Raw genomic sequence first — 72,089 nt, forward strand, 5'->3', positions numbered from 1 at the left:
ACAACTAGACCACCATTCTTTGATGGAAATGACTATGCTTATTGGAAAACTAGAATGAGAATCTACTTGAAAGCCTTAGATTATGAAATTTGGGAAGTTGTTTGTGACGGTTCATTCATGCCTATGTTTAAAGATGAAGTAGGAGATGATATTCCTAAACCATCAAGTCAATGGAGTGAGTTAGAAAAGAGAAAAATGTCTTTAAACTCCAAGGCTATGAATGCTTTGTTTTGTGCCCTTGATAAGAAAGAATTCCATAGAGTATCTAGTTGTGAAAGTGCACAAAAGATATGGAACAAACTTGAAGTTGTCTATGAAGGGACAAATCAAGTAAAAGAGTCTAAAATTAGTAGATACACTCATCAATATGAGTTGTTCCAAATGAAACAAAATGAAAATGTGTATTCTATGTATACCAGATTCACGGACATAGTGAACACCCTAGGTGCCTTAGGGAAAACCTTCTCAAATAGTGAGAAAGTTAAGAAAATCATTAGGCCACTTCCAAAAGAATGGAGACCTAAAACAACCGCCATTGAAGAGGCCAAAGATTTAAATACTTTACCTCTTGATGATTTAATTGGTTCTCTTATTTCATATGAAGAGGATTTAGCTGCAGAAAAAGGACATGAGGAGAAGAAGAAAAGCATTGCTCTCAAAGCTTCAAAATATGAGAGTGATGGGGAAAGTGAACCGGATGATGAAGAGCTAGCCATGCTAGGAAGGAGGTTCAGAAAATTCTTCAAGAAAACCGGAGAGCGAAGAGATTTCAGAAACTTCAAGAACCATAGGGAGAAGAAGGAAGCAATCACATGCTATGAATGCAAGAAGCCTGGACATATAAGATCGGAGTGCCCACTTATCAACAAACTCAAGAAGAAAGCAATGGTTGCAACTTGGGATGATAGTGAGGAAGAATCAAGTGATGAAGAAGGATCGCAAGAAGTATCAAACCTAGCACTCATGGCAATAGGAGGGGATGATGATCTCAATGAGGTAAGTGATCCCACCTATGATGAATTGTATGATGCTTTCAAAGATTTGCATAATGAGTTGATGAAGATTGGTAAAAAGAATGTATGTCTTAAAAAGGAAATGGCAAAGCTTAAAAATGAAAATGAATCTCTAAATGCAAGAATTGTATGCCTAGAAGTAGGGAACAAAACATTGCATGATGAAATTGCATTATCAAATGAGAAACCTAGCATCTTACATGAGCATTTAGAATCACACATAGATGAGTTGAAAAATGAGAACGAAATGCTCAAGAAAAAGAGTAATGAATTGAATGAAATTGTTTTGAAATTTACAAATGGGAAAAAGATGTTGGATAATATGCTTAACTCACAAAAATGTGTTTTTGATAAAGGAGGACTTGGGTATAAGCCAAACTTGAAGCAAAAGTATTATAAGAATTATTTTGTTAAAGCTACCTCCACAAATGATCATAAGATTGTATGTCATTATTGTAATCAAAATGGTCACATGAAATATAGATGTCCCGTGAAAAGGAATGCATATTATGGTGTCAAATGCATTTGGGTTCCAAAAGGAACCGTTGCTAACTCTCAAGGACCCAAAAAGCTTTGGGTACCTAAAACTTGAGATTTTTTCTTGTAGGGCTTGAAGAAGAAGAAAAATAAATGGTACTTGGACAGCGGTTGTTCAAGGCACATGACCGGAAACTATGCATGGTTCTCAAGCTTCACTAAAATTGAAAATGGTGGAGACGTATCTTTTGGAGACAACTCAAAAGGAAAAATTCTTGGAATTGGAAATGTTGGTAAAGTCTCTTCAACTCTAATTGAGAATGTATGTTTGGTTGAGAACTTGAAACACAACTTAATTAGCATTAGTCAATTATGTGACAAAGGTTATAAAGTTATCTTTGATAAATTTAGTTGTGTTATTGAGAACTCATGTGATGGCAAAACCTTGTTTGTTTGTAATAGATATGGTAATGTTTACATCATTGACATAGAATGTGCATCTACTCTTGATAAATGTTTTTCCGCATTACATGATGATAGTTGGCTATGGCATAGAAGATTAGGACATGCAAGTATGGATTTGATTTCAAAAATTTCGAAAAATGATTTAGTTAAAGGTCTTCCGAAAATTGGTTTTCAAAAGGATAAGATTTGTGAAGCTTGTCAATTTGGAAAACAAATCAAAACCTCTTTCAAAAATAAAAACCATATCTCTACTTCAAAACCTCTTGAACTTCTTCACATAGATCTATTTGGACCATCTAGATATGCTAGTCTAAATGGCAAATATTATGCATTTGTGATAGTGGATGATTATTCTAGATATACATGGGTATTATTCTTAGCCAATAAGGATGATGCTCTTGATACTTTTAAAGTGCTTTATAAGAAATTACAAAATGAAAAAGGGTGTGACATTATATGCATTAGGAGTGATCATGGAGGAGAATTTGAAAATCATGCATTTGAGAACTTTTGCAATAATCTTGGCATTGAGCATCAATTTTCATCACCTAGGACTCCACAACAAAATGGAGTTGTTGAGAGAAAGAATAGGTCTATTCAAGAAATGGCTAGGACCATGTTAAATGAAAATGCATTACCTAAATATTTTTGGGCCGAAGCCGTCAACACCGCTTGCTATGTTTTAAATCGGGTGTTGATTAGACCTCATCTCAATAAAACTCCCTATGAGTTTTGGAAAGATAGAAAACCCAAGATTGGCTATTTCAAAGTTTTTGGATGCAAATGTTTTATTTTAAACACAAAAGATAATCTTGATAAATTTGATCCAAAATCTAATGTTGGCATCTTTCTTGGGTATTCAAACTCAAGTAAAGCTTATAGAGTTTATAATAAAAGAACTTTAGTTGTGGAAGAATCCATGCATGTTACGTTTGATGAGTCTAACCCCTTCTCTGCGGAGAAAGGAGTTGCTAATGATGATGCAGATGGAGACTTACAAGAGGAATCATCAAAAGAGATTCAAGAAAATGCACCACAAGAAAATCAAGAGGATAGACAAGAAGAACAAACCAATACGGAGCTGGAGCAACAAGAAGGTATTTCTCAAACACTCCCCAAGGAGTGGAGGTATGTCTCTTCTCATCCTAAAGATGAAATTTTAGGAGATCCCTCACGAGGTGTAACAACTAGATCATCTCTTAAGAATACTTGTGAGCATAATGCATTTATCTCTCAAATTGAACCCAAATCCTTTGCGGATGCGGAAAATGATGAATCTTGGATTATGGCAATGCAAGAGGAGTTAAATCAATTTGAAAGAAACAATGTGTGGGAATTAGTTCCTAAACCGGAACATCAATCTGTCATAGGCACTAAATGGGTATTTAGAAATAATATGGATGAATCCGGGGTGGTTGTAAGAAATAAAGCTAGGTTAGTGGCTCAAGGTTACAACCAAGAAGAAGTAATTGATTTTGATGAAACTTTTGCACATGTAGTAAGGTTAGAATCCATTAGGATGTTGTTAGCATATGCATGTCATAAGGATTTTATTTTATATCAAATGGATGTCAAGAGTGCTTTCTTAAATGCATATATTATGGAGAAAGTTTATGTGAAACAACCTCCTGGTTTTGAAAATGAAAAATTTCCAAATCATGTTTATAAGTTGCTTAAAGCCTTGTATGGATTAAAACAAGCACCTAGAGCATGGTATGATAGACTTAAAAATTTCTTGCTAGAAAATGACTTTTCTATGGGTAAAACGGATACTACTCTATTTGTTAAGCATAAGAACCAAGACATACTTATTGTTCAAATTTATGTTGATGATATTATTTTTGGTTCTACTAATGAGTTGTTGTGTAAAGAATTTTCATCGTGTATGAGCAAAGAATTTGAGATGAGTATGATGGGAGAGTTAAAGTACTTCCTTGGACTTCAAATCAAACAAAACGAGGAAGGAATTTTCATAAATCAAGCCAAGTACGTAAAAGATCTACTCAAACGATTCGGCATCGATGACTCAAAGACCAAGAATACACCAATGAGCACAACAACCAAGCTGGACAAAGATGAAAAAGGCAAAGAAGTGGATATCAAAATGTATCAAGGTATGATCGGATCCCTACTTTATTTGACTGCAAGTAGACCCGATATCATGTTTAGTGTATGTTTGTGTGCAAGATTTCAGTCATGTCCCAAGGAATCTCATTTGCTTGCTGTTAAAAGAATTTTTCGTTATTTGAGTGGAACCGTAGATATTGGCCTTTGGTATCCTAGGGGAACTCATATAGATTTAACATGTTATTCGGATGCGGACTTTGCCGGTTATAAAGTAGATAGGAAGAGCACTAGTGGTACTTGCTATATTCTAGGACACTCTCTTGTTTCATGGTTTAGCAAGAAACAAAATTCGGTCGCACTTTCAACTACCGAGGCTGAATATATAGCTGCCGGAAGTTGTTGTGCACAAGCACTTTGGATGAAACAAACACTTAGAGATTATGGCATTAATCTTGAAAAAATTCCTATTAAGTGTGATAATACTAGTGCTATAAATCTTTCAAAGAATCCCATTCAACACTCTTGAACCAAGCATATAGAAATAAGACATCATTTTTTGAGAGATCATGTTCAAAAGAGAGACATTGCATTAGAGTTTATTTCTACGGAAAAACAACTTGCCGATATTTTTACAAAACCACTTTGTGAAGAACAATTTTCCAAAATTTGGCATGAACTTGGGATGATGAAATTTTCACATTAACATTTTCATTCATGCTATTGAGTGTATTAACATTGATTGATCTATGACTTGATGCTTTAATATCTATGAAATGCTCAATCTTAATATACATGTGATGTGTATGTATAATTGAAAATGTATGAATTAATTGTTGCAATACATATATATGTTCATGAATTATGCATTGAACTGGCACTCAAATCATTTTGGATCAATAAAATGATCTTGAAATGTATTAATAAGTAACCAAATATCAAAATACATGTGCGAAATCATAAGTTATAGAAAACGGATTGCCGTTATTTCAATAAACAGCTAACCGTTTTGGGCAGAAACAATGGAAAGTTTTCTGGGCACTATCGGTTTGCCGATAACTATCTATCGGCTCACCGTCCTGATACAAAATTTTGAGGAGACTCCCTGGACCCTATCGGCTCGCCGTTATGTCTATAAACGGCTCGCCGTTATGTCTATAAACGGCTCGCCGTTTTGATGAAATTTCTTGGAGGACTCTCTGGAATCTATCGGCTCGCCGTTTGCTTTATAACGGCTCGCCGTTATCACGCGTTAATTGAACAGTCCTTCATCTTCCTCCTCATTTCGGTTTCTCTTTCTCTCTCCCTCTCACTCCAACCCGCGACTGCACCAGTCTCTACTCTCAAATCCATCACTTTTCTTGTCATTTTTCATCAAATTGAAGCATTACAAACCATTTTTATCTTCTTTAGAACCTTTAAACCGACTCAAATCCTTCTCTTTCATCTAAAATTAAAAAATCTCCTTTTTGAAACCCTAGAACTAGTCGAACCTTCCTTGCTCAAATTAACCCAAATCTCTTCCTTTTTTCCAATCACATTTCCACCCACAATCACTATCTCATCTCTCAAACTTCATTTCCATAAATTTTTCTCCCAACACATCCATGGCGAAACGACCACAAAAGCGTGCTCGAACCAAGCACACTGCTCCACGCCGTTCTAGTCCACCCAGGTCTCCTCCTCAAGACTTCGAGAGTCTTCATTTTTCCGATGCTACCTCTGCTCAGCGATTTCGTGAGAAGTTCATGGGTAAACCCGTAACTCCCTCTTTTTCTCTTAACATTTCGGAGTTTTCGGATATTACTGTTTGTGGTCACTCCATTACTCAAATGCTTAATCATTGGAAGCAAGCATTAAGTATTGAAGAACCTATTTATGAAAATCTAGTTCGAGTATTTTATTCTAACATAGAATTCTCCTCTACTTGTCGTGACGAGCTTCATACATTTGTAGGAGGAATTCGCATTGAACTTGATGAACCCGAATTATGTAGTATTCTAGGAATCGCCTATGGAGGGTTAGATATGTACACCGCTAGGAAAGAACTATCTTTTAGTGATTTTCATCATGTGGATGGTGTACGGAACATTTGTTGTCGTCGGGATCTTTCCGATGACATCTGCTCTCTATCCTTAGGTCTCAACTCCTCCCTTTTCAGATTCGAATACTTCATATTATTCTCCAACACATGGTCACTCCTAGGCAGGGTCACACTGATGAGGTCACTAGGCTTGATATTGGTCTATTAGATTCTCTTATCCGTAGACGCCATGTGAGTTTATCCTACACTATTCTGTGTCATATGTTGTCCACTTCTAAAGTCTCCAATCGATCTCTTCCTTATGGCAGCATCATTACTAAAATCTTGAACCACTTTCAAGTTCCTATCGTCGAGCCTGTTTTTCTCGAGACTCGTAAGCTCGGACGAGAAATCATTTCTGCCATCGGATTCTTTAAGAAGCGTGGGAAATGGGAGAAGACCACATCCTCTAAAAACGAAGACACACTGCTTGCACCAAAGGATAATCGTATGTTGAATGATGTCTACTCCGAGGATGAGTTACCTGATTTCCGCCTTGGGGCTAGACCGCGTGTTCCTCGCCAAGCAGCAGCATCAGCAACAGCTGCATCTCAGGATGACGAGCCTACCGAGACTGCCGTCCCTCCTGCAGCATCGGCTGTTCCTAAGGATCGCTTTCAGCAGCTTCTCGACAGAGTGGATGCTCTGTCCCAGCAGCAGCAGCAGCTTCGATCTGATTTTGCAACCTTTCGGGAGCAAATTTCAGATCAGCAGATGGAGTTACTTGCGGGCCAGCGTCGCATTCTCGGCTACTTTGGATATGACCCCGGCAGCTCGTCTTCACAGCCTTCATCTTAGCTTTTCTGCCCCTCTGATATTCGCACAGACATTTCTCATTTCATGTTATTTGCCTTATGCATATGATGTTATTTGTTTTGTGTTTATGCTTCTGATATCTCATGTTAGACATGTGCACTTGATTTATGCTTGAGTTGGCCTTGGTATTATATTGTTTATCTTGCTCATTATGGAAGTGTGAAATTGTTGGTATGGAGGTTGGTTGATATGGTGGCATATTTATATGGAAGTGTTTTTCTTTTTAACTCTGTGTATTGTTGAGGTAATGCTCATATTTAAGGGGAGATTCTGCCAACATTTTTTTTCAAGCATAAGTCATTCCTCGTGCCTCTTTCTTTTTGATGATGAAGGGGGAGATAATTGACATTGGCATAAAATTATTTATTTCTTCCAATCAATCTGTTTTAAACTTGTTTGAGATTAAAGTTAAATGAATTTTTTTTTTAAGGGAGATTAACAAGTCTTTCAAAATCTCACTTAGGGGGAGCACATATTTAGGGGGAGCAAAATTACACAAGTATTTTCTTGAAAAGTTTGTCATCATCAAAATGGGGGAGATTGTTAACCTAAATAATTCCTTATTGATTTTGATGATAACAAACATGATTAAGTTTGATAAATCTTTTGAGGACTCAACATATTTTTTCATCTATTTTTTGACAAGATTCATAAAGTATTGTTTATAAAGATTTGGAGTCAAAACAGTCATCTTGCAAAATAGTTCACTACAGCAGTTTTTGTGGAAAACGGCGAACCGACATGTGTAATAAATGGCTCGCCGATTTCAAGCAGAAATGGAGATTAGCCTCTGGACGTAAACGGCACACCGACATGTGTGATAAACGGCTCGCCGATATCAACCAGTAGCCTCTGGACCTAAACGGCGAACCGATATTTTTCTAAACGGCTCGCCGATATCAACCAGGACTGAAGGGTAGTCTCTGGACCTAAACGGCGAACCGACATGTTGATAAACGGCTCGCCGATATCAACCAGTAGCCTCTGGACCTAAACGGCGATCCGACATCTAGCTAACAGCGATCCGACAATTTGAAAAATTATCCCAACGGTCATATTGACCAGTCAAACGGCGATCCGACATCTAGCTAAAGGCGATCCGACAGTGTGCAGAAAGTCAATAACGGCTAGTTTTCAGCAGCAACTATAAATAAGCTCATTCAAATTCAAACAAAAGTTGATCACAACACGACTATTGAGCATATACTTGAGAGTACAATCTTCATTGAGCTATTAAAATACATTCTTGCTTCATCTATCCATATATTGGGTATCATTGTGTAATCTTATATATTGTGAGAGGCAAAACAATTTGTAATCTTTTACTTTGAGTGATTGTAAGTGTTGGGATACACTTGGGTTAAGAGATTGTGGATAATCTCTTGTTGTAAAGGTTTATTGACACCTTGAAAGTCAAGTGTAAGCATTTGAAGCCTTGGAGGCTTGCTTAGTGGAATCCTCAAGCCCGGAAAGCTTGGAGGCGTGGACGTAGGCGAGGTTGGCCGAACCACGTAAAAATCTCTGTGTTTGAATCCCTCTTCCCTTATCTTTTTATATTGTGATCAACTTAATTGTTATTGCTTTGAATTTGGATTATATTTGCATTAAGTTTTTCTTTATAAATTGAATAATTTTTAGAATCCCAATTCACCCCCCCTCTTGGGTTGCATACTTGTATTTCACATGCAGCGTGCACCACTGGTTGCCGCTGAAATTTCCAACCTTCGTTGCTTTAATTTGATATCCGTGATTATTCTCCAGTGATTTACAAATTTCCTATGCCAATTTCGGCTTACAAAATTTCTATAACATAAACTAAATCAAGAGGGAAAATGGTGATAAAAGACCACCCCTCTTATTACATATCTAAAACAAAATATAGCAGATAATCTAACCATGAATTAAGACAAACCAATAGCATGTTTTATTCATATATTAAAAAATAATATATATCTGAATAAATTGTGCCACTCTAATACATAAATTTCAAGATTGATTTCATACGAAATTCCTATATATTAATATGAGATGGCTCTAATACCAATTGTTAGGAAAAAATCAATTTTTTTAAAAACAACTTTTTAAGATCGATCTTATACAATATATAAGAATTCGTAATCTAGAAATCGTACCTTGAAAATATGAGAAGATGAACAATCTTTGTTTTTTCCGCTGAAGTGATTTAGGCTCCCAAATCACGATCCATCACCACCACTCCTGTTAGATCACGATCTGCCACCAAATAATCTTCGAGGTTATGACTCGAGATTGATGCCGAGGATGGAGATAACTTGTATTTATATCTTCTGTGAATCCATATGATGATCACATAAATACATATAATATGATTAAACGGACATTATTCGAAATATTTATGCAATTGAAAATATCTCAACATTTTATTAATCAGAAAATTAAAATGCTTTAAAGAGCACATAATCCCAACAGAGGGAACTTTAAAGGCCTGACTAAGGCAACAACTGCAGAAGAAAAAGAACAAGCCTGAGAAATTTATATCAATGGCTCTTCCAATTCACATAAAAGTAACACGGGAGCAATCATTATCGACCTTGATAAAGAGAAACTATGCTACACTAAAGGGTACTTTAGAAAGGCTAGAGAGTTGGTGTCTTAATTGAATTAAGTTCAAGTGAAAAAGATGCCGAGGATGGAGAATTGTGAAGCATATAATCTATCCAAGATGGCCTCTTTTTATCCAACCCAATTAGTTGATCCTGTCATGACGAAATGATAATGAGGCACATATGGAACACCGCCATGCTAAGGACATACTACTAGTAAAGGGATAGCACTTTACCTTTTTGTGTTTACTTTATCTATTTTCTCTAATTCTTATATACCTGTAATATGTGGTAGGCCTTATCGAGAACCCAGTATTGGAATTCTAGTTATGCAACCCAAGAGGGGGGTGAATTGGGATTCTAAAAATTATTTAATTCTAAAATAAATTATCATGCAAATCTAAAATGAATTTAAAGCAATAACAATTAAATCAATTGCAATATAAAAAGATAAGGGAAAAGAGTTTCAAACACGAAGATTTTTACGTGATTTGGTCAATCTCGCCTACGTCCATGCCTCCAAGCTTTCCGGGCTTGAGGATTTCACTAAGCAAACCTCCAAGGCTTCAAATACTTACACTTGACTTCCAATGTGTCAATGAACCTTTACAACAAGAGATTATCCCCAATCTCTTAACCCAAGTGTATCCCAACACTTACAATCACTCAAAATAAAAGATTACAAATTGTTTTTCTCTCACACAATATTTAAGATTACAAATCAATGCCCAATGTGTGAATAGATGAAGCAAGAATGTGTTTAAAGCTCTATGAAGATTGTATTCTCGAATATAATCTCAATGGTCATGTTGTGATCAACCTTGTTTAAATTTGAATGAGTTTATTTATAGTTGGAGCTGAAAACTAGCCGTTATAGACTGTCTGCCCGAAAACGGTTCGCCGTTAACCATTAACGGTTAACCATTTAGGCTGGTTAAAAGTTACCGTTGGGCTAAATTTCAAATAAACGTTTTGCCGTTTAGGATTACCCTTTCGCCGTTAAATTCCAGAAACCTGCAAGATAAACTTCAGTAATCTGCTTACACTAAACGGTTAAAGATTTGTACGAAATAACCTTTCTGGAATTTATTGGTTAACCGTTTGTAATTAACGGTTCGCCGTTTGATTCCAGTAACCTGCAAAACAAATTAGCCTTATCCGTTTCAGTTAAACTTTTGCCTTTTGTTTCCAGTAACAAGATGAGTACAATCTTCCATTATGGATTTTATCGGTTAGCTGTTTCAATAAACGATTCATGGTTTAATTCCAGTAGCCATCTCAGCATTTTGTGTTTTCTGTTTTTCTTAACTGGTTAGAGCTTAAGCAATTTATTACTCTCTGGTTTTAATTGGTTAACCGTTTAAAGGGAAAATTGTTCACCATTTATTTCCAGAATCCTTTTTAGCCAGATATTGCAGAGAATCATTTTCCAATTTTGAAATATAACACTTATCCAACCTTTTTTAATATAATTAGAAGGATTATAAGGCTTTCGTTTATTAATAAATAGCTCCAACATTTTAATAAAAAACATTTAAAGTTTGTGATCATCAAAATCAATATTATGAACATATACATGTTAACATTCTCCCTCTTTTTTATGATGACAAACTTCATTCAATATTTTGCTCCCCCTTAATATATGCTCCCCATAAATGTATGGCCAATTTAAAAATATGTCCAATAAACATATTTTTGCTCAAGGAAACATTTTAAAAGAGTTCATTTAAAAAAAAACATTTAAAAACAAAATTCATTTCAAAAGTAAATTTTATCCTTATTTCGCTATCTCCCCCTTTATCAATATACTCAATATACAGGAGCATTAACATAATCTCTCCCCCTTCATCATCAAAAAGAAAAGAGAGAAAAGAAAAACGTAAAGCATAGAGGTGAGAAAGAAATTACCCAGATGAGGCGAGCAAAAATTTTGGCAGAGTTTCCCCTTAAAATAGAACAAATCTGCTAATACAAAATGAGAGTAAAACACTTCCAAATATATTAACAAGTATCCATATACCAACAACTCCATCATCCAACATCAAGAACATCACAAAAAACAATCCATCCAACATCACAAAAATAATCCATCATCAAAATCATAGAGACGTAGCAATGTATACCAAAATATAAATAGAAACACACAAAGAAATAGAATATGAAATGTATGTGCGAATATGAAACTCAAAAACTAAGAAGGTGGTGAAGATGTGCTCCCCAGATCATAACCGAAATAACGAAGAAGAGTGCGTTGTCCAGCTAGAAGCTCAAGCTGCTGATCGATATTCTGCTGCTGGAAGGTCTGAAACTCAAAACAAAGCTGCTGCTGGTCGCGGGAGAAAGTGTCCAACCTATCGATAATCAGTTGCTGCCTCTCCGAAATCCTGCGAACATCATCCACCAACTGTTGCAAAGCGTCCGAAGTAGGGGCTGAACTGAAGCAGGAGGCTACTCGGGAGCTGGAGGTGGCTCAGAAGTGGAGGGCTGCTCAGGAACAACAGATGGCTCGGGAGCGGTAGGCTGCTCAGGAGCCAAAAGCAGCTCGGAAGAGGAGGGAATGTCAGCGTCCATCTCACGCTCCTCAGAGTCAGAGTCAGCCGGAGGCTGGGGGACAGAACGGCGACGCGAAGGAGGTGGATGAGCTCCTAGTCGAAAATTTAAAAGTTGATCAGGAGAATAAACATCGTTGAGCATCCGATCATCTTCTGGAGCAATCAAAGTATCTCGATTTTTGGAGGTAGAAGTCTTGATCCATTTGCTATTCTGTATGGAAAATCCAATACTAGACATGGCCTCCGGACCAATTCGTTTGGTCTCTGTATAACCTGCATCTAGAAGAGGCACCTCAAAGCGTCGCAATATCTTAGTAATGATACTGCCATACGGAAGCAAGCGGTGGTTAACCGCAAGAGTACTCAGCATGTGCCGCATAATAACACGGACGAGGTTAATGGATCGTCCTGTGATAAGGCTATCTAATAAGCCAGCATCTAACCTCGTGACCTCATCCGAATGACCCTTCCTAGGTGTCACGATATGTTGTAGAATTGTGTGGAGGATACGAACTTGGAGAGGTAATAATTGAGACCGAAAGGGTAAATTGCAAATGTCATTAGTCAAGTCCCTACGGCGACAAATATTTCGAACACCAAGATGATGAGCAAAACTACTAAATGAGAGGGCTTTTCCTGGATGTATATATTATATGGCCATCATTAGAGATTCCTAGAATATTGCTCAAAAGTTCAACATCAAATTCAATAGGGACACCCCCAACCTGAGTAACAATCTTATCTAGGCAAGTTTCGGAGATTTCCATGTTTGAATAGAAAACTTGCACTAAATTTGGGTAAACACGGTCATCAAAATCAATGGCAGACTCCCATGGTTGAAGCATATCTCTAACACTTCTACTACGCACAATTAAGGTTCTAAAATCTTCTATGTCAACATAATAAGAATCAAGTACCTTTCTGCTATTAAAGCGGTCCTTGAAACGCTTGGCCAATGAGGGAATGGGGAAATGAATTCTTTCGAATTCAGAGACTGCCCGTGGTGGTATGGGATTCCTTTAAGGCGTATCTTTTCTCCTTCGATTTCTCCGAGATGACTCAGCCATGGTGAAAAACAGGGAGAATGAGGGATTTTGAGAAAAGTAAGTTTGGACGAAAAAGAACTGATTATGGGATCAAGAGAGAGTGGAGGATGGAATTTGGAAGCTTAATGTGGTTAAAAAATGACGCGAATTAGGTCAAAAATGACGAAACCTAACTAGCTGCCCTTAGGGTTTTGATTTGGGATTTTTTAATTTTAGGCTCGATTTGAAGATTTGAATTGGTGAAAGTGATCTAATGATGATGGGAAATGATGTTATGGGTGTGATTTGACAAGGAAATCAAGAAAAATGAAGGTTTGAGGATAGAGAAAGCTTCGGCTACGCAACAATGGCTGAAATGGTAAGAGGGCAAATGAAGAAGGAGAAAAAATCCTTTAAACAGTTTTATATTCACAAACACGACTAACCGTTTATTTAAACGGTTAAGGAGTAACTTCCAGAGAGCAATTAATAAGAAACAATGAAAGGTTAGTCCGTTTAACGGTTAGAGAGTAACTTCCAGAGATCATATCCTAGTTTCTGGAATTAAACGGTACACCGTTTATTGAAAAACGGTTATCCGTTTATTGTATTTTGATTTCGCACATTTGTTTTCAATATTTGGCCAACAATTAATATGTTCCAAGATCATCTCATGAATCCAAAACATGTTAAAGGCCAGTTCAATGCATGATTTATCAACTAGCATATGAGTCAAACAATTAATATATATATATATAAACCAAAAGATAACACAAACAAATCACTTACAAACATTTCATAGATATCAAAACATCAACCAATCAATTTTAATAGACTCTATATCATAAATGGAAATGTTAATGCGAAAATTTTATCATCCCAAGTTCATGCCAAATTTTTGAAAATTGTTCTTCGCCAAGAGGTTTTGTAAAAAAATCGGCAAGTTATTTTTCCGTAGAAATAAACTCTAATGCGATATCTCCCTTTTGAACATGATCTCTCAAGAAATGATGTCTTATTTCTATATGTTTGGTTCTAGAGTGTTGAATGGGATTCTTTGAAAGATTTATAGCACTAGTATTATCACACTTAATAGGAATTTGTTCAAGGTTAATGCCATAGTCTCTAAGTGTTTGTTTCATCCAAAGAGCTTGTGCACAACAACTTCCTGCAGCTATATATTCAGCCTCGGTAGTTGAAAGTGCAATAGAGCTTTATTTCTTGCTAAACCATGAAACAAGTGAGTGACCTAGAATATGGCAAATTCCACTAGTGCTTTTCCTATCAACTTTATAACCGACAAAGTCCGCATTCGAATAGCATGTTAAATCTATATGAGTTCCTCTATGATACCAAAGGCCGAGATCTATAGTTCTACTTAAATAACGGAAGATTCGTTTTACAGCAAGTAAATGAGATTCCTTGGGACATGATTGAAATCTTGCACACAAACATACAATAAACATGATATCGAGTCTACTTGCAGTTAAATAAAGTAAAGATCCAATCATACCTCGATAAATTTTGATATCTACTTCTTGGCCTTTTTCATCTTTGTCAAGTTTAGTTGTTGTGCTCATTAGAGTATTTTTTGTCTTTGAGTCATCCATGCCGAATATTTTGAGTAGATCTTTTACATACTTGGCTTGATTTATGAAAATTTCTTCCTTATTTTGTTTTATTTGCAGCCCAAGGAAGTACTTCAACTCTCCCATCATACTCATTTCAAATTCATTACTCATGCAAGATGAAAATTCTTTACACAACAATTCATTAGTAGAACTAAAAATAATATCATCAACATAAATTTGAACAACAAGTATGCCTTTGTTCTTATCCTTGACAAAGAGAGTAGTATCTGCTTTACCCATTGAAAAATAATTATCTAACAAGAAGTTTTTAAGCCTATCGTACCATGCTCTAGGTGCTTGTTTTAATCCATACAAAGCTTTAAATAACTTATAAACATGATTGGAAAATTTTTCAATTTCAAAACCAGGGGGTTGTTTTACATACACTTCTTCCATAATATAACCATTTAAGAAAGCACTTTTCACATCCATTTGAAATAAAATGAAATCTTTATGACATGCAAATGCCAACAACATTCTAATTGATTCTAGTCTAGCTACGAGTGCAAATGTTTCGTCAAAATCAATTCTTTCTTCTTGGTTGTAACATTGAGCCACTAATTTAGCTTTATTCCTTACAACCACACCGGATTCATCCATCTTATTTCTAAATACCCATTTAGTACCTATGATGGATTGATGTTCTGGTTTAGGAACTAATTCCCACACATTGTTTCTCTCAAATTGATTTAACTCCTCTTGCATTGCCATAATCCAAGATTCATCATTTTCCGCATCCGCAAAGGATTTGGGTTCAATTTGAGAAATAAATGCATTATGCTCACAAGTATTTCTAAGTGATGATCTAGTTGCAACACCTCGTGAGGGATCTCCTAAAATTACATCCTTAGGATGAGAAGAAACATACCTCCACTCCTTGGGGAGTGTTTGAGAAGTACCTTCATGTTGCTCCATATTTGTTTGCTCTCTTGTCCATCCTCTTGATTTCTTTGTGGTGCATTCTCTTGTTTATCCTTTGATGATTCTTCTTGTAACTCTCCATCTGCATCATCATAAATAATTTTTTTCTCCGCAGATGAGGGGTTAGACTCATCAAATGTAACATGCATAGATTCTTCCACAACTAAAGTTCTTTGTTATAAACTCTATAAGTTTTGCTTGAATTTGAATATCCAAGAAAAATACCAACATCGGATTTTGGATCAAATTTGCCAAGATTATCTTTTGTGTTCAAAATAAAACATTTTCATCCAAACACTTTGAAATAATCAATGTTGGGTTTTCTATATTTCCAAAGCTCATATGGAGTTTTATTAAAAATAGATCTAATCAACACACGATTTAAAACATAACAAGCGGTGTTGACGGCCTCGGCCCAAAAATACTTAGGCAATGAATTTTCATTCAACATAGTCCTAGCCATTTCTTGAATTGACCTATTCTTTCTCTCAACAACTCTATTTGTTTCTGGAGTTCTAGGTGATGAAAATTGATGCTCAATGCCAAAATCATTACAAAAATTCTCAAATGCATGATTTTCAAATTCTCCACCATGATCACTTCTAATACAAGTAATAGAATACCCTCTTTCATTGTGAACCTTTTTACAGAAAATTCTAAATGCCTCAAAGGCATCATCTTTATTAGCTAAGAACAATACCCATGTGTATCTAGAATAATCATCCACAATCACAAATGCATAATACTTGCCATTTAAACTAGCATACCTTGAAGGTCCAAACAAATCTATGTGAAGAAGTTGAAGTGGTTTTGAAGTGGAATTATGATTTTTGTTTTTAAAAAATATTTTGATTTGTTTTCTAAATTGACAAGCTTCACAAATTCTATCCTTTTGAAAATCAATTTTTGGAAGACCTTTGACTAAATCATTTTTCAAAATTTTTGAAATCAAATCCATACTTGCATGTCCTAACCTTCTATGTCATAACCAACTATCATCATGCAATGCCGAAAAGCATTTATCAAGAGTAGATGCACATTCTATGTCAATGATATAAACATTACCACATCTATTTCCAACAAATAAGATCTTGCCATCACATGAATTCTCAATAACACAACTAAATTTATCAAAGAAAACTTTATAACCTTTGTCACATAATTGACTAATACTAATCAAATTGTGTTTCAAGTTCTCAACCAAACATACATTCTCAATTAGAGTTGAGGAAACTTTACCAACATTTCCAATTCCAAGAATTTTTCCTTTTGAGTTGTCTCCAAAAGATACGTCTCCACCATTTTCAATTTTGGTGAAGCTTGAGAACCATGCATAGTTTCCGATCATGTGCCTTGAACAACCATTGTCCACGTACCATTTATTTTTCTTTTTCTTCATGCCCTGCAGAGAAAATTTTAAGTTTTAAGTACCCAAAACTTTTTGGGTCCTTGAGAGTTAGCAATGGTTCCTTTTGGAACCCAAATGTATTTCATACCATAATATGCATTTCTTTTTACTAGACACCTATTTTTCATATTACCATCTTGATTACAGAAATGACATACAACTTGATTGCTACTAGATGTACTCTTCACAAAGTAGTTCTTATAATATTTTTGTTTCAAGTTTTGCTTATAACCAATACCCCTTTTGTCAAACACACATTTTTGTGAATTGAGCATGTTATCCAACATCTTTTGCCCATTTGTAAATTTCAAAACAATCTCATTTAACTCATTGCTCTTTTTCTTAAGTGTTTCATTTTCATTTTTCAAATCATCTATGTGTGATTCTAAATGCTCATGTGAGGTGCTAGGTTTCTCATTTGATAATGCAATTCTATCATGCAATGTTTTGTTCTTTACTTCTAGGCATGTAATTTTTGCATTTAGAGATTCATTTTCATTTTTTAGCTTTACCATTTCCTTTTTAAGACCTACATTCTTTTTACCAATCTTCATCAACTCATTATGCAATTCTTTAAAAGTATCATACAATTCATCATAAGTAGGACCACTTACCTCATTGAGATCATCATTATCTCCTATTGCCATAAGTGCTAGGTTTGATACTTCTTGCGACTCTTCCTCATCACTTGAATCTTCATCGCTATCATCCCAAGTTGCAACCATGGCTTTCTTCTTGAGTTTGTTGATAAGTGGGCACTCCGATCTTATATGGCCAGGCTTCTTGCATTCATAGCATGTGATTACCTCTTTCTTCTCCCTTTGGTTCTTGAAGTTTCTGAATTTTCTTCGCTCACCGGTTTTCTTGAAAACATTTCTGAACCTCCTTGCTAGCATGGCCAATTCTTCATCATCTGGTTCACTCTCTCCATCACTCTCATATTTTGAGGCTTTGAGAGCAATGCTTTTCTTTTTCTCCTTATGCCCTTTCTCTGCTGCCAAATCTTCTTCATATGAAATGAGAGAACCAATTAAATCATCAAGGGATAAAATATTTAAATTTTTGGCCTCTTCAATAGCAGTTCTTTTAGGTCTCCATTCTTTTGGAAGTGACCTAATGATTTTCTTAACTTTCTCGCTATTAGAGAAGGTATTTCCTAGGGCTCCTAGGGTGTTTACTATGTCCGTAAATCTAGTATACATAGAGTACACACTCTTATTTTGTTCCATTTGGAACAACTCATATTGTCAAGTATACCTACTAATTTTCGACTCTTTCACTTGATTTGTGCCTTCATAGACAACTTCAAGTTTGTGCCAAATTTCATTGGCACTCTCACAACTAGATACTCTATGAAATTCTTTCTTATCAAGTGCACAAAACAAGGCATTCATAGCTTTGGAATTTAGAGAAGTTTTTCTCTTTTCCAAGTCATTCCATTCCCATGAAGGTTTTGGAATATCTTCCCTGACTTCATTTTTAGTTAAGGGCATAAACGGACCATCACATACAACTTCTCAAATTTCATAATCTAGTGCTTATAAATAAATTCTCATCTTAGTTTTCCAATATGGGTAATCATTTTCGTCAAAGAACGGTGGTCTAGTTGTGGACTGTCCTTCCCTAAAGGTTGAGTCATTTTGGGCTGCCATGGATCTTTTACTCTAGACGGTTAAGTCCTAACAAGAGAACCACGCTCTGATACCAAATGAAATTCTAGTTATGCAACCCAAGAGGGGGGGTGAATTGGGATTCTAAAAATTATTTAATTCTAAAACAAATTATCATGCAAATCTAAAATGAATTTAAAGCAATAACAATTAAATCAATTACAATATAAAAAGATAAGGGAAGAGAGATTCAAACACGAAAATGTTTACATGGTTCGGCCAACCTCACCTACGTCCACGCCTCCAAGCATTCCAGGCTTGAGGATTTCACTAAGCAAGCCTCCAAGGCTTCAAATGCTTACACTTGACTTTCAAGGTGTCAATGAACCTTTACAATAAGAGATTATTCACAATCTCTTAACCCAAGTGTATCCCAACACTTACAATCACTCAAAATAAAAGATTACAAATTGTTTTTCTCTTACACAATATTTAAGATTACAAATCAATGCCCAATGTGTGAATAGATGAAGCAAGAATGTGTTTAAAGCTCTATAAAGATTGTATTCTCGAATATAAGCTCAATGGTCGTGTTGTGATCAACCTTGTTTGAATTTGAATGAGCTTATTTATCGTTGGAGCTGAAAAACTAGTCGTTACAGACTGTCTGCCCGAAAACGATTCGCCGTTAACCATTAACGGTTAACCATTTAGGCTGGTCAAAAGTTACTGTCGGGCTAAATTTCAAATAAACGGTTTGCCATTTAGGATTACCCTTTCGCCATTAAATTCCAGAAACCTACAAGATAAACTTCAGTAATCTGCTTATATTAAACAGTTAAAGATTTGTACGAAATAACCTTTCTGGAATTTATCGATTAACCGTTTGTAATTAACGATTCGCCGTTTGTTTCCAGTAACAAGATGAGTACAATCTTCCATTCTGGATTTTATCGGTTAGCCATTTCAATAAACGGTTCACGGTTTAATTCCAGTAGCCTTCTCAGCATTTTGTGTTTTCTGTTTTTCTTAACCGGTTAGAGCTTAAGCAATTTGTTACTCGCTGGTTTTATCGATTAACCGTTTAAAGGGAAAACGGTTCACCGTTTATTTCCAGAATCCTTTTTAGCCAGATATTGCAGAGAATCATTTTCCAATTTTGAAATATAACACTTATCCAACCTTTTTGAATATAATTGGAATGATTATAAGGCTTTCGTTTATTAATGAATAGCTCCAACATTTTAATCAAAAAAATTTAAAGTTTGTTATCATCAAAATCAATATTATGAACATATACATGTTAACAAGTATATATACCCTGCAGTGATCAGTGGTACTCTTCAATTCTCGAATTCTTTAATGACAAGAATAAGAGATCTCAAGTTCCTTCTCTTTAAGATAACAAAGCTGAATCATGTAATGATCCATGCTTTCATTACCAATGAATGCATTTTCTTTTCAAAATGCGATGATGTGTGTTATTCTATTCACTTTTCAATTATGAAATGTGGATAAATTGAAATGTTGTTTAGTTTGAGGATAATCGCGATTAGTTTACCTCCATATCTATTTGCTGTGCAATATTTATTATGACATGATAAAGTGTCAAGAGATCGCCTTATTGTAGACTAAGTTTGGTACTTAACCTGTGCTCATCATGACGATCTACTTAAGGTTAGAGCCAACAAAAGGAATATAAAAGAAATCATAAGCAATTTTTCAAGAGCAATTATGAAAATGTAGCTATTTGAACAAAGAGAGGGAAGGTCTAAGAAGACTTAAGAGCAAAAAGCAAGCAATCGTACCTTAGAGTCATGAGGTTCTATTAAGGTAAGCATGTGCCACACCTCCATTCTCTTACTTGCAAAAATTAGAGGATAAACAAATAAAAAATAAATAACAGTTGTGAGAGTTGAATGTCTAAAAGAAAAGAGGTAAAAGAGCAGCCGCATTTTTAATTATCTATCTTGCAAATATTGATTTAAAGCAAATGGTAAAACATCAATTTTTTTACCATTTAACAATAAAGGAGCCAAGAAGGTTCTAAAAAATGTTTTGGAAGAGCAAAAAATGAATTTGTTGTCCATTATTGTTATGCTAATGGTAAATTTTCATTCTTAATCAACTTTTCATGATAATGCTTTGATTATGAATTATTGTTGAGATTCTCTATAATCTTTGTTAAGATATGCCATAAGCATGTCCAAGAGAATTGTCATGCATCTAAAGAGGTTAAGTTCCTTAACCTTAAAAGAAGAAATAGCCCCATAGAATGCAAGTTAGCAGACACCTCGGGTACCCTATATCTAGAAAATGTTCCTCTTATGCAGTGAAGGGTACCCGAGAGATCTCCAAGATACTTGCTTAGCTGAAAGTCTAGATACAAATATACGAATAATGAAGCTAATTGCGCATTAAACAAAGCTTACAATTAAAGTTCAAGTACAAACAAAGGCAGGATTGTCGAAATAGTCTACCGTAAGAGAATAGTTCAGGTACACTAGATGAGAAAGGCATAGCATGAAAGTAGAAAATTAAGTTCAAGCATAGAATTTAAAAGAGTGCCACCAAGCAAAAGATTGCACTAGTGTGGTCACATAGTAGATAGATCATCCCCCAATCATCTTTCTAAATAAGGGTAGAAGTTGCAAAAGTATAAAGTTCAACGGCGGGAACATTTGATAGGAGCTTTGGCTGGGGTAAGTTAGGTACACTAAATAACTTATATGGACTATTGACTGGGGCACATAAGATTCCATTTTGTCCTCGATCGTTGCCATAATAGCTGATTTATCCAACCATTTCTCCACTTAAGATACCATAAGTTTGGTTTCTATACTCCAAACTTTAGTCATTATGCGGTTTCAACCTACAACTCCTCATGATCTTTGGCCTCACGATCTTTCTCATCGAATAAATTATTAAGGCACCCTTTCAAAGCTTTGTTTTCCTGATCAAGCTTCTCTTCACAGGACTTACAACTTTGGATTCACCTTTCAATTTCTCAACCTTCGACTAAGCGTTAAAGATACTATTAAGTTTTTAAAAATATTGAGTCGAACAAAAATCTGCCTGCAACTAGTAAAAAATACCCTAGTAAATACACAAGAAAAAAAAGGGAGCAAATGAGAAAAAGAGCTCAAATAAAAAAAAATATATATTCACATCCTAATAGGCTTTAAATACCTGACTATAATGTTTACTCAAGCTCAACCTATCCATCTTTGTCACTTAAGGGATGTTCTTGGTGAAATGCAAGTTATGCAACCCAAGAGGGGGGGTGAATTGGGATTTTAAAATTTATGCAATACAATTCGCACAACAATTTAATCTATTGCCTTAATCAAATAAAAAATAATAAATTCAATCAAGCACAATATTAAAAGAGTAAGGGAAGAGAAAACAAACACCAGGATTTTTACGTGGTTCGGCTATCCCTGCCTACGTCCACGCCTCCAAGCTCACCTGGCTTGAAGATTTCACTATCCAAGCCTCCCAAGGCTTCAAATGTTTACAATTGACTTCCAAGGTGTCAATGAACCTTTATAACAAGAGATTATCTCCCCAATCTCTTCACCCCAAGTCTTTTTCACACTTGTACACTCACAATTTGATGAGAAATGAAAATCACAACAATGAAACTCTCTTTAAGAGTGGATAATAAATTATAGCTCAATGATGATTCAATAAATGATGATTTATGAAATGGAAGCTCAATATATGTTATATGATCTTGTTTATACTTGCATTAGTTCTTAAAATGAAGTTTGAGTTGAGTTTTTATAGTTAAAGCTCTAAAACTAGCCGTTATAGGTAAATTCTTGCAACCAAGCGGTTAGCTGCTTGATTTATCTGGCTAGCCGCTCATGAACAGTGATATTACCATTATTTTTGAATTTTGCTACAGTAATACTAATCACTAAACTTACACTTTTTGCCCAAAACTTTCTATAATTATACTATGGCCCAAAATGTCATAAATCTTTACAAATAAGTCCAATTTCAGAATTTCCTAAGGGTAGTTATCTTTCCAAAACTTTCTGAAATTATGATATGACCCTAAAGATATTATTATTTCGCAAAAAGGTCATTTTCAACATAATACCCATATTTTTCAAAGTTCTCAAAACCTTTCACTTTAGTCCAAAATGTTCATAAATTATAGTATGACCCAAAACATTTCAAATGTTTGTAAAAAGGTCCAACTCTGAAATTCAATAATAATACTTATTAAAATCAAAGATTTCAAAACTTTGCATTTAAGTCCAAATTACTCAAATCCACAAAATACTTTACCTAATAAAAATAAAACCTTTTAGTTTATGAAAAGTAATTAATTAAATTAATCTCTTGAGTTTCTCAAATGTTAAATCATGCATCAATTAAATCATACCGGCTTTACAAGAATTTATCGCACTAATTTGTCCGTTGAGTTCTAAACTTTATTCTTGATTTCGCCATAGTCTTGAGCTTGATTTCACTTGATTCACTTGCATAAATATTACCCTTCAAAAACTAGTGAAAAATGTGAAATACAATATTTATTAATCACTTAATACATATGTTTGTTATCATCGAAATTACAATATGTGTAGCCCTTTAGGCTAACACTTGGTAGTATAGTGAACATATCTAGCCAGATATAAGACTTTTTTTATTATCCAACGAATCGAGCTCTCTTTCAATGAAATCTCTAGGCAGAGAGAAAAGGATCCCAATTTTCCTTTTGCGGGTAGTAAGGTTCCCCTAGAGCTGCCCGTATTTTAGTTGGGTCCACTGCGCGAACACTTTTACTAAGTAAGCGAAGAAGTAATGTCTAATTTTTGGAGTGGCCTAGTTCATACCCTAGGAAGTGAGAAGGCCCGGTGCTCTTCACACAAGGAGTAATACCCAAGCCACCAACGGAGTCGCTGCCCATTTGGTAGAAAAAAAAAAATCAAAGTCATTTTAGAGAGGATCCATAGCTGCCAAACACCATGCACAAAGGGAAAAGGTTAGTCGTATAAATACAAGACTATGGGTAGAAAGAAAATAAAAGGGTATAAAATGCAGAAAATAAAAAATATATATAGAAAAAAAGAGGACTATCCCAAGAACACCCTCTATCCGTACATGGCTTATCCTCAGAAATAGATAAAAGGCTTCTATTAATCAACTAGCTTTTTCCAATCTAACCTCACTCAACATATCATCCTTTTTCATAAAGCTCAAATCCTTTCTTCAAAGTCACTCACGTCTCTTCTTATCTCTTAAACGTGACACTTTCCCTTGATACATGTGACATCTACAAGGTTGCGAGGAGTCCTAAGTGAGAAATATAATTTAAATAGAAAACTGATATAAAAATAAAACAAAGGAGTGAGAAATATAATTTAAATATGGAAAAATGAGATAAAAATAAAATAAAGGAAATGAACCATGTATTGTCTTCATCGAAGGAATTCCAAAACTTCACTTACTCGCCATCAGCTAGGTTACTCTGCCCCCACTTACCATGGCCTAGCAACAACCATATTTATAACCCTTTCTCAAGGCAAGATCTATTTCCACAAAGTTATTGTGGGTGGTCCAGGTAAAGAATAGGCGATCAATAAACCCTTGGGTTTCTGTAATTGATAAAACCCTCTCAACTTTGTAAGAGAAATATTTGTTCCAAATAGTTCTAACCACAATACCTGAAAAGCAATTGTCCAGGAGCAGCTTGCAAATGGTTAAACATCAACATCAAAAAAGGGCTAGAAGAGTAGGTGGAGTCCTAGGTCGAAAAAGTCAATGTAAAGGGCTATCCCATTAGTTGCAAGACACTCTAGGGCCTCATCTTTATGAGGTACCCTAAGAAAGATAGAGGAGGAAATCTTATACTTAGCCCTAATGTGCTCAAGGTCTACCTAACCTCTAGAGATTAAGATTTATTGATTCTGGAAACTAAGCAAGAGGGAGATTTATCAAAGGGAAGTTTGTATTGTGGTTCTCTTTCTAGATTGACTAACAAGGGATTTATCTTTAGACTGGGCTCCCCGAACTCGAGAGACTACTCAAGGGTCCTAGGTTTATGGCTTGGACTCATATCACGGGGAAGCTCGAGGCTATGACTTCTACCCCCTAAATTAGCCAAGGAAGACTCTACACTCCCACTAACCAACATGTGGGAAATAAATTTCTATGCCAAATAATACCCACGTGCATGTTCCTCTCCCCCAAAGCTTATTACTCAAGTATTAGGGCATTTACTTTAGACGATGCAAGCAAGTCGGAAGGCAGTTTCCAAACCTGAAAACCCATGTGATCAACAGGAAAAGGATAAAGAAGGTACCTCTTCCTTAACCGACCATCCATGAAGAAAGGCCAAACATTATCACATGCAATTCATAATTCTTCCAAGAGTTTCTTATGCCTCAAATGCTTTCGCCATAAAGAAACTAGCGAGATATTGTTTGGAAAAGAAAAAAGACTAGCAATAGAGTAGCACATGTTGATGTTGAGTTTTATAACAATAAAAAGTCACCAGAAAGATATCAACCTATGCCCGGTGCACCAAGTAATCAAAATAATATGTAGGTTACACCACTTGAAAGCAAAAAAGTTAAAGAAAATATCAAAAAATGTCAGCTGCTTAAAAAGTTACTGTTGCCCAAAAAGAATGATTGAATATTTTACACAGAATAAGGAATCAATAGAAAAATAAAATTGGTGCTGAAAAGGAGGAGACAGTAAACTACAATGCCTACAAAAAAGGTCAAAAAGTAACTTATTAGGATAGTTGGGAACATTTGTCCCCAATTGCCACGCACACAATTGCTAAATAGCCTCTGTAGAGGCATACAAGACAAAACATGAAAATGGCCTCCTACTTATTCTTCAAGCATACTCTAAAAGGTTCAAACAGTTAAATGAGTAAAAAGACCAACATATTCTTGCCACAGCAGCAAAGAACGCCAATATCACATTATCCTTAGATGGCTTGTACACTTTTAACGAGTTTACGTCTAGATGATTGCCGCATCATAGAGTTACCTGAAAGCCTTGGTCAGTTATCCTCAAAAGAATATTTGTATCTGTCGACAAACAATTTTGAGAGAATACTAGAAAGCATCATGCGTCTTTCTAAGTTGAAATATCACTAAGGTATTGTGAGAGGCTTCAATCTTTACCAAAGCTTCCATTCAATCTAATTGGGTTGGATGCACATCATCGCACGGGACTGGAATCATTATCAGGTTTACTACTATTCTCATGTTGTGAAATTGTCCTGACCGATAATTTGCAACTGGATCGGAATAAGCTCAGAGGAATTCTCGAAGATTGCCAAAAATTCAGCTTATGGCAACTACCCATTGGAAAAAAAGTTCGTGTGGAGGTGTACTGCCTCTTAACTCTCTCATTTTAATCTAGAGTATTTGATATTTTATAGTGAAAAAAGGGGGGGGAAATGATACTTATACCCTAAAGTTTGGACAAATAGTATTTAGATCCTAAATTTTTAATAAGGGATGCCAACACTTACTTTTGACTATAATACTCTTTATAGATAGTAATTAAAATATTAACTTTTGAATTTTTTTAATAAATACAAATATAATTTATATGGTTTAATTTGTTTAGTAGACAAATAATATTAGAATACTTTTTAATATATAAAACAATTTTTGAAATTTAAATTATTATATTTATTTTAATAATATATTTATATTTATTGTAAAAATTTCAAATAAATATTTGGGTTTAATAGATCTTACAGTTAATAAAATATATCTTTTATATTAATAACATTAAAATTATTTTTATAACATTAAAAGAATTTAAATTTGTATATACTTGTTTTAATATTATGATTCTATTTATTATAAAATTTGGTTTAATATAATATAAGATTGTAAAGTATTAAAATATTTTTTTGATATTTACATCATTTTAAAATTTTTGTGTAGTTACATTTATTTTAATTTTATATTTCTATTAATTATAAAACATTCGAGTCAATTTTTTTAGTTGATAGAGCCAAAGATATTATAGTCAAAAGAGGTTCTTGATGTCCTTTATTTAACATTTGGGGGTCAACATGACCATTTCCCAAACTATAGGGGTGTAGATATTTTTTTTCCTATTTTATAAAGAATGAATTTCCAAAATGGCGACAATGAACGTTAAAACCATATGGGATTACACTTAACAAAAATATTAACATAAATACGTTCAAAACATATGGGGTTATCATTATTTAAAAAAGTAATGAAAACAAATATTATTTGTTTTGGAATCCTTATGGATATGTATCATTTTTTTTTAATATAATTAAACATAAAAATGTTTCAATCCAAGACCCTAGACTTTGTTAAAACTCAAGAAAACTTTTAAGCCATAAAATTTATTGGTATTATGATATTATACTATTAAGCCATCATTATACTATTAAATAATATGACTAATAAAATATAGAATTGTAGATCACATCGGTACTCTAATTATACATTTTTTTATCTTTCCTTAGAATAATGATTTTTGTAGTACATACAGATACATTGTCCAGTACGCTATTTACCTAGGAATGAAATTCCACAGTGGTTTAGGTTTCAAATTGTGGGATCTTCTTCTTCTTCTTCCATAAACTTGGAGATGGCACCAGCACCAGCAGGTTCCTTCAGTGATAATAAAAACAAAGTACTCGACTTTGCTTTTAGCGCTATTGTAGCATTTGGGGACCATCATCTCAGAGAAATGACGTAGTGTAAATTGTTCTCTGAAGTCAAAATCAAACCATACCTCGGCAGATGACTGAAATTAAATATTCATTTTGACAAGATGTGCCCATATTTTTCTAATAAATGTAAATAATTTAATATGTTTAGTAGATTAATAAGAATTCTTTAATATCTAAAATTTATTTTAACAAAATATGTATGTATTATAACGATCTAAATAAATCTTTGGATTAAATAGTTTTTATAATTAATAAATATATCTCACTTATTAATAGTATTAAAATTATTTTACATAATATTCCAAATAATTGAAATTTTATAATGAAATATGTCTAATTGTTGGTAAAATATTAAAATAAATTTTAATTATTTGAATTTATTTTAAAATTTATAGTGGCATATTAGAGTAAATTCTTGTTAATAGAGCCAAAGGGTTTTGGTGTTCCTAATTGAAAACTTAGGGTCTGTATGACTATTTTATTAAAATCTTGAGGGTTAGTTGTCCTTTTCTTTGAATTATCGATTTCGAATCCATGTACATGTTACTTCTTTTAATTTTTAATTTGGTAGTACTAGATGGCCGGTGTTCCTGGTACTGCAAATACATTATAGATGTGGGTTATAACAACAGATTTTCAGGATTTAAAGAGATTGGTGAGGTAGTAAGAAAAATAGTTGTGACTAATAAAGATAATTTGTATTCAATGATTTACCTATTCATGATATTAGTAATGATTTTACCGGTTGCCTCAACTATTGTAGAAAAAAAAATTTCAGTCTTGACTTTTATAAAAAAATCAACTGCTGAAATTAAATAGAAGATCAATGATTAAATGATAGTTTAGTTGTATACGTAAAAAAATATTTATATTATGGTGTTAAAACCATATATATTATAGTATTAAATTCAGCTTATCTTTCAATATTTTCAACACCTCAAGGATTGTTGTCAATTTATTAAATGAAAAATATTTCAAATGGATTAGAAATTTAGTATTTATTATTTATTGAATTTTTTAAAATTATATCACTATGATTTTTGACACCGACTCTGGCACAATTATAAAACGTACTCACGTGGAACCGACATTTGCCTGTTTCTGTCTACTTTGGCCATCTTCGTTGGCATCTACTGTATTAGAAAATCTGTGTAAAATGATAATATAGATAGCTAAAAAAAATTGGAAAATTACTTAATTTTTTTAGCTGCAATCAATTATTTGTTTCTTTCCGTTAAAAGTCAACAAAAGCTGCTTAATGGAAACGAAAATGAGATGAAATAAAATTATCACTAAACTTCACCCAGAAGGATCAAGGAAGAAGCGAAAAGATAAATCTACATACTCACAGTCCCATTCAATTTTTTTGACCTACGTGTGAACTTACAAAAAAAAAAAATCGAAAATATAAGCAGGTGCATCTGAATTCAAATCTGTATTGATATTTTGAGATTTGCATATACATCTACATTTACAAAAAAAATATGTAGATTCGGATCCAAGTGATGGGGCGTTAGGCGAAATTTTCTTCAATAAGGCCTCTTTACATTCAATAACTTCAATACTCAAATAAATATAAAAGAATATAAGATTCAATCAATTTTTAACTATGTATTAAATATCAACAAATAAAAAAATAGTAAGAAAAAAAAAAAAAGCTAGTCAAGAAGATACCTTTTTTACATTTTTTAGAACTATTATTTCAAGAAACCCCCTTTTTTTTACTTAAAAAAAATCAATAAATGTAATAATTTTCTTTATAGAGTAGAGCACACGAAATTTTATAATGTTAAATAATTAAGGATTTTTTTTTAAACAGATAAAGAATTTAATTTTTTTCTTAGAAGAACTAATAATGAATTAATGGTTAGATAATACTATTATTTATAGTTTTTTAACATTAAGGATAAAATTCTATAAAAATTCTTAATTGTACGATAATTATTAATTAAAGAGAGGCCTAAAAATAGATTTTCTTAATATAAGTAAATTTAAAAAATCCATTAATTTGAGCATATCAAGGAAAACCAAAAAAAACAACAAAAGAATCTTCCTAATATATATAGTCTAAGCGACTACATTGAGGCCTTTCTAATATGTGGGGCCTTAGGCAACAACCTAGTTCGCCTATACTTAAAGTCGCCCCTGATTCGGATGCAGGTAATGCCCCTACAAATTGCTCGTAGATTTTTCAGATATCTAGATCTATAATGTTAAGTTCAAATATAATTTAAAATTCAACAAATTTACCTTATAGAATCAAATAAAATCTAATCATAATTCAACAATCAACAATTCAACACTTAGTATATATAACATACAACAATACTACAAAACCATAAATAAAAGTACCACAACATAAATCAAATATCCAAAATTACATAAATCTAAGTTTAACACCACCATAAGTCCACATACATTTCATTTTTATCATTTAACTTATATATTTTTTAATTTAATAAATAATTGAATTAAAAAATAATGCGGATCCGGATATCCAACTTTCTAGATACACTTATATCTGGATCCCGATCCGGATCTATACGATTCTTAATTTTTAACATCCAATCTATATTTTTTAATGTGCATCTTTGAATTTTTCCATATCTGAATCTTTATGGATCTGGTTAGATCCAAATATTTTTACTATCCCCATACACGACCATAATTCAAGTTACATCTGTATGGCTCAATGGGCTCTTTGGCACAATTTATGCACTCATAAGTCATAAGTTTTTGAGTTCAAGTCTCAGTAATGATCATTGAAATTTTATCTTCTTTCCTATTAAATTAAGGGTAAAATTCTTTTTTGTTAATACAGTAGAGAAGATAATTTTCTAGTATTATACGAGAGTAGAAATTTAGGTCAAGCTATACTGAATTTATCAAGGATAATTTGATAGACTTTTGACTGAAAAAATCAATAATTGCAACTCAATTTTTCTTCCAATTAAATTAAGTGGGGTACATTTCTTTCTTGTTAATACGGTAAAACATATATTTCTCTGGTATTATATAAGAGTAAAAATTTAAGTTCTCTTATACTAGAGTTATCAATGGTAGTTTTAATAGATCTTTTTAATTGTAAATATTAATAAAATATCTATTATTATATTATTGTATAAAAAATAAAAATAACAAAGTCACTTTGCATCAACTTTAAAGAGAAGTTAAGACTTTTGACCCAAACAGAACCAAAGAGACCATTTTTTCAATTAAAATCTAAAAATATTATTGAAGACTATCTATGAGATGGCGTATTTTATAAATAATTAAATATTGTTGAATTGTAATTTCTAATTATTTTTTAATTAAAGATAGCAAATTTCAGAAAGTCAACACTTTATAAATCTAATTTAAAATCAAAATAAACCAATATCAAGCCTTAATCATAAAACTATACAATACAGTTAAAATGGTGAGGTGGTGTAATTAAAGAGTAAAATAAATATTAAAAAAAAAGAATTTGTCTCATCATTATTTGAAGCAAAATGATCTATGCAATTACTTTCGAAAAAAAAATGATCTGCATAATTATTTAACAAAGTTAAGAAGTGGGGCTGGTTTTTTCCTTTTGCCACTTAGGAGGGGACAGTCATTTATCTTTCTGTCCAGCTATCCTCGATTATTTGTTTTGTGGCTGGAATTAGACTCGGGCAAGTTAACAAAACTGACCAATGAAATTATTGCATTGCTCGCGGAAAATGAAAATAAAAGAATAAAATCCTCCCTCTAATGAGCTTTTATATAAATAAGATTTAATTATTTAATTATTATTTATTTATTAATTATTAATTAATACTTGAGTTATTATACATCATATTGGGAGAAAAGTTTATTTTAAAATAAGATAAAATTAATAAAAAATTTACTTATTAGAAGGTTATAGAGTTGTGAACAGTTACTCTCAAATATGTCGGAACAATAATTCGAGTCCTTATATTATAATATAAAAACTTAATTTCTCTTTTAATTAAAAAATAATTAAATAAAAAAATAATTTTTTTCTTATAAAATATAAGCAAAATAGATATTATTTGAATATTAGAAAAATAATCTTTTTTTTTATAAAATATTAGTGCGAATAAACATCCTTGAACGCTGGTGAGGCTTAATTATCTATTATGACATCACTGTTTAAAAAAAATTAAAAAGAACTAGCTTCATCTATAATTCGATATACTGTTCAGTCTCACGTTCAATTATTTTCATTTTCATCCGATCAAAATCTTTCATCAATTGGACTGTACTGAGTCTGTGCATGATGGCTTCTTCTTCCTCCTCTTCTAATCCTCGAAACAAAAAGCATGATGTTTTTCTTAGTTTCAGTGGAGAAGACACCCGTGACAACTTTACTAGCCATCTTTATTCAGCCTTGTGTCAGAAAGGTATTGAAACTTTCATTGATGACCAACTCAACCAGGGAGATGAAATTTCACAGTCTCTTCTTGATACAATTGAAGCTTCAAGCATTTCAATTATCATTTTCTCAGAAAAGTATGCTTCTTCGGGATGGTGTCTCGATGAACTTTCAAAGATCCTCGATTGCAGGAAAGTGTATGCACAGATTGCGATACCAGTTTTCTATCGGGTCGATCCATCACATGTGAGAAAGCAAATTGGGAGTTTTGGGATTTCATTTTCGGAGCTTGAAGAAAAATTTCCAGAGAGGATGCAAAGATGGAGGAGTGCTTTGACGGAAGCAGCCAATCTCTCTGGCTTTGATTCTCTTGTCATCAGGTAACAGTAACAGTCAATTTGTTTCCAATTTTGTAATTATTTTATTATGGTACTCATGGATATAAAAAATTATGGTATTAAATATTAAATCATTTCGTGAAGATGATTAGGTTACATCATATCTTACATAATTTTTATAATCGTTTTATTTACTCAAGTTCTAATACTGTTATATGACTAATTTAAAAGCAAAAAATATATATATATCTGCATCAAATTAACAATTGGAACTAATAAAAAACACTCTGTTTTTGTCTCTTTTTGAACTTAATGCTATATTTTTTATTTGCTAGGAATGAATCTGAACTTATAAAGAAAGTTGTTAATGACATTTTGGAGAAACTACCCAAAGTGGTCCCATGCGATAGCAAAAACGAGCTGGTCGGAGTAGAATCGAGAGTTGAGGAAATTGAATTTCTGTTGGGTGCTGCACCTCTATTAGGGATTTGGGGCATTGGTGGTATAGGCAAGACAACAATTGCTAGGGTGATTTTCAACAGAATCTCTAGAAATTTTGAAGGTTCTTGCTTCCTTGAAAATGTTAGAGAAGAATCACAAAAGCCGGGAGGATTAGCTTCCTTGCAACAAAAACTTCTTTCAGAAGTATTGAAGGATGTAAATGTGATTCCACATATTCACCTCAACTTTAGAAGGCTTAGCCGCAGGAAGGTTCTGATTGTTTTAGATGATGTGACTTGTTTCAACCAAATAGAATCCTTAGTTGGAAGTCTTGATCGGTTACTGCCGGAGAGTCGAATCTTAATTACCACAAGAAATAAACAAGTGCTTAGAAATTGTCATGTCAACCAAATATATGAGATGAAGGGTTTTGGAGATGATCATGCACTTGAGCTTTTTAATAGACATGCCTTCAGACAAAACCTTGTGGATGTAGATTATAAGGAACTGTCAGACAAGGTTATAAACTACGCTCAAGGTGTTCCTTTAGCTCTTAAAATTTTGGGTTGCTATCTATTTGAAAGGAAAAGGGAAGTATGGGAAAATGCAATAAAAAAATTGAAAAATTTTCTCCATCAAAATATCCTAGATGTGCTAAAAATAAGTTACGATGGCTTGGATAATGATGAGAAAAACATTTTCCTAGATGTTGCCTGTTTCTTTAAAGGTGAGGATGTATATCTAGCAAAGAAATTCCTTGAGGCAAGTGGCTTCTACCCAGAAATAGGAATAAGTATTCTTGTTGATAAGTCTCTCATTGCTATTAATCCATACAACAAGATAACAATGCATGATTTGCTGCAAGAATTGGGTAGGGAAATTGTTCGGCAAGAATCAACAAATCCTGGAAACCGTACTCGATTGTGGCATCATGAGGATATCTATGAAGTTCTTGCATATAATAGGGTAAGCATTTTTTTTTTTTTGGGATTGTTATTTTTTAATATTCTTGCATTAGTTACAAACTTGAAAGGCATATAATTATATACACAAGGAAAAAGCTCTTTTCACTCCTCCAAAATTTGATGTAATAACTCATTTCATTCTTTTTAAAAAAAAAAACATATCGCCAAACACCCTTCGGATTAATTTACTATTAGTTTATTGCCATTTGAATATAATTCATTGAGGGTAAAATAAGATTGTCAATTAAATTGATGCTTCCAAATTTATTTTGACATTTTCTTTCTCTCCTTAAAATTTATTTATTTATTTTGACATTTGCCACCACTCTTTTTTTACCATTATTTTTCCCCCATGTCGGCTCACAGGATAATTAAAGAGTGTATTTGTACAAATATGAATATTGTGTCTGTTTTTGGTACTTATCTAGGGTTAACAAAGCTTGAGAAGTTACTACCTCACGGTGCTAAAACAAAGAGTGAGGGCACCAAAATAGAATTAAAAATATGTATACATATTATACATATTGACATGTAAATTATGTATACAAACGATAATGCACAATTTGACATGGTATCTATAATATATTGTTATATCCCAATCTAATCACAATCGTTAGTTAGTTTATTTGTTTTAATACAATGAGAAAAAAACACCCTTTTCACCCTTAAGAGTTTGATGTAATATCTCATTTCATCTCAGTTTTTTAAACAATAATACACTTCCATTAATTTATCGTTCGTGTACTACTATTTATAATTCATTGAAGGTAACATAGGATTTTCAATTAAAGAGAAAGATTTAAAAAAATAAAAGTTGACGCCTAAGTGAAAAGGAATTTTATCCTATCTCGAAAAATATGAAAATTTTGTATCTCTTTAACTGAAAATTCTATTTTGCCCTTAATGAGTTATAAACAATAGTAAAGTAATGATAATTTAATGGAATGGTGTTTTGGGCTTTTGCTTAAAAGAACTGAGATAAAATGAACTATTACTTCAAACTCTAAGGGTGAGAAGGATATTTTCTCATTGTATTAAAAAAAAAAAAACTAAGGATTGTGATTAGATTGTGATGTAGCAATATATTATAGATACCAAGTCAAATTGTATATTATCGTTCATATACATAATTTATATGTCAATATGTATACATACTTTTTAAAGATAGAATTACTTGTACTGATATGTTTCTTATTAAGTTTGCTATTATAAGTTTTACTAAAAAGCAATAGCTATATAATTTGATATAACTTTATGGTTTTTTTTTATAGGTTACAATTGAACACATAACTTAAACTTTTCACATTATTCATCAACTTTGTTCTTCTCTAAACACTGAATTTCCTCACCTTTCAATAGCCTTTCATTATTGTTATTATTATTATTGCATCATTATATAATCTCTTCACTTTTTAGATCCTTTAATTAGTTACACTTAAAACTTTTCAGAAATTAAAGTTTTTAGAAATTAAAGTTAAATGATATTGTCATATTTGCATGGCACCCTGTAATAAGAACCTGTGGGAGCTACTCTTGATTCAGCGACCAATCCTTCGGACTCACTAACCAATCAAACTAGCTTGATGAGCAGGGTCTATTTAAATTAATTAGCCTCTTAGTCTTTTTTTTTTTCTTTTTTGAGTTTACCCCATAGTTCAATACAAATCTTAGTATTATTTCTAACCGAAAGTGAAAATAGATCCACTTACCAGAAATCATACATAGATTATTGTTAATGATTGTGGCAGTACATATTATAAATGCCACTTCAACTTGTATGTAAAAGTTTGTATCCTACATATCTTTCTTTGTGCATTTATAATAACAAGTTGGACAGCCTAACAATACCCATCAACTGAATTATATAATATTTGGTTTTAACTTTGTGGATTTTTTTTTTTAAATATTAGGGAACTGAAGCAATTGAAGGCATGTGTTTGGATATGTCTAAAGTAAAAGAGATCCATCTAAATTCCGACACTTTCACTAAGATGCGTAAATTGAGATTTTTGAAATTCTATAGCTCGATTCATAAGGGAGAGAACAAATGTAAGGTGTCTAATTTTCAAAGCCCTGTATTTGCTGAAATAAGGTATCTTCATTGGCATGGATACCCGTTGAAATCTTTGCCTTCAAATATTGACCCAGAGAAACTTGTTTTACTTGAAATGCCTCGTAGCAATATTGAAGAACTTTGGAGTGGTAACCAGGTATGTATATATAGATATTAAATGTGCAATGTTTTGGTAACAATGTTTAATTATATATCACAAATGCTAATAATTAATGATTTTTCTTGGCCTCTTTTTTGCCTGAGCAGCATTATGGTAAGTTAAAGCGGAAAATCATCAATGCCTGCAATACTATTACCAAATCTCCAAAGCCCTCGTTGATTCCACATCTGAACAAGCTAGTTAGTCTCAAACTATGCGGTTGCAAAAGCTTGAAAAGCCTTCCAGCTGAAATGTTTCATTTGGAATTTCTTAAAGAACTTGATCTTTTGGGCTGCTCAAAACTGAAGAGGCTTCCAGAGATGTCATCGGCTGTTAATATAGAAGAGGTAATTTTAAATGGAACTGCAATTGAAGAACTGCCTTCATCCATCGATTGCATCTCTGGGCTTTCTATCTTGGACGTTCAAAATTGTAAAAAGCTTAAGAGTCTCCCAAGCAACCTATGTAAGTTGACATGTCTTAGAGCTCTTATCCTCAATGGTTGCTCAAAACTTCAGCGATTGCCTGACGAACTTGGAAATTTAGAAGCTTTGGGTTACTTGCATGCTGAAGGAACTGGCATAAGAGAAGTACCATCATCCATTGTCCGTTTGAATAACGTTCGAAAATTAGATTTCAAGGGAACCAAGGGTTTATCATTGCCTATGACATTATCTTTAGGTGGCGCCTTACGAGGTCTATGGTGTTTAGACCTAACTGATTGCGGCATCACAGAGTTACCTGAAAATCTTGGCATGTTATCCTCACTTATAAACTTGTATCTAGATAAAAACAATTTTGGGAGAATACCAGAAAGCATTATACAACTTTCTACGTTGTTATATTTCCGCTTGAGTCATTGTGAGAGGCTTCAATCCTTACCAGAGCTTCCTTGCTCTCTGCTTGAGTTGGATGCACATCATTGCACGGCACTGGAATCATTATCAGGTTTATTCTTAAGGGATGAACCTTATCGTCCGTGTATTGACCTGAGCGATAATTATAAAATGGATCAGAATGTGACCAGAGGAATTCTCCAAGATGCTCTACAAAAGTTTAAGCATATGGCAACTGAACGTCGGAAACGAGTAGAGGAAAAGGTGTGTCTTTGGCTTTCTCTAGTCTCTTCTTCTTTTAATTTATTTATAAAATGTTAACTTTACCAACAGATCAACTAGCATGGGTTGTTTTAGCTTAACCAAGGTTCTCGGTTCGAGACTTGGGAATGCAGCTGCGTTAAATACTTGTTGGGAAAGCTCTGCCGCCCTAGTGGTCCTACCCGACTCGAATCTGAATTAGTCGTGACCCAATGTGATCTTTGGATACCAAATGGTTTAATACACCGAAAAAAAAAATGTTAACTTTTTTAAAATTAATTAAAATTATTATTTTTGTGGTACAGATACCTTTTTCAGGATCTAAGGGTCATGTCTTATTACCTGGAAATGAAATTCCAGAGTGGTTTAGCTTTAAAAGCGAGGGATCTTCTATGACGTTGGACATGACACCAGATTTCTTCAATAAAAACCGAGTACTCGGCTTTGCTTTTAGCGCTATTGTAGGATTTGGAGACCATCAAGATGTCAGAGAAGAGAGGTTTAGATTATTCTGTGAAATCAAAGTCAAACCCAAAGATTGTGATTCACATGTCATACAGAGACCTCTGGCAGTAATTAGATATGTAGAGTCAGATCACTTACTTTTGGGGGACGATTTCTTCGATGATAAGGAATTTTTTACTTTTTGGGAGAACAATTGGGTTCCTGAGGCTATCCAGTTCTATTTTAAAGAAGAATTTGGTTATGAAATTTTGGGGTATTGCCTTGTGAAAAAATGTGGGATCCATTTACTGTACGCCCCAGATTCTTCGGATTCAACAGAAGAAGAGGAACCATGCCCCTAAAGACTGGCATATGGCATGTGCTAGAAGACGTCCATCGCAGCAGCTGGTACATTTCTGTAAATTATTCTTCCTCTATATGTAATTATTGTTTTCCTATAGCTTGGTTTCTTTGTTTTTCTATAGCTTGGTTTATTATATTTTTATGTGATGAGTTTGTATGTCTCTCTACACTCTAGTAATGGTTTGTTTATGTCATATGTGCAGCTACCATTTGACCAAGACAAACTTTCTTGTTTGTGAGGATATTGATCATAATTTTTGTAGCTGAAGTTAAAGTAGGAGTTAGAGAAGTTTCTTTTGATTCTTGATCAAAAGAAAAACATAGGAGTTTGACAGAACCATCGCCATCTTTCATTGTACGTTTTCTATGTATTAATTGAATTGTTCTGACATGATTATCGTTGTTTGGACACTGTTGTACATCGATTGAATGACTTGAACGATTTTATAATGTTTATAGATTGTTACAATTAGATAACATTCGCTACATAAGCAAAGAAATAATAGGAATTTAAAAAAAAAATACAATATGAAAAATCAACTGCCAATCTTCATAACCTAATTTAGGTGCTACAATACTTGTTATAAATTTTTCGATAGCATCTTATATAAAATGTTATAAGGCACTAAAGCACTTGCATCATTAAATCTAATCATAATTCAACAATTAATAATTCAACACTTAGCATATATAACATACAGCAACAGTATAAACCCATAAATAAAAGTACCACAACATAAATCCAACATCCAGAATAACATAAATTCAAGTTTAACACCACCACAAGTCCACATAGGTTGTTTCATTTTTTTCATTTAACTTATATATTTTTTAATTTAATAAATAATTGAATAAAAAAATAATACGGATCCAGATATTTGATTTTCTAGATGCACTTGTATCTAGATCCCGATCCGGATTTGTACGAATCTTAATTTTTAACATCCAATTTGTATTTTTTAATGTGCGGATTCCAAATTTCCTTTATCTCAATATTTACGAATTTGGTCAGATCCAGATATTTTTACTATCCCCATACACAGCCATAATTCAAGTTACGTTTATATGGGCCAATGGGCTCTTTGGCACAATTTATGCACTCATAAGTTTTTATGAGTTCGAGTCTCCGTAATGATTATTGGAATTTTATCTTCTTTCCTATTAAATTAAGGGAAAAAATATTTTTTGTTAATACAGCAGAGTAGCTAATTTTCTAATATTATATGAGAATAGAAATTTAGGTCAGGCTATACTAAATTTATCAAGGATAATTTGATAGACTTTTGACTGAAAGTATCAATAATTGCGACTCAATTTTCCTTCCAATAAAATTAAGTGGGGCACATTTCTTTCTTGCTAATACAGTAGAATAGATATTTCTCTAGCATTATATAAGAGTAAAAATTTAAGCTCTCTTATACTAAAGTTATCAATGGTAGTTTTAATAGATATTTTTAATTGTAAATATTAATAAAATTCTATTATTATATTATTGTATAAAAAATAAAAACAACAAAGTCACTTTTGCATAAACTTCGAAGAGAAGTTAAGACTTTTGAGTTTTGACCCGAACAGAACCAAAGAGACCATTTTTTTTAATTAAAATCTGAAAATATTATTGAAGACTACCTATGAGATGGTGTATTCTATAAATAATTAAATATAGTTTAATTGTAATTTTTAATTTTTTAATGGGTTAATTTCAGCCTACCCACTTCGTGAAGTGACAATCTTTAAATCGCCCCCCTTACTATTAAAAACATTAAGTTACCCCCTAAAACTCGTTATCTTTAACCATTGACCGCCGTTGACTCATAAAAGTACGACAACACCCGTACCTTAACAGAATATTCTTGTAACGGTATTGTGAGAATAAAAAAAAATGTTTATGTGTGACTAGTCATTGGAAAATGAAAAAAAGTAGTTTATGTATGACTAGTCATTGAAAAATAAATTAAAAAATAAAGTGTTAGAAATGACTTAATGGGTCTAAATAAATTGATAATTTTCCTAAATTAGACATGTTAGTTAAATAAGTTACAAGACATGCCATCATATATAAATTACGATAATGCCATTTTCGTCTTTTTCTTTCATTTCTCTTCATCTTTTCTTTCATTTTTTTTTCTCATCCTTACTCCTTTGTCTTTTCCTTTCATTTGTTTTTTCCTCATCCTTACTCCTTCTTCATCTTTTTCTTCATTTTTTTTCTTTTCTTCCATGTACATGACTCCAGTCTCCAAAGCCCTCGTTGATTCCACATCTGAACAAGCTAGTTAGTCTCAAACTAAGCGGTTGCAAAAGCTTGAAAAGCCTTCCAGCTGAAATGTTTCATTTGGAATTTCTTAAAGAACTTGATCTTTTGGGCTGCTCAAAACTGAAGAGGCTTCCAGAGATGTCATCGGCTGTTAATATAGAAGAGGTAATTTTAAATGGAACTGCAATTGAAGAACTGCCTTCATCCATCGATTGCATCTCTGGGCTTTCTATCATGGACGTTCAAAATTGTAAAAAGCTTAAGAGTCTCCCAAGCAACCTATGTAAGTTGACATGTCTTAGAGCTCTTATCCTCAATGGTTGCTCAAAACTTCAGCGATTGCCTGACGAACTTGGAAATTTAGAAGCTTTGGGTTACTTGCATGCTGAAGGAACTGGCATAAGAGAAGTACCATCATCCATTGTCCGTTTGAATAACGTTCGAAAATTAGATTTCAAGGGAACCAAGGGTTTATCATTGCCTATGACATTATCTTTAGGTGGCGCCTTACGAGGTCTATGGTGTTTAGACCTAGCTGATTGTGGCATCACAGAGTTACCTGAAAATCTTGGCATGTTAACCTCACTTATATACTTGTATCTAGATAAAAACAATTTTGGGAGAATACCAGAAAGCATTATACAACTTTCTACGTTGTTATATATCCGCTTGAGTCATTTTGAGAGGCTTCAATCCTTACCAGAGCATCCTTGCTGTCTGATTGAGCTGGATGCACATCATTGCACGGCACTGGAATCATTATCGGGTTTATTCTCAAGTAATGAACCTTATCATCCGTGTATTGACCTGAGCGATAATTATAAAATGGATCAGAATGTGACCAGAGGAATTCTCCAAGATGCTCTGCAAAAGTTTAAGCATATGGGAACTGAACGTTGGAAACGAGTACGGAAAAAGGTGTCTTTAGCTCTCTTTAGCCTCGTCTCCTTTTAATTTATTTATAAAATGTTAATTTTTTAAAAATTAATTAAAATTATGATTTTTGTGGTACAGATACCTTTTTCAGGATCTAAGGGTTATATCTTATTACCTGGAAGTGAAATTCCAGAGTGGTTTAGCTTTAAAAGCGAGGGATCTTCTATGACCTTGGAGATGACACCAGATTTCTTCAATAAAAACAGAGGACTCGGCTTTGCTTTTAGCGCTCTTGTAGGATTTGGAGACCACCAAGATGTCAGAGAAGCGAGGTTTAAATTATTCTGGGAAATCAAAGTCAAACCCAAAGATTGTGATTCGCATGTCATACAGAGATCTCTGGCAATAATTAGATATGTGGAGTCAGATCACTTACTTTTGGGGGATGATTTCTTTGATGATAAGGATTTTTTTACTTTTTGGTAGAACAATTGGGTTCCTGAGGCTATCCAGTTCTATTTTAAAGAAGAACCTGGTTATGAAATTTTGGAGTATTGCCTGGTGAAAAAATGTGGGATCCATTTACTGTACGTCCCAGATTCTACGGATTCAACAGAAGGAGAGGGACCACACCCCTAAAGACTGGCATATGGCATATTCTAGAAGACGTCCAATGCAGCAGCTAGTACTTTTCTGCGAATTACTCTTCTTCTATATATAAAGGATCCCTCTAACATACATTTAATGTATGTTAGGGTTTGCCATATATAAATATTGCTTTCCTATAGCTTGGTTTCTTTGTTTTTGTGTAGCTTGGTTTATTATATAATTATGTGATAAGTTTGTATGTCTCCCTACTTTCTAATAATGATTTGGTTATGTCATATGTGCAGCTACCATTTGACCAAGAAAAGTTTCTTGTTTGTGAGGATATTGATCATAATTTTTGTAGCTTTAGTTAGAGTTAGAAAATTTTCTTTTGATTCTTGATCAAAAGAAAAATATACAAATTTGAGAGAACCATCGTCATCTTTCATTGTACGTTTTCTATGTATTAATTGAATCGTTATTACATGATTATGGTTGTTTAGACACTGTTACACATCGATTGAATCACTTGAATGATTTTATAATGTTTAGATTGTTACAATTGGATAGCATTAGCTAAATAAGTAAAGAAATAATAGAAATTAAAAAATATATATATAAAAAATCAACTGCCAATCTTCATAACCTAATTTAGGTGCTACAATAGCTAATTACAAATGTTTCTATTGCATGTTATATAAAATGTTATAAGGCACTAAAGCACTTGCATCATTAAAATATTACGAAAGACAAACTAATAGCAATTTCAAATTGGTACAGAAAACTGACAATGGCATTTCTCTGAGGCTCCGAACTCTCTATATAACAAAATAGTAGCATTTCTGGTCTGCAAATGTATAAAAGGTGATTCCATATATGTTTTTTGGATGTTATGTATTTAAAATTCGTGGCAGTCCCCTCTACCTGTTTAGAGGAGGGGAAAAAATAAATCACTTGACGTTGCCTAAAATGTGAGCATATACCATTGGTAGCATTTTTCGGATAGCGTCGTGTTTATTGCCGTGTGAATACAGACATAATTCCCTTGTGATAAGATATTATGTTCTCTAATTTCTTCATGTAGATGGAAGCGATTGACCTCTTTGATTTTCCTTGTTTGAATTCTAGGATAACTAATGTTTGATTTTCCATGTAGCTAGCGTGAAAGACATTCTTTTGTATTCTACATGTTAGCCCTAAATCAATTGATGACCGATCTGGGACCACCAAGATCTCACTAAACACTGTGGTTATTGATTTAGAATTAGCAAATTGAAACACAAAAATGGCTTAAGCAAAAACATGCAAAACAAGGGCACAAATCTTTTTAAGTGGTTAGACCTGGAGTTGGCCTACATTCACCGAAGAACAGAGCAGTAATTTTATTTCGATCACAGAGAACAAGTTACAGGACTTATGATGAAGATACAAGCTTTCTATATTTCATAGTCAAGGCCCCTGAGACTATATATACGGATCTGGAGGACCCTAGAAAGATTGCATGTTGACCAGCTGCGTTTTTGGGTTTGCTGTAACGCTCTCATAAGGACAAAAACGGCTTTGAACCGGCCTTGAACCACGTGCTGTGCTTGTGCCTTGAATAAGTAATCAAAATGATTCCCTCATCTAACGTTTTGAGCTAATGTATTGCACGTGGAGAAACATTTGCTCCACTAACTAAATCAGACGACATTGGATGGAAGTCGTCTGTTCCATTCAATCTCCCAAACATTATAGGGGTGGGCAAATCGGGTTTCGATTTGGGTTGTTTGGGTTTTGGTTTGAGTTACAATCCAATCGGGTTGGAGAATTGAACTCAATCGGGTTGAAAATGCCAACCCGAACCGAACCGAATTTAATTCGGTTTGGTTTGGTTCAGGTTCATAATTTGGATCGGATTGGGTTGGTAATTCGGATTAAAATTTCGGTTTGGGTTAATTCGGGTTAGTTTGGGTTAGAATAATTCAATCTTAAAATTCGGGTTAGAATGGATTGGAACAATTTAATCTAAAAAATTCTGCCAGCAACCATTTAAAATCCAAAATTCTCAATTCCAAACATCTTTAACAACAAATATCAACTACAAAGCACCCTTAATAACATTTCAACAAGTTTTTTTAAAGTTAACAAAACATAAAACATATAGTCAAGTACAATAAAGCTACTAATTACAAATCTAAAAATTAAAATGACAAATGGTAGTCATGATTAAATATCTCCACATGACAAACAAGACTAATAATCCATCTCCAACACCATCAATACTCAACACAACGCCTCCAAATTAGCAATAATTAACCACCCCCGTAGCAAAATTTCGAGCAACAACAGATAGAAAATGAAGTAAATCAATCCATTCTAAATTAAACAAACAACACAAATTAATTAATAAATAATAATAATAATAATAGCAGCAGCAGCAACTCACAACAATAGTCAACAGCAACAAACCCACTCCAAATATCAGTACTAAGGCCATCTCCAATGCTTAACACCATTTTGGTGTAACACCAACACTAAAAATGTACTTTTTTTTACACCAAATTACTATTTCATCTCTAACCCATTTACACCAAATTTTACGCCAAAAAGAATATTCTTCTTTTTATTCTATTAATTCTCAAGAATTTATTCAATTAACACAATAAATATTACTATTAATATAGATAATTAAGTAATAAGTAATTTTATATCGATTAACAAAAACAAATATAGAAAATTATTAAATTTGCCAAGCATCTCAAAATACTTCCAATAATATTGGCCAATATTTTGATGATATTGCAGGATCTAATAATGATCTCCCACATTACTAAATAATTGTTCTAATTTATGCTAGTAGTAGTAGCTTTTTTAATTTGTGTTAATTTAATTTTGTAATATGTAATCTAGTAATTAATGTTACTGGCATTTTATTTTTATTATTAATTTTGTTGTTGAATATTTCATTTAAAATATTAGTATAATATTCAAAAATTAAAAAATGAAATTAAAATAATAACAAAAATAATAATAATAACTTAAAATATTATATAAAATAAGACAAATATGTAAATAAGAAAAAATAATAAGGATATTTGGGACTTTTTTTCCCTATCACCAAATGAATAGTGTTGCACCATATTTGGTGCAATACTATTCATAACACCATTTTGGTGTTACATTGGAGACGCATTTTACACCAAAAATGGTGTAAAAGGTGGTTTGGTGTTAGGTTTAGTGCTACATTGGAGATGCCCTAAGTATGGACGGGTGCCACAATCCTTGATCGATGGGAAGCTTAACAATGCCGGCAAAGGGTGGCCGTGTGGGGCTGAGTGAACCGCGAGGTAAACGGCATGGTGCGGCTACAGGCTACTTGATTAATGAAGGAGTGCTGGCTGACGGCGAGTTGGCTGTAGTGAACGGCTGCAATCGGGCATCTACTGAAGCTGGACGGCTACGGGCAACGGGCTTCCAACTGTCATCGTCGTGGCCTTGTCTTCACTGTTTAGGGATTTGGCGATTTGCTTTTGAGGCTTGCTAGGTAACGAGAGTGTGAGAACAAGGAGGGGGATAACAAGAGTGTGAGAGATTTTTTTTTAATATACATTTTTTTTAATTTTTAAAAGCTAAAAGTTATTAAAAGAAAAATTCAACCCAATCGGATTTAAAATTTGGTTCATGTTCAAACCGAACCGAAATTTAACCCGAACGAGTTGATAGTTTGAATCCATTCGAGTTTCACACATTAACCTGAACCAAACCGAACCTAAAATAAATTTTGGGTTCGGTTCAGCTGGGATTAACCCGATCCGAACGCCTACCCTTACCATACAACATGACAATCAGATCAAAGCTGACAAGTCATACACAACCTAAATCACCAACTGACACTTTCAAGTTCATATTTCAACACTATAAAACTAGTTTTCTCAAATAACATGGGGATCTTGTATAATAAGGTTGTTGAGGATGCTTATCTCATCGGTTGAGAGTAGTTACTGAATTAATAATATAAGCTTGTAAATGTGAGTTTGACTCATGGGCTTCTATATAAGTCTCCTAATGGAGTAATTAAGATAAGAATATAAGGCTTGATGTTATAAATTATTAATTTATCACCACTCAATAGATAGCACACAAGATGCCATATAAATAAGTATTTTAACTAATGGTGTGTTTACTTCATGGAATGAGGAATGAGAAAGAAGGAATGTGAATGAAACCCATGTTTACTTGACAAAATGTAATTTAGAAATGGGAATAAAATGAGTGGGCCCCATATAATTTAGGAATAAGGAATGGGAATGAAACTCATATTTACTTGGCAAAATGTAATTTGTAAATGGGAATAAAATGCGTGGGCCCCATATAATTTGAGAATAAAGAATGAGAATCTTATTCCCATGGGGGGGTTGGGAATGAAAATGAGGGAATGAGAATGGAATATATGTTTACTTTTGTATCCCTCTAATGTTTTTATATTTCTCAAATTACCTTCATTCAAATCACAATTTATTTTATTATTTTAAATGCCATTAATAATAATAATAATAATAATAATAATTACTTTCGCATATGAGTATACCTCATATAGCTAGTTAAACAAAGAGGCTGAAAGACAATCGGCCGCCCCTTATGATCGAATAACATTGTAAGTTACAATTTCAACTGTTATTCACATTGCATTGTAGACATTAAGGGGTAGGACATTGACAGACTCATGGTCTAGTCAAATAGTCAAAAGACCTTCTCATTTTTATATTAGTCAAACTAGACCTTTTTAGACAATTATGTCTTTGACGATAATGACCCAACTGTATTCCTTTGTACATAATCATTTAAAAAGAGATTTATGTGGTAATGTTATATTATTTTCGTTAAACATAGTGTTTTAATTATAATTATATAATTTAATCATAATAGTTTCATTTTTAAATTAAATTCAATAAATTTGAGTAATATTACACTTATATAGTGGTACACGATGTGTATACATATATTAATATAAAATTTATTTAAAAGTGTTAAAGAATTATTCCATGATGGATAGATAATAAAGCTATGTAATTCATTTGGGATACTTTGTTTATAGGACAGCTAACGTGGCATCTTATGTGTTATCAATTGATTGAGTTGTATTACTTATGAGAATTTAATAGCATACATATACACATGACAACAAATAATTAAATAATTATTGACACAGTAATTAGATACAAAATAAGTATAACAATAATATTAAAGTAATTTAAATTTTAATAAATTAGAAGCAGGAGAATTTATCGCGTAAAAGAAAAACTAACTTACCATTTTTTTCGTGTAAAGTTGAAAATTTTTAATTTTTTCTTTTGTTTTAGTTTTCATCGATGTAAAGGCGGTGGCTTACTGCACTCGAATAGAAAGAAATTCTAAAATAGCTATAACATTATCACCCCTTCTCATCACGAAACGCGGAAGGGCTACGTTGCCACGGTGATTCCATACCCCTTATAATTTGTCTTTTACCAAATTGACCGTTAGATATTATCCCAGGGCTCATATTGATACTCGTTGAAGGGAGGATGTAACCTGACATACAGGTCATCAGCCAGTCACCAAAAGTCTAACACATTTTTTGTTTAAGAAAACAAATAATTTCATAGCAAATGCGTAACAGGTAAATCAATTAAAAAAGCAACAAATTAACATGCAAGTGTAGGTTGCATGCACGTATATCGTCATGACAAGAAAATTTTAATTTATTTTTATCCGTGCAAATGTCGTTTGGACCAGAATTCATGGACAGATAATTTATTTTAATGCTACAGGTTTTTTTTTTTTTTTTTGGGTTGGGGGGAGGGGCAATTAAAAGTGAAAAAAAATAATTGGACTTAACGATGTGCATAAGCTCTTTGTTTGTGTGTGTGTGTGTGTGGTTTTTTTTTTATTTTTATGAGACTGTAAGATTTATAATTTTTATTGTATGTTAGAGTTTTTTAATTAATTTGTAAATAAATAAGTTGATAAAAATTTCAATGTTTTGCTGATATCAATCTAGACACTATAGTCAGTTGAAGTTAGTGCAAAATTCCGAACAATGGAAATGAGTGATTTCACTACTGGACTAAGTAGCGAGATATAAATTTTGGGCATTATTTATAAAATAAACCGTAGAGGTAGATTAGAAAATAATGTCAATGTACCGTGTAAGGAAATATCATTTATAAAATCGTTAAGGGGAGTTGAATGAAAATATGGTTGATGAAGTAAGTTAAATACATTCTTTATTTCATAATATGATACATAAAAACAGGTAGCACCAAACTTAGGTGAGTGTGGATTAAGTCACTTGAAATTCTTGATTAAAATCTAAGGTCATGTTTGGATGGTAGGATTAAGTATGAGATTAGACTAATTTTGAGATTAAATATTTATCCCATATTTAACAATCTTAGTTGGATTTGACTAAGAGTGACTAAATTTGAATTGAATCCTATAATTATGGGATTAGTAATCCTAATTTACACATGGGTTTAGTTGGGATAAGATTAAAGAAAAAAAAAGTTGTCCATTTATGAGACTTTCATTTATATCATTATTTTTTATTTATATCTAATAGTAATTAATTAATTTTTATTTTTGATTTACTTAAAAATGTATTTCTTATTTATTATCTATGATCTAATTAAATTGGTACTTCTACTAACTCTTGAGATTAAATTTTCATTAGCTGTATATTTAATAATTTATCAATAAAATTAACCATTTAATAATTTATTGCATTATTGATTGTATTGAATTTAATCATCACTAAAAATTATTAAAAATAATCATGAAAATTAATAATACCATTAATTAATTGATTTTATATAATATTTCTTTAAATATTTGATAAAAATTAATTAAATATTTAATTTTTTGTTAATTACTGTTTAGATTTATTTTAATTATTGTTATAAAATTTCATAAATAATTGATATTTATATTTAACATAGTCTAATCCGAAACTCTACAAAACATAAGACAATATAATATAATTCAAATTAATCCCAATATAGTCCAGTCTAATTTTAATAATTAATCCAATCCAATCATTCGTGCCAAATGTACCCCAAGACCATAATGTTGTAGGTTTTTAAAATGAATGTATACAATCAATCTTTTGATAGAGGTTTAAATGAGAGTAAGGATGTTTGTGTGGCATGCAAATTATTATTATTTTTATTGTTATTATTTGTTAAGTTAATGATAATTCTATATAAGATAAGAAAGGTTAATGATTACTCCAGCACGTAAATCCATATAATCCGCAAGTGTTGAAAATGATGCAAAAAAGCTTGGGTATAGAGGTGGCAAAAATACCCGCCCGGTCCGGACCCGGACCGTACCCCGGCGTTGCGGGCCGGGTATTACCCGGCCCGGGTATGAAGCCGGGTCGGTCTTGGGCATCACTTGATAAACCCGGAACCCGGATTTTATTAAAAAAATTATAAAATATATATTATTTTAAATATTTTATATTTATTTGACATATTTATTATACATATATAAAGTTTTAAACACTTAAAATTTATATTTTCATGTCAAATTTTATTGAAATAAATTTAAAACTTATAAAATTACCAAAAAATAAAAAATATATACATATAAAATATTAAAAAATATAAAATCCGGGTACCCGGATTAAAACCCGGCCCGGACCCGGACCCGGACCGGTTGCATCCGGGCAGGGTCCGGTCATGGCAATACCCGGACCCGGCCCGGGGTTTTGCCATCTCTACTTGGGTATGTGTAGTTATGTTTAATCCCTTTTGACATCACATAGTTATTAGAAATTAATATAGTTAAGCAAATATCAATTTTGAAGCCAAGGTCTAGTTCCAGTAGTGAAGAGTGGTCCTCTTGAGATTGAAGTTTTGGATTCGAACTTCACTAAGTGTGGGAGTTAATTAAAAAAAAAAATAGCAACTGCCAATCTTCTTTGATAGTAACAATTGAAAATAACAAAAATAATTAGCATAATAATGATATTTGATCCCCTCAATTTATCGTTTTCACCCCCACTTTCCAATTGATTCCATATATTTCTAAATTTACCTTTTATCTATCACTTTCTAATTTTCATCTTAAAAAAAAAAAAAATACTTGCTCAGTTTTTTACTGAATAGAATTGTAAAATTATTGAAATATGAATTAAAGATAATGATTAATAGAACCAATACAATTGAAATTAAATATAACTTTTAAAAGTTGATCCTATTTCATCAATTACTGATTTAAGAAGTCCATCTAATATCCTTGAATAAGATTTCATAATAATTTGGTGCTTAGTGGTCACAATCATCTTGAATTCCAGAGCTTTAACCTAGAGTGTTGTCTCTCTTCTCAATATCTTCAAAATATTAGCTTCCCCCCTCCCCCCCCTTTTTTTTTGCTTAGTTCATCGTCTTCTGTATTTAGTTTATCAATCTCTCTAGTAGCCTCAACCCTTAGTCATCTCCTTTAAATAACTTGATAAGGGATCTACTCAATTTAAAAATCGATTGCACAAAAGCAAAGCACTAGATAATTGTAAGCTGATGCCATATAAATGCACCATCTTACGGCAAAGAAGCAGAGCACTACAGAGGCAATATTAGCAACAATATTAAATCCAAAAAAGAGAAACCAAAAAACAAAACGGCCATAATTCCAAATGCTAGGTGTTGCAATTTGTGTGATCAAAAAGATCAATCAACACCAAACTGCAGCCCAAGATCTTCAGATCAAACCAACCAAGATGCTTACAAGATTTGATTACGACTAAGTTTAATCAATTTAGAGACAAATTGAAAATCTAAATTGTGTAAACAAAGAATCAAGAACAAACTAATATAACGTGGTTCAGTTGATTTACATCTGCTTACATCCACGGAGAAACAATATGATCAGCTTTTATTAATTTTTGTAAAGAAAACAACCAAGATTTATAGAGTACAATACAGAGATCAAGAAGTCAATCTGACGGATCCTAACTTCTCTCAGCCTCTCACAGAATACTCTCTTGTTTGCTCTATCAGAATCAGCTGTTTTAACAGCTCTTTAACTGATTTCATGAAGCCCAAAAGCTCATGCTTTGTTCACGTGAAAATAATAACCTTTAAAGGCTTGGCTTTAACACGTGACGAGCTTGTGACTTACTAAAGCTGAAACGGCATCTCTGGAAGTCGTTTCACTTATACAAGTTCTTCCCCGAAACACAACACTCCCATGTCGTATTGGTCAGTTCTGATTTGCTTCATTAGCTAATTCAACAATTCTCCACCTTGAACAAATCAGCCTGATCAACATTGTTCCTCTCCCTCTATGTGTCAGCAACCACACAAGCCAGCCATGTTCAAGTAGAACTTGAGCTTGGCTATTGAAACCACTTTTGTCAGCATGTCAGCAAGATTACTGTCTGTATGGATTTTAACCATTTTCACAACCCCTTTGGACACTTCATTCCTTATGAAATGTAGCTTTATATCTATGTGTTTCATTTTTTCATGATGAGCTGGATTCTTGCTCAGATAGATTGCGCTTGAACTGTCACAGAATAGTTCAGCAGTCTTCTGAGTTAATCCCAGTTCTGCCATTAGACCCTTCAGCCACAAGGCTTCTTTAACTGCTTCTGCAGCAGCAGTATACTCAGCCTCTATTGTTGACAAGGCAACACCATGTTGTAGGCTTGCTTTCCAGTCAATCAAACAACCATTGAAAATGTACATGTAGCCTGTTAATGATCTCCTTCAATCCAAATCTCCAGCAAAATCAGTATCAACAAAACCACATATTCCTTTGCCTTTCCCATATGATCTTCCATAGACTAATCCATATTCAAGTGTGCTTTTCAGGTACCTCAGTATCCACTTTGCAGCTTTCCAGTGGTCCTGTCCAGGTGATACCATGTACCTACTACCATACTGAGAGCATGTGATATATCTGGCCTAGTCAAGACCATTGCATACATCATACATCCTACATCATTTGCATAAGGGACCTTTGACATTTCATCATTCTCTTTATCCGACTTTGGACATTGTAAGCTTGAGAGCTTAAAATGTGCAACAAGTGGGGTTTTCATAGACTTACAATCTGTCATGCTAAAATTTCTAAGTACCTTCTCCAGATACTTCATTTGTGTGAGAAACATAATTCTTCTTTCCCTGTTCCTTCTGATTTCCATTCCTAGGATTTTCTTAGCTTGGCCCAAATCCTTCATGTCAAATTCAGAATTCAGCAACTGCTTCAGAGCTTTAATCTCAGCTCTAGACTTACAAGCAACCAACATATCATCTACATATAATAACAAGTATATGTAGAGATCTGTTTTTACCAACTTGTAGTACACACAGCAGTCAAAATTGCATCTCCAGTATCCATGTGATAGCATAAACTCATCAAACCTGAGATACTACTGCCTTGGGGACTGCTTCAAACCATATAGTGACTTTTTCAGCAAACAAACATAGTCAGGCTTCTTAGGATCAATATACCCTTCAGGTTGAGTCATCAAAATCTCCTCTTCTAGTTTCCCATGCAGAAATGTAGTCTTGACATCCATCTAATCAAGCTCCATGTCATTCACTGTAGTTAATGCCAATAACACCCTTATTGAAGCATGTCTGACCACAGGTGAGAAGACTTCTTTAAAATCCACTCATTCCTTCTGTGTATATACCTTAGCTACTAGCCTAGCTTTGAATCTTCTAGGTTCAGTAGCTGTAAGTCCTTCCTTAACCCTGAAAATCCATTTGCAACCCATTGTTTTTCTGTTTTTGGTCTTTTCAACCAATTCCCAAGTATTGTTCTTATGTAGTGATACTATCTCATCATTCATAACTCTTTTCCATTTAGACTGATGAGGGCTATAAATTGCTTCAAAGTAGTTCTTAGGTTCATCTACTTTTATTTTATGAGATGCAGCTAGAGCATATGCTATTAAATCAGCATATCTATACCTCTGTGGAGGTCTTGTTTGTCTCTTTTTTCTATCCTTTACTAACTGATAATTATGTAGCTGAGTTTGTTGTTGTTGTTGGGGCTGAGTCTGAGTTTCAGTGCATTATTCCTGGTCTTCACTACTGTTTCTAGAGTTTCCATCATCTTCAGATAGCTTGTGAATGATCTGCTCCATCTCAAACTGATTACTGGTCTTTTCATCCTCCCCATGTTGACTATCTCCAGCAGGTTTCTTATTATCCAGATTTTTTTTAATTGGCAAAAAAAAACGAGCATAAAGCACAATTGTTTTTCCTTCATTCTTCTTCGTCTTTCTCTGATTGAGTTCACTGTTGTGGTTCGCCGGAATTTCCAGCCTGTGCTTGACTGGAGGTTCGTACCCGTTGCATCCTGGGAAACAGATACCAACATACCTTAAGCACTCCGAATAGGTGGTAAATCTGTTTTAAGGAGACTGTTTTTGTGCAGGCCTCGGGTTCCAATTTTATTTTTCGTTTCGGTTTCATCTCCCTTCTTTTTATCAAAATCCAGAATTAATCTTTTAAAATTTTCTTGATGCAACACCCCTTCTCCCTTCAACAAACCTGAACAATATACCTAACCTAATTCTCCCTTAAATATTGTTTTACCAAATCCTAGCCCTAACCTCAATATTATTTAGTCAAGTGTACCTTGAAAGCATCTAAGTGAGTTTTGTTTTTTCTTTGGTAGAGAAAGAAGGATTAGTATTTTCCTATTTCCCTCAACAATTTTTATTCTCTTTTCTAAATTTATCCTTTATCTTTCTAAATAACTTGTCATAATTTAATTTTAAAAAGATTAAAACATAATTTTTTTTTGGAGAGGCATAGCAATTGCATGCACTGTTACCTATTATTAAAGCTCACATATACATACGATCAAGTTCAAGAGATTTATTAAGTAATGAAGATAGAAAAAAAAAAGACTTAGATTATGGTCCCAAAATATTGGAAAAAATTAATGGCTGCAATAAAGATTTTTTTAGTATTATATGGTAAGTTGATACATGCTAAAATAGTAAAGGGTCAAACATAATTCATCTTATTAATAATATTGTTTTTGGTAATACAAGTAAATTTATAATTTAATCCAATAATTGGAATGCTACAAAGTTAATGGGAACGTTTAACACGAAACTAGTGGAATAATAGTTTAAATACATGAACCCATGAGGATGAAAGCATAACCAAAATTATGGACTAATCTAACCAAAAATAAATTATAAAAAATAAACTTGTTACTTAACCCAAGTAATCGGAATCTTACCAAGTTAATGAGAAAATTCAACATAAAACTAGAGGAATAACTAGCTGAAATACATGAAACAATAAGAGAGAAAGTGAAACAAAAATTAGGAACACATCCAACAGAAAATAAAAGTCACTTAGAATCTAATCCAAAATATTGGTATTTAATGAAATTAATAGGAATATCAAACACAAAATTTGTGAACCAATAAGTTGAAATATATGAACCTATAAATTAAAAAAATTAACCAAAATCAAGAACTAGTCTATCAAAAAAGAAAATTGGTATTTAACCTAAATAATTGAAATCTTATCAAGTTAATTGGAATATTAAATACAAAACTAGTGGAATAATAGTTAAAATAAATAAACCCATAAATGAGAAAGTAAAACCAAAATTATGGGCTTATTTAACCAAAAATAAAATTATTAAAGTAAATTTGGTACTTCATCCAAATAATTGGAATATTACCAAGTTAGTAGGAAACATTCAACATAGAAATGATAGAATAATTAGTTGAAACGTGTAAAACAAAAGGAGAGAAAGTTTAACCAAATTTTGGTACTTATCTAACGAGAAATGTATTTACTTGGAATCTAACCTAAAATATTAATATTTAATGAGTTTAGTAGGAATATTGAACACAAAACTAGTGGATTAGGAAGTGGAACAAATGAACCAATTAATAAGAATGTTTAACCTAAATTAGGGGCAGATGAAATTAGCTTGGAACGTCTACCTAATATATTGATTTTTAACCAAAAGAATTAGGACATGATTATTTTATATTTTTTTGACATTCATTTAAATTAAAAATACTTTCTCAAATATCTTTTTACTAATTATTTATAAATTTCCTTCATTTTTCATTTTATTTTGTAATAATAAAAAAAGTTTTTAAAGCAAGATGAAAAAGATTGGGGGTCATAACAATATGTTATTATTTTCTTGAAAGTTGATATTTCATAAAATAAAAGGGGGTTCAAATATATTTTGCCTTATCAATATTATTGTTAATAAAAAAAATGAACTTGGAACACCAATATATAATATGGGAGTCTAATTGGAACAAAAAAAGGCAACATGAAGGTTGAAATTTTAGAACCGAAATATGAGAAAGTTTAACACAAACTAAATACCTATATATAATATTGGAATTTGATTAAAAAAAATGGGACCATGAAAGTTGGAACATTAGAGTCTAAAGATGAGAAAGTTTAACCAAAATTAGAGACTTATTTATAATGTTGGAATTTGACCAAAAAAAAAAAATAGGAACTTGAAACCCAAAATTGGTGATTAATTAGTTGGAACTTTATAAACCAAAAATGAGAAATTTAACTAAACGTAATAGCCAAACACTTTCTTTGATTCTTCCAAAGCGCGTGACAATTTCACCGATTTTTTTTTTCTTCATCCTTTTTAAAGTTGATAGAATATTTTCGGTTTCACCTTTCAGGTCATCCTCCTGTGCAATGCTGTATAACATACAGCCTGCTTTTGCGACCTGGAAAGCCGGTATTTTACCGGTTATACTCATCCATTTAATTAAAATAAAGAAAATTATAAATGAAGATAAGATATTGAATGATACAAAATATGTTGGTGGATTTCATTTTAAATATGATAAAATAAATTATGAAAAATTATAAAATAATTATATTCCTACACTTTTGGTTAAATACCAATGTGTTGGGTAGTTGTTCCAAATTGATTTCATAAGTTTCTAGTTATGATTAAACTTTCTCATTTTTGGGTTCTAATGTTCCAACTTTCATGTTCTGATTTTTTTATCAGATTCCAACATTATAGATAAATATCTAGTTTTGGTTAAACTTTCTCACATGCTAATTCTGAACTTCCAACTAATTAATAGCTAGTTTTGGGATTCATGTTTCTATTTTTTAGTCAAATTTCAACATTATACATAAGTCTCTAGTCTTGGTTAGACTTTTTGATATTTAATTCTAAAGTTCCAATTAATTTAACTACAGGCTTTGGATTTCATGTTCCCATTTTTTCATCATATTCCATCATTATAGATAGGCATTTAGTTTTGGTTAAACTTTTCATATATGGGTTCCAAAATTCCAATTAATCAATCACTAGTTTTGGGTTTATGTTCCTATTTTTTTGGTCAAATTTCAACATTATGCATAAGTCTCTAGTCTTTAGTTAAACTTTTTCATATTAGGTTCTAAATTTCAACTAATTTAACCACAGGTTTTGGGTTTCATATTCCTAATTTTTTTTATTAAATTCCATTAGTATAGACAAATCTCTAATTTTGTTTAAACTTTCTCAAATTGGATTCTAAAGTTCCAATTAACTGAACCACTAGTTTTTGTTTATATTCAATTTTTTTTATACATTCCAACATTATATTATGTTATAGTTTTATATTATGTTTAGGTACTTTATGGTTAGTAATGAAATTGTTGATAATGTGGATGATTTATTAGTATTATGATATATGGAAACTTAATTATTGAGGCAGAGTATGGAATTTTGAGCATAAGTTGTAATTTATGGCTTTGAGGGTGTTATAGTAATTTTCAACTTACAAGTATGAATTCGAGAGTTGTATGTTATGGGGTAAATATTCATTGCGAGTTATATCTTATAAATTTAGTTGTATTTCATGCATTTGGAAAGTAATTATGCCATTTCTTGGATATAGGAGGAACATCGAACATGAGTCAACCCGCTTACGTCGACGATAATCAAGCTTGACCATCATCATTATGAGTGGAATATACTAAACTTATCTTTTATATTTTTATTATGATATCAATTTGGGTAAAATAAAGTATTTTTACAATGTCCGATTTAAGTTTTTCTAGAAATAGAAATTTTATTTGCATGTTGATGTGCTTATTAAAGGTGCATGTTGATTGGTTTTCCAATTTTTCTTACATATTTTGGTTATAAATTAATGCATGAAGAGTATTTTAATGAAAAGGAATATAGATTTAAAGTATGTTTAAAATGTTAATATATAAACGTGTTGAATTAGCTGATGAAGCAAATCAGAAGAGACCAATATGACGCGGGAGTGTTGCGTTTTGGGGAATAACTTGTATAAGTGAAACGACTCTGTGAGTTGTCGTTTCAGCTTTAGTAAGTCACAAACCCGTCACGTGTTAAAGCCAAGTCGTTAAAGGTTGTTATTTTCACGTGAGCAAAGCATGAGCTTTTGGGCTTCAGGAAATCAGTTAAAGAGCTGTTAAAATAGCTGGTTTCTACACGAGAAGGTGAGGGGTATTTTCTAGAGAGGTTGAGAGAAGTTAGATCGACTTCATGTTCTCTGAATTGTACTCTGTAAAGCTTGGTTGAATTCCTTACAAATCAATAAAGCTGATCATATTGTTTCTCCGTGGATGTAGGTTGATGTAAATTAGCTAAACCACGTTACATTGTTTTGTTCTTGATTCTTTGTTATCTAAATTCAGTTTTTCATCTATGTTTCGAATTGATTAAACTTAGCCGTAATCAAATCTTGTAAGCATCTTGTTTGGTTTGATCTTGAGATCTTGGGCTGCAGTTGGTGTTGATTGATCTTCGTTTTGATCTCACCAATTGCAACAATTGGTATCAGAGCTTGGTCTTAAGAATCATATCCAAGTATGGCAATGGCAAAGATTGATTTAGAAAAGTTTAATGGAAAGAATGAATTCAATATGTGGAAGGTGAAAATGGAGGCTCTGTTGATCACACAAGGGCTAGGAGATGCTATTGAACCAGTTACCAAGAAAGAAGAGAAAGAAACTTCATCATCAAGAACACCTGAGCAAGCTGCTGAGATTGACAAGAAAGCCAGAAGCACCATTATCTTGAGTCTTGGTGACTCTGTAATAAGGCAGGTTGCCAAGGAGAGGACAGTTGCAGAGCTTTGGGCAAAGCTTGATAAACTGTACATGACTAAGTCTATAGCAAACAAATTATATATCAAGAAGAGGATGTTTACCCTCAAAATGGGTGAAGGATCCTCTCTTGATGATCACATTGACAAATTTAATAAAGTCTGTGATACCTTGGAGACTATAGATGAAGGGTTAGATGATGAAGGTAAGGCACTACTTCTGGTGAGTTCACTGCCGCAATCATACTCTAATTTTTTTGATGCCCTCATGTATGGTAGACAGACTTTGTCCTTAGATGAAGTTAAGGCAGCCCTAAATACAAGGGGGTTACAGCAAAAGTCTGGGGGTATGCAAAATGGTGAAGGTTTGATAGAAAAGGGCAAAGCTAGCAAGGGTGATGGAAAGAAGAAACAGAAACAAGATAAGAATAAGGCAAAGTCTCAGAATCTGAGGTGTTTCGAATGCCACAAAGAAGGGTATTTCAAAAGGGATTATCCAGAGATAAAGAACAAAAAGAAGAATCAACATGGGGATGCAGTAACAGTTGAAGAAGAAAAATATGAGTCAGCTGGAGTTTGTGTGGCAACTGAGAATATGCAGAGAGGTAAATGGATCCTTGACTCTGGATGTACCTTTCATATGTGTCCTTACAAGAATTATTTTTCTGATTATCAAGAAATTGATGGAGGGAAGGTAATAATGGGAAACAATGCAGTTTGTAGAATCATAGGTATGAGGATTGTGAATCTTAAATTGCAAAATGGGAAAATCTGGGAACTTAGAGAAGTTAGGCATGTCCCTGACCTAAAGAGGAATCTGATTTCTCTTGGAATGGTTGACCAAAATGGTTTTAGTATTAAGCTTGAATCTGGAAAGCTAATGATCTCTAATGGAACCAGAACTGTAATGGAGGGTACCAAGAGGAATGAGGTATATGTCCTGGATGGAGAAGCTATTACAGGAATGTCTAGTTTATCCATTGGGTCTGAAAAAGACAAGACCAAACTCTAGCATTTGAGACTTGGGCATATGAGTATCAAGGGTCTAATGGAACTACAAAAACAAGGGGTACTAGTGAAATGCAAGTTATGCAACCCAAGAGGGGGGTGAATTGGGATTTTAAAATTTATGCAATACAATTCGCACAACAATTTAATCTATCGCCTTAATCAAATAAAAAACAATAAATTCAATCATGTACAATATTAAAAGAGTAAGGGAAGAGAAAACAAACACAAGGATTTTTACGTGGTTCGGCTATCCCCGCCTACGTCCACGCCTCCAAGCTCACCCGCTTGAGGATTTCACTATCCAAGCCTCCCAAGGCTTCAAATGTTTACAATTGACTTCCAAGGTGTCAATGAACCTTTACAACAAGAGATTATATCCCCAATCTCTTCACCCCAAGTGTTTCCTACACTTGTACACTCACAAATTGATGAGAAATGAAAATCACAACAATGAAACTCTATTTAAGAGTGGATAACAAATTATACCTCAATAATGGTTCAATAAATGATGATTTGCGAAATGGAAGCTCAATATATGTTTTATGATCTTATATTTGCTTGTGTTAGTTCTTAAAATGAAGTTTGAGTTGAGTTTTTATAGTGAAAGCCCGAAAACTAACCGTTATAGGCAAATTCCAGCGCCCAAGCGGCTAGCCGCTTATTTATTCGGCTCGCCGCTCAGGAACAGTAATATTACCGTTATTTTTGAATTTTGCTACAGTAACACTGTTCATTGAAATTACACTTTGACCTAAAACTTTCTATAATTATACTATGGCCCAAAATGTCAGAAAACTTTATAAATAGGTCCAATTTCAGAACTTCCCAAGAATAGTTGTCTTTCCCAAACTTTTTGAAATTATGATATGGCCCCAAAGATTTTATTGTTTCGCACAAAGGTCCTTTTCAACATAATACCTATATTTTTCAAAGTTCTCAAAATCTTTCACTTTAGTCCAAAATATTCATAAATTATAGTATGGCCCAAAACATTTAAAATATTTGTAAAAACATCCAACTCTGAAATTTAATTCTTATTAAAATCAAAGATTTCAAATCTTAGCATTTAAGTCCAAATTACTTAAATTCACAAAATACTTTTCTTTATAAAAACAAAAACTTTTAGTTTATGAAAAATATTTAATTAAATTAATTTCTTGAGCTTCTCAAATACTAAATCAAACATCAATTAAATCATACCGACTTTACAAGAATTTATCACACTAATTTATTCGTTGAGCTCTAGACTATTCTTGATGTCGCCGTTGTCCGTTGAGTGTCTTCAATCTTGATTTCACTTGACTCACTTGCATAAATATTATCCTTAAAAAACTAGTGAAAATGTGAAATACAATATTTATTAAATCACTCAATACATATGTTTGTTATCATCAAAATTACATTATGTATAGCCCTTTAGGCTAACAACTAGGAGATGAGAAAATCACTGAGCTAGATTTTTGTGAAGACTGTGTACTAGGTAAAACAACTAGGAGCAGTTTCAAAAGCTCAACTCACACCACCTGTGGAATACTAGATTACATACATTTAGATCTCTGGGGGCCAGCACAAACAGTTTCACTAGGTGGTAATAACTACTTTCTGTCAATAATTGATGATTTTTCAAGAAGAGTTTGGGTTTATGTTTTGAAGCATAAGGATCAGGTGTTTGAAAAATTCAAAGAATAGAAGTCATTAGTTGAGAATCAGACTGGAAGAAAGGTGAAGAAACTCAGGACTGATTATGGTCTTGAATTCTGCAATTAAAGATTTGATAGCTACTGTGCACATAAAGGAATAACCAGACACAAAATAGTGAGAATGACACCTTAGCAAAATGGGCTAGCAGAGAGAATGAATAGGACCTTGATGGATAAAGTTAGACGTATGTTAGTTCAAGCACAGCTCCATAAGAGTCTGTAGGCAGAAACCTTACTAACAGCATGTTACTTGGTAAACCTCAGTCCTTCAGTTGCTCTGGATTACAAAACCCCATTTGAATTATGGCATGGTAAACCAGCAAGCTATGATGTTTTAAGGGTATTTGGCTGCCGTACATATACACATATCAGACAAGATAAATTGGCACCAAGGGCACTCAAATGACAGTTTATTGGGTACCCTGAAGGGGTTAAGGGATATAAATTGTGGTGCACTGATCTCAACCCACCAAAATATATCCTTAGTAGAGATGTAATATTCAATGAAGGGGCTGCACTGGATAACAAGAAACATGCTGGAGATAGTCAACAAGGAGATGATGAAAAGACCAGTAATCAGTTTGAGGTGGAGCAGATCATCCATAAACCATCTGAAGATTATGGAAATTCTAGAAACAGTAGTGAAGACTAGGAAGAATGCACTGAAACTCAAACACAGCCCCAACAACAACAACAAACTCAGCTACAAAATTATCAGTTAGCAAAGGACAGAAAGAAGAGACAAATAAGACCTCCACAGAGGTATGGATATGCTAATTTAATAGCTTATGCACTAGCTGCATCTCATGAAATAGAAGTAGATGAACCTAAGAACTACTTTGAAGCAATTCATAGACCTCATAAGTCTGAATGGCAGAGAGCTATGGATAACGAGATAGCATCACTGCATAAGAACAACACTTGGGAATTGGTTGAAAAGATCAAAAACAGTGGGTTGCAAATGGATTTTCAGGGTTAAGGAAGGATTAACAGCTACTGAGCCTAGAAGATTCAAAGCTAGGCTAGTAGCTAAGGGATATACACAGAAGGAAGGAGTGGATTTCAAAAAAGTCTTTTCACTTGTGGTCAGACATGCTTCAATAAGGGTGTTATTGGCATTAACTGCAGTGAATGACATGGAGCTTGATCAGCTGGATATCAAGACTGCATTTCTACATGGGAGACTTGAAGAGGAGATTTTGATGACTCAACTTGAAGGGTACATTGATCCTAAGAAGCCTGACTATGTTTGTTTGCTGAAAAAATCACTGTATGGTCTGAAGCAGTCCCCAAGGCAGTGGTATCTCAGGTTTGATGAGTTCATGATATCACATGGATACTTGAGATGCAATTTTGACTGCTGTGTATACTACAAGCTGGTAAAAAATATATCTCTACATATACTTATTATTATATGTAAATGATATGTTAGTTACTTGTAAGTCTAGAGCTGAAATTGAAGCTCTGAAGCAGTTACTGAATTCTGAATTTGACATGAAGGATTTGGGCCAAGTTAAGAAAATCCTAGGAATGGAAATAAGAAGGAACAAGGAAAGAGGAATTATGTTTCTCACACAAAGGAAGTATATGGAGAAGGTACTTGGAAATTTTGGCATGACAGATTGTAAGTCTGTGAAAACCCCACTTGCTGCATATTTTAACCTCTAAAGCTTACAATGTCCAAAGTCAGATAAAGAGAAGGATGAAATGTCAACAGTCCCTTATGCAAATGTTGTAGGATGTATGATGTATGCAATGGTCTTGACTAGGCTAGATATATCACATGCTCTCAGTGTGGTAAGTAGGTACATGGCATCACATGGACAGGACCACTAGCAAGCTGCAAAGTGGATACTGAGGTACCTGAAAGGTACACTTGAATATGGATTAGTCTATGGCAGATCAGATAGGAAAGGCAAATGAATATGTGGTTTTGTTGATGCTGATTTTGCTGGAGATTTGGATAGAAGGAGATCATTAACAGGCTATATGTACATGTTAAATGGCTGCTTGATTGACTAGAAAGCCAACCTACAGCATGTTGTTGCCTTGTCAACAACAGAGGCTGAGTATACTGCTACAGCAGAAGCAGTTAAAGAAGCTTTGTGGTTGAAGGGTCTAATGGCAGAACTCAGAAGACGATTGAAGTATTCTGTGACAGTTCAAGCGCAATATATATGAGTAAGAACCCAGCTCATCATGAAAAAACAAAACACATAGATATAAAGCTTCACTTAATAAGAAATGAAGTATCCAAAGGGGTAGTGAAATGGTTAAAATCCATACAGACAGCAATCTTGTTGATATGCTGACGAAGGTGGTTACAACAACCAAGCTCAAGTTCTGCTTGAACATGGCTGGCTTGTGTGGTTGCTGATGCACACATGGAGAGGAACAATGTTGATCAGACTGATTTGTTCAAGGTGGAGAATTGTTGAATTAGCTGATGAAACAAATCAGAAGAGACCAATACGACGTGGAAGTGTTGCGTTTCGGGGAATAACTTGTATGAGTGAAACGACTCTGTGAGTTGTCATTTTAGCTTTAATAAGTCACAAGCCCATCACCTGTTAAAGCCAAGTCGTTAAAGGTTGTTATTTTCACGTGAGCAAAGCGTAAGCTTCTGGGCTTTAGGAAATCAGTTAAAGAGCTGTTAAAACAGCTGGTTTCTACACGAGAATGGGAGGGGTATTTTCTAGAGAGGTTGAGAGAAGTTAGAGTTAGTTAGATCGACTTCCTGTTCTCTGAATTGTACTCTGTAAAGCTTGGTTGAATTCCTTACAAATCAATAAAGCTGATCATATTGTTTCTCCATGGTTGTAGGTTGATGTAAATCAGCTGAACCACATTACATTGTTTTGTTCTTGATTATTTATTATCTGAATTCAATTTTTTATATGTGTTTCGAATTAATTAAACTTAGCTGTAATCAAATCTTGTAAGCATCTTGTTTGGTTTGATCTTGAGATCTTGGGCTGTAGTTGGTGTTGATTGATCTTCGTTTTGATCTCACCAATTGCAACAAAACGCACATAATTTTTTTTTTTCAAAATATTAAACAAAACCCTTTCCCTCTTCTAGATACAAAGATAAGTATAGAGATTCAGTTATAAAGATACAGTTGAGATAGAGGCCCTTCGTCTGAGCACACACCAGGATTTGGGCCTTGTGTTTGGATGCTTCTGCTCTATTTTATGCATGTAGTATGATGAGACATATAAGATGGCACATCATTGGTTTACCTGTTGTTGGCTTGTAGCTTCAAGCATGATAGTACACTTTTTTTTAATTACATGAGATTATTATTCAAGAGTACAACTCATATTACATGAGATTACAACTGATATTTACAAATCAAACTATTACTAAGACTTTACATCGATTCTTATGAAGCACCGTCAAGATATTTACCCTCTCTAATATTCGAGGGACGTTTACTCCACTCACATTTCAGAAGTGAGAAGACTACCTTCACTCAAATTAAAGAAGGAAATTAAACTCTCACAATGCATTGTGGGGACTCGAACCCGTGACCTCACAATTGTGAGGTTTGGATTCTAACCACTAGGCTGAAGCCTAGTGGCGCATAATAGTACACTTTTAGTGCATTATTGCACTGTCCGTAGAATGATTAGGTTTGACAAGGTTATTCCTCTAGGTATTTGTTTAATGACAATTTTAGAATCAATTATTTAATTATATTATCTTTTGATATGATTTCCAAAATTATTAGGTTTAGTATCATGTATTCCTTTTTAATGCTAATTACTTGATTTAAAGATTAAACAATTTACTTATGTTATTACATATAGCTTGTTGAAATTGTATATTACAATAATATAATTATTCTAAAATAAGTTTACTTTCAAAACTTATTATCCACTCAAGAAGTTTTATACTCACTCCATTTTATTATACTTTTCTCCCTCACAGGAGATTGCAGGTACACCAGTTGATCGAGCGACTATAGTTATTTTGGGTTTTGACCATATGATAGTGACTTAGATGATATTATTAGGACATTTTGATCACCTCATTTTGGATTGTATAATTATATTATAATTTGATGATTACTGATGTTTAATGTATGTTGTCATTAGCTATGATATATTTTTTTCGATACTTTGGAGATGTTGGGTGATATTTGATGAGTTCATTTAAGTATATTATTTACTATGATGTGTGGTATTATGGTTAAAGGGGCTGAAGTTGAACAATGAAGTTGGTTGAATATTAAATTATTTTGAGAGTGCTTATATTATAGATTTGTATATTGGAAATATAAAAGACATAGGGAGATTATAACGAATTTTTAACAAAATCGTTATTGATAAGTGTTGGGGGACTTAGCATAAGATTTTTAGGTATCCAATCCAAAAGACTAACCTTTTAGGTAGAGTGACCTACTACCTTATAAACCCAAGCATCTCCCCTTTACTAGCCAATGTGGGACACAACTCAACAATCCCCCCCTCGGACGAAACCACTGCCGGACTCCGGTTCTTTCGTCCGATACACCTGAGTTGTTCCACCACGACATTCCGACTACTAGGGTCTAACTCTGATACCACTTGTTGGAGGGACTTAGCATAAAATTTCTAGGTATCCAACCCAAAAGACTAGCCTTTTAGGTAGAGTGACCTACCACCTTATAAACCCAAGCATCTCCCCTTTACTAGTCAATGTGGGACACAACTCAACAATCTCCCCCTCGGACGAAACCACTGCTGGACTCCGGTCCTTTCGTCCAACACACCTGAGTTGTTCCACCACCACATTCCGGCTATTAGGGTCTAGCTCTGATGCCACTTGTTGGGGGGACTTAGCATAAGATTTTTAGGTATCCAACCCAAAAGACTAGCTTTTTAGGTAGAGTGACCTACCACATTATAAACCCAAACATCTCCCCTTTACTAGCCAATGTGGAAAACAACTCAACAATAAGTTTATCTAAATCACGCTAGATGAAACTTTTCCTTAAGAGTTCACGACGGGCCGGACATTTCATAGACTCCACGCATTATTATCACATGATGATCGCTATCCTTCATATTGTTGCGGTGGCTTGTGGCCCTTATATATATATATATACCAGAAGGAAATAGGATCGAAGGATGGATGTGCTTTCAAATTAATTCTTTATGGATTGCTTTGATTAAAAGAAATTGAATTGCAGATGATTCGTTTTATAAAGAGTGCTTTACCGAATAATGTTTAGATTCTTTAAATGGAATTGCTTTGCTTTGGATGAAACACGGCTAGTCAAAATTTTAAACTTGATATAGTACGTAGCGTTGTTATCTGAGAGATGGTTTCGGCTTAGTTATTTTAAAGCCGATTTTTAATAACCCTTTGGACCAGTAGCCCGCACTCTCGAGTATTCCAGCTGATATACCAAATCACTTTTGCTTTACCGGATAATAATTAAGTTCTTTAAACGCGGTAGTCAGATTTTAAACAATTTACCAATTCTTTATTAAACTCTTTTGCAAGCCTAGCAACACATACATCTAATGGCTTGGGTACAAACACAGTACCAGATCCGGTTCCCGGAAATGGTGCTCTGAAGGAATGGAGGGAGAAGAGAAGATTTTACAACTGAGGATCGAGATCTGGTCTCTTTGCCTCAGAGGAACGTACAATTTATACGGCAGATCTGATACAGATCAGTCTGCAGAGCATGCATGAAAGCTTTAAAAAACTGAAATTTAAATGCTTTAAATGTAAATTGCGGAAATTTAAATGTTACATAAAATTAAATTGCAGAAATTTAAATTGCTGAAATTTAAAGTGCGGAAATTAAAATGCTTTAAATAACATTACAAATGCTTTAATAAAACTGGAATGAAATGCTTACATCGGTTGGTTTTTCTTTGTAGAGAAGAAAAGGAAATAATGGGAAATTAATCTGAAGACAGGAGAAATTCCTTTTTGTCTTCGGATTCCAGATTCCTATTCCCGGAGAGAGAGAGAGAGAATTCTATAGAGAAGGGAGAGAAGAAGAGAGAAGTTCTAAACTTAGAAATGAAAAACCTGAGGAGTCTGAGTCTTCCTCTCGGTTTTTATACAAAGATCTTTAAACTGTTCACTGTAGCGAGATTTTAAGTGCACAGTAACATCTGGAAATCTGCACTGTTCACTGTAGCGGGATTTTAAGTGCACAGTAACAATTGGATCGTATCTTTGAATAGTAGATGCTTTGTACAAAAATTGAAATACGATACGGGTGAAGAGACATGTGCGCTCTCACTTGTGTCCAGAGGACCACCCGAAGAAACATGATTTTTTTTTAAAATAAATAATCAAATAATTATTTACAATGCTTTACTGGAGAGAAAATTCTGAAACAGTCATCTTCATTATCATCTCCAAGAGAAATGAATGGCTCTTCATCTTCATCTTCTTCTTCGTCTTCAGAGGTGTCAGCTACTAATGACTTTGACCGAGAGGCGAGGAGCTGTTCCATGGCTTTGAAGTATTCTTCTTCTGTTTTGGCACCTGCCAATAGTGATTGGGCTTTGGACTTTTGGGTCAAAAAGGTTTGTTGGGCTTTGGAATGTGTTATGATGGGTTGAAGAAGGCCTTTGGCAGAGAGCCAATCTCGGACCAAATTTTCAGTCAATTTTGACTGTTCGTCAAATTTGGACCACCATTTTACTCTAAAGGTTCTTTGAAGGATGAGTTGGGAATCTTGGGTATGAAGCCTAAGGTTCCACATCCATACCCATGGAAGGAAGAAATTTGTAAAGAAACAGAGAAAGGGGGGAAACCTTTTCTCGGAATCAGAAGGAGTATAGTGGGCTTTGAAGAAGTTTAGACAATGGGTGGCATTCTGGGTTAAAATTTGTGGTATTGGGCCAAAAGTATTCCACCAATGATGGAACCAGTTTGGGAGGCTTTGGACGGTTATTTTTGGGTTAAAGAAAAATAACCAAGAATGGGATTTTTTAGGATTTTGGATAAAAAAAGGTATTATACCAGGCTTGTTGGTAATCCCAGTAGGAATAAGTCCGACAATGAGGTAAACGTGTTTGAAAATTTAAAGGGAAAGTTTTAAAATTATGGAGTAGGTCACCCCATTGGTTTGGGCTCAAAACTTTTAAAATAGTAGCCGTGGAATAGGCTGGATCAGAATGTGATTCACTGAGAAAGAAATGTTTAAACTTAACTGAATCAGTGATTTCTAAAATGCTTTGATAGTAGGACTGGGGCTTTGTTAAATCCCATGGTTTAAAAAACCAGCCCTTAGGGAAAAACTTTGAAATTGCTTGAAAATGATCAGCATGGTAAAATCCATCTTCTAAAGAAATGATATTTTGAAAATGGGTTTTATCAAACCAATCGGAGGTTTTCTTTGAAGGTGATGGTTGGGAAAGCACAATTTGGGAAGAAGAGCTTTCACCAGAAACAATCACATTTTGAGAAGAGGGTTTTGAGATTTCTTTTGAGATAGGGTTTTCTTTTTCTTCTTTTGGGAAAATCTAGCTTTGGGAAAGGTTTTGTAAGGCGAGCATAAGCTCAGGGGACTTTGTAATGGAACTCATCCATTGTTTTACTTGATCATCAGAAGAAGTGGTTTTGTAATGAGCACCATGTTCTTCAACCATTTCTATCCAAGATTTAATAGGCATGGCTGAGGAAAGTAATTTTTCTTTAGAAGGGGTAGCTTGGGGTTCTTTAGAGGTTGCTCTAGATTCAGAATCTTTAAGAACAGCTTTACCTTTGTCTTTCTTCTTTGGCGGCATTATCTGTTTTGAAGAAATTCCCGAGTTAGAAAATCAGGAATAAAATTTGTATCACCTTTAATATATTCAAAATCAAAATCAAAAACACTTAAAATAGCTTGCCATCGTGCAAAAATCTGTTTTGATGCAATATTTTGAACATCTTTTTCCAAAACATGTTTTGCAGCTTTGCAATCAATTCTAAGTAGGAATTTTTTATTTAATAAATCACTTTGAAATTTTGTAATGCATAAAACAATGGAAATGATTTCTTTTTTGATAGTAGAATAATTTTTCTGGCAATCATTCCAATGTACAGAAACATATTGTACTATCTGTTCTTTATCATTTCCTTTTTGCTTTAATATGCCTCCATAACCTAAATCAGATGATCAGTTTCAACAATTTTAGGTAATGTAGGATTAGCAAGATATAAACATGGGATGCTTTTCACAGAATTCTTTATAAGCTTTACAACCTTGGTATGTTCATCTGTCCAAGGAACAGGTTTTTTCTTTAATCTATCATGCAAGGGTTTAGACATCCTATTAATGTTAGGACAGAAATCAAGAACATAATTTAAACTTCCAAAAAATCTTTGTAATTGGATTTTGTCAAGAATTTTATCAGGAAATTTATCAGCAAACAAAAGAGATCTCTCGATTGGAATGATTGTTCCTTTAGAAATATGATGACCAAGGAATCTGACTTTTGTTTGAAATAAAGAAACTTTAGAACTGGAAATTGCCAATCCAGCCTTTCTGGTGGCAAAATAAAAAGTCTTTAAATGTTTGAAATGTTGATCGATAGAATTTGAAAATATCAATACATCGTCAATGTAAACAATGCAAAAATCAGAATAAGGATTATAAATATCATTCATAATTCTTTGAAATTCTGAGGGTGCATTCTTTAAGCCAAAGGGCATAACAGTCCACTCATACTGTCCAAATGGAACAGTAAAAGCAGTTTTGTAACGGTCATTAGGATGAATTTGAATTTGCCAAAAACCAGATTTCATGTCGAATTTTGAAAAAATAAGAGCAGAACATAATTTTTGAAGTAAATCCTTTTTATTAGGTATTGGGTACCTAATCCATTTTAGAGCGTTATTAAGAGGCTTATAGTTTATAACTAATCGAGGAGTGCCTCTTTCAATTTCAGAATTTTTATTAACATAAAAAGCGGCACAAGACCATGGGAACCTTGACTTAACAATGAGTCTTTTTGACTCTAAATCTTTGATTTCATTTTTGCAATGTTGTTCCAATTCCATGTTCATCTGGATTGGACGTGCTTTAGTGGGGATTTGTCTTTCATTAAAAGATGTTTCATAAGGTAGATCTACCATGTGTTGTTTTCTGTCCCAAAAAGCAGAAGGTAGATCAGCACAAATCTCTTTTTCAATGAGAGTTTTGAAATCAGAAATCTTTCTTTTAGTGAAATTACTTTGTAACTGGCTTTCAATTCTTTGTAAGTTTAAATCCTTTTGTAAAAACATTAAATCACACTGTTTTGATTTAAGTAGGTTATTTATTCTGTTTTGATAAACAGAACAGGCTTTGACAATATTCAAATTCCTTGTTTTAGGTTTTTCAATAAAAGGGAAAACAAGTCTTTTGTTTGTTGCTTTGAAGGATATACTATCATAATTGACAGTATATGGAGTTATAAGATTTATAAAAGGAGTTCCCAAAATGATGGCATGATAAATATCATTTGTGAGGACAAAAGAAGTTTTAAAATCAAAACCATTATTATGGATTGAGGCTTCAACCTTGGAATTGACATTCAGTTTTGAATTATTAGCGGCAGAAAGTCTTTCTTTTGTTTTTTCATGAAATCTTTTGGGGACGATGTCTTCTCTAATGCAATTTAAATCGGCGCCAGTATCAAAAAGGGCAATGGCGTCCATCGCAAAATCATCAGAAAAGATTAAAGTGACTTTAATCAAATACTTTCTTGTGGTGATTTGTTTTAAAACAAATAGAAAATCATTGGGTACTGACTCAATGTTTTCTACTTTAATATCATCACCATCATCAGGATTAGATTCATTATCTGAATTATCCTGCAATTGTTTTTGTAAAAGGAGTTGGATAGTATCAGAATCACTTTTTTGTTTTTCTTTTAAATCTCTGATTTCACATTTGATTTCTTTTATCTCTTTTTGAAGATCTTGGATATTAGGAACCGTCTTCTTTGTTTTCTTTTTATCCAAAATTTGAGTAAGATCATAAGAATTCTTTTTAACAATTAGGACTTTAGAAGTCTCGGCTTTATTAAAATCCAAAGTTTTCAAAAGTTTATCAAGATATTCTTTTTGAAGATTTGGATCAGAAATATGCTTTACAAGTTCAAGAAAAGTTTCTTGGTCTTTAGTCAAAACATTGATTTTCTTTAAATATGAATCAGATTCAGATTCACTACTGCTAGATACAGAGTCATCTAAGTCAAAAAGCTCATCAACTTGATATGGATCACTGTCTCCCGACATGGAAGATTCGGAATCAGAAGATTCGACAAGAAGGGGGGCTAATTTGGAAAGGATCTCTTGATCGAGGTCAAGTTCATGAAGCTTTTTGTTCATCCTGCAATAATTTGCAGTATGACCTTTCATGCCACATTTATGGCATATAGCTTCTTTGTAATTGAAAGGGGTCTTTGGTTTGGCTCTAAACTCTTTTCTTTTAGAGAATTTGGGTTTCTTATAAGGCCTCGGAGGTTTCTTATAATGAAGTTCTCTAAAATTACGAAAGGGTTTCCTAGAATTTTTTGATTTGTAATGTTTCCTGCGGGGTTTAGTAGAACACTCGCCATTACAATCTTTGGAATAAGAAGTTTTAAAGGGGTCATAATTGAATTGATTGCAGAAACCGCCTAATTCTTGTTTAGACTTCTTAAGCTCCCACTTAAGTCGTTTCTGTAATTTCAAATCTTGACAAATCTTTAAACCTTCTTTATTGACGAAACTGACAAGTTCACCATAGGTAAGCTCGTCATAAGGAATATGATTATCATAAAGGGCTTTGATGGAATTTCTTACTTTTTCACCTAGAAGGGTAGGTAATCCAGCAAGAAATTTTTCTTTCCAGGTTATATGATTTGCATCATCCCTTAGAAATAGTCTGGTGAAAAAAGAGGTTTTGTAGCTCTGAAATTCACTAAGTTTTCTACATCTTAAATTATGTAGTAACTCAGCGTTTTTATCCCGGAGGTGTGAAGGATCAGCAATGAAATGGAGGGAAATGGTCAAAATAAGAGTAGCAACAGCATCCTGAATAGGGTTGTTAAACTCATCAAAAATAGGGACTCCATTTTCATCGACTTGAATGGAATTTAGAATGTCTAATTGTTGCTGATTAGTGAGAAGATGATCCCACCAACCTTTTAGTTGACCAGTAAAACCGGCAATTAGGATTTCTGATATAGCATGATCAGAGGTTCCTGCTTGGGTTTTATAGGCATTGGCTGCCATTGTCATCTGTTGCAACAATCCTAGGATATTGTATTCGGACATGCCGTCAATATTCCACTCATAGACAGAAGATGCATTATATCGGGATTGATTTAATGCACTTGGTCTATTATCTATTGCTAGATCCGGTGGAGTCCTGACAGTGGGAAGGGTTAATTCCCAATGGATTTTGTTGGCTTTAGGAGTGGGTTCCTCTTGGAAGGCTTCTACGTCCGAAGAGGCTATAGAAGTTTGGTCATCTTTCTCTAATACTCCAATCTTGCTAGATTGAGGAGTATCAGGGGCTATCTGAACTTTGCTAGATGAGGAAGAAGCAGCTTCTATCCTATCTAATTGTTCTCTAATGGCTTTAGCAAAATCTGATTTTGACTCTTGAACAAGCTTTTGGCTAGTTTTCGAAACCTGAAAGGGTTTGAAAATAGGTTCCTTAAGCTTTTTGTCAGAATCCGATTTTGTTGGAATAGGAGAAATTGATGGAACAGTAATGGTTGACTTCTGGATTTGGTTTTCTATCCTAGTCAACTGCTTTCCGATTGTATTTAAGTTAGTATTACAGAAATTATTCTGTTGGATAATACTACTTAAATTTACCTCAGAATCATTTGGTTTTGGAATTTTGTAAGGTGAAGCTCGAATTTGGACAGGAGGTTCACCGTGATCAACGGTTACACTCCGAAGAGGTGGGTGTTCAGATTCTATAGTTCTATCACTATCAAGAAGCTTCCATTCAGAAACTTTCTTCCTAATAGTAATAGGGTTTGACTCTTTAAAAGGATAAGAGACGTTGTTATCAGAAGAATATATTTCG

At 33.4% G+C, this 72,089-nt stretch overlaps 1 protein-coding gene across 1 annotated transcript; it reads left to right on the top strand.

Moving 5' to 3' along the window:
- The first annotated feature begins 31,573 nt into the window (after positions 1–31,573).
- On the top strand, positions 31,574–41,341 carry LOC18048459 (disease resistance-like protein DSC1). Its single transcript, XM_024187109.1, has 9 exons — positions 31,574–32,088; positions 32,382–33,453; positions 35,363–35,662; positions 35,773–36,765; positions 37,068–37,334; positions 37,528–37,614; positions 39,806–40,744; positions 40,841–41,104; positions 41,189–41,341. Exons 1-9 carry the CDS (start codon positions 31,613–31,615, stop codon positions 41,339–41,341), a joined length of 4,551 nt encoding a protein of 1,516 aa, XP_024042877.1. The 5' UTR covers positions 31,574–31,612.
- The last annotated feature ends 30,748 nt before the right edge of the window (positions 41,342–72,089 follow it).

This window comes from Citrus clementina, unplaced genomic scaffold (genome assembly GCF_000493195.1).
Source record: "Citrus clementina cultivar Clemenules unplaced genomic scaffold, Citrus_clementina_v1.0 scaffold_3, whole genome shotgun sequence".
Lineage (NCBI taxonomy): Eukaryota > Viridiplantae > Streptophyta > Magnoliopsida > Sapindales > Rutaceae > Citrus > Citrus x clementina.

Excerpts from the sequence above, each read along its gene's own strand:
- LOC18048459 (XM_024187109.1), top strand. The coding sequence starts at position 31,613 with ATGGCTTCTTCTTCCTCCTCTTCTAATCCTCGAAACAAAAAGCATGAT. Across the intron at positions 32,089-32,381 it reads TTTGATTCTCTTGTCATCAG|GAATGAATCTGAACTTATAA; the intron begins GTAACAGTAACA and ends TTTATTTGCTAG. Across the intron at positions 35,663-35,772 it reads AACTTTGGAGTGGTAACCAG|CATTATGGTAAGTTAAAGCG; the intron begins GTATGTATATAT and ends TTGCCTGAGCAG.